The sequence below is a fragment of the Myxocyprinus asiaticus genome, chromosome 35, assembly GCF_019703515.2.
Source record: "Myxocyprinus asiaticus isolate MX2 ecotype Aquarium Trade chromosome 35, UBuf_Myxa_2, whole genome shotgun sequence".
NCBI classification, from domain to species: domain Eukaryota; kingdom Metazoa; phylum Chordata; class Actinopteri; order Cypriniformes; family Catostomidae; genus Myxocyprinus; species Myxocyprinus asiaticus.
The window spans coordinates 29,318,075-29,381,676 of record NC_059378.1 but is presented as its reverse complement, the minus strand read 5'-3'; the positions used below and the strand labels follow the sequence as shown (position 1 = coordinate 29,381,676).

Sequence of the window (63,602 nt, the reverse complement as noted above, 5' to 3'; positions counted from 1 at the left end):
TATTTTCCCCAATGCTTTCACACACATGAACCTTGTTTATAAGCACACTATGTAGGAGGAGAATAAAATGCATTCTCATATGAATCATAAAGTCTAATTAATTTTAGTGAAGTGATTTGTTCAGATGATTGAGATTTTTCAATTTTGTGTTAACAATCCTTTAAACTTTATGTACTATAATGCTTTAATGTTCTGGAAAACATGTCCAAAAAAGAATGTCCTTCCACTGTAAGAAAGGGGAAAAAAGCCTCTTTAAGATTACGCATTTAAATTTCATAACATCACTGCGGACATCACTGGACCCCCTTCAGTTTGCTTACCGAGAAAACAGGTCTGTGGATGATGCTGTCAATATGGGACGGCATTATATCATGCAACACCTTGACATACCTGGGACTTATGCAAGAATCCTATTTGTGGACTTCAGTTCAGCCTTCAATATCATGCCTGATCATCTCTCAACCAAACTGACCCAGCTCTCCTAGCCCACAGCAATCTGTCGATGGATCACCAGCTTTCTTACAGATAGGCAGCAGCTAGTGAAACTGGGGAAACTCACATCCGGGACCCTCACTATTAGCACTAGTGCGCCTCAGGGATGCGTTCTCTCTCCACTGCTCTTCTCCCTGTACAAGAATGACTGCACTGCAAAAGCTCCTGAAGTTTGCAGACAACACCACGGTCATCGGCCTCATCTGCGAAGGTGACGAGTCTGCATACAGACGGGAGATTGATCAGCTGGCTGTCTGGTGCGGTCACAACAACCTTGAGCTGAACACGCTCAAAACAACGGAGATGATAGTGGACTTCAGGAGAAAACCATAAACTAAAGAAAACTGCTTTTTTTTTTTGTTATTTTTTTTATTTTATTTATTTTTTTTAACACATTTCAATTTCATAACAAAATTCCATCAAACTGAATTGAATAATCTTAAAAAAAAAAATTAAACGTTTTATTTAATTTAGTTAAAAATTACACAATTTTGATGGAATTTCAAAGTGAAATTGAAATGTATATCTTAAGATTAGGCTAAAATATTTTTTTGTGTATTTATTTTGATTGAATGAATTATGTGATATACACCAATCAGCCACAACTTTAAAACCACCTGCCTAATATTGTATAGGTCCCCTCCGTGCCACCAAAACAGCGCCAACCCGCATCTCAGAATAGCATTCTGAGATGCTATTCTTCTCACTACAATTGTACAGAGCGGTTATCTGAGCTACCATAGACTTTGTCAGTTCAAACCAGTCTGGCCATTCTCTGTTGACCTCTCTCATCAACAAGGCATTTCTCTCATCAGATCAGCAGTTACAGAAATACTCAAACCAGCCCTTCTGGCACCAACAATCATGCCATGGTCGAAATCACCGAGATCAAATTTTTTCCCCATTCTGATGGTTGATGTGAACATTAACTGAAGCTCCTGACCCGTATCTGCATGATTTTATGCACTGCAGCCACACAATTGGCTGATTAGATAAATCGCATGGATGATTGTTGGTGCCAGACGGGCTGGTCTGAGTATTTCTGTAACTGCTGATCTCCTGGGATTATCACGCAAAACAGTCTCTAGAATTTACTCCGAATGGTGCCAAAACAAAAAACATCCAGTGAGCGGCAGTTCTGTGGATGGAAATCCATAATTGTGGTGAGAAGAATAGCATCTCAGAATGCTGTTCTGAGATGCGGGTTGGCGATGTTTTGGCAGTCGGCTGATCGGTGTGTGTATGTACAGTATATATATATACACACACACAGTGCCTTGCAAAAGTATTCAGACCCCTGACCAATTCTCTCATATTACCGAATTACAAATGGTACACTGAAATTTCATTCTGATTGATATTTTATTTTAATACACTGAAACTCAAAATAAATTATTGTAAGGTTGACATTGTTTTTTTGTTGGGAAATATTTTTATGAAAAATAAAAAACTGAAATATCTTGCATAAGTATTTAACCCCCACACATTAATATTTGGTCGAGCCACCTTTTGCTGCAATAACTGCTTTAAGTCTTTTGGGGTACATACTGTATGTACCAGCTTTGCACACAGTGACAAAGTGATTTTGGCCCATTCTTCTTGGCAGATTTGCTCAAGGTTGTTCAGGTTGGTTGGGTGGACTGCCATTTTCAAATAGTGCCACAGATTCTCAATAGGATTGACTGGGCCACTGTAGGACATTTATCTTTTTGTCCTTGAGCCACTCCAGTGTTGCTTTGGCCTTGTGCTTGGGATCACTGTCATGCTGAAAGGTGAATTTCCTCCCAAGCTTCAGTTTTTTAGCGGACTGAAGCAGGTTCTCTTGCAGTATTCCCCTATATTTTGCTCCATCCATTCTTCCTTCAATTCTAACAAGATCCCCAGTCCCTGTTGATGAGAAGGGATGGTGTGTCTTGAGGCATAAGAAGTGTTAGGTTTGTGCCACACATAGTGCTTTGAGTTTTGGCCAAAAAGCTCTATCTTGGTCTCATCTGACCGCAAAACCTTCTCCCACATCGCAGCTGGGTCACTCACATGCTTTCTGGCAAATTCCAGACGTGCTTTCAGATGGTACTTTTTGAGTAACAGCTTCTTTCTTGCCACCCTCCCATACAGGCCAGCTTTATGCAGTGCTATTGATATGGTTGACTGGTGCACCATTACTCCACTCCCAACCACTGAACTCTGTAGCTCCTTCAAAGTGATTGTTGGCCTCTCTGTGGCTTCTCTCACAAGTCTCCTTTTAGTTAGAGCGCTGAGTTTTGAGGGACGGCCTTTTCTTGGCAGTGCCTGGGTGGAGTGGTGCAGTTCCATTTCCTGATTATTGATCCAACTGTGCTCACTGGGATATCCAAACATTTGGATATTATTTTGTACACTTTTCCTTATCTATGCATTTTTATTACTATAAACTCTGTGGAATGCTCTTTGGTCTTCATTTTCCTTCAGATTCACAGCCTGACCAATGATCCTTCAACAATGGGTTTTTTAATCCAGAAAATGTGATTTCAACTTTAATGATTCACAGGTGGATGCCAATGGTAAAGTAACTGTGTCCTCGTTAGGGCAATTTTTTTCATCTGTGTAACCTGGCAACTTCCACAGCACAGGGGTTGAATGCTTGTGCAAGCAAGATATTTCAGTTTATTATTATTTTTTTTAATATATATATTTCCCAACATAAAACCAATGTCACCTAACAATAATTGATTTTGAGTTCCAGTGTTTTAAAATAAAATATCAAACAGAATGAAATTTCATTGCACCATTTGTAATTCAGTAATATGAGATAATTGGTCAGGGGTCTGAATACTTTTGCAAGGCACTGAGTGTGTGTGTGTGTGTGTATATATATATATATATATATATATATATATATATGCAGTAATTTTCATATTAAGCAAGGAGTAAACAATCATAAACAATGTTTTATTTTTTGTATTATGGCTAGCTATTTGTTTTTCAGTCAATGATCAGGTATCCAGGAATTTTACAGGGCCAAGATGGCAACCCTAGTTGTGTTCCTTATTTAGCTTTTACTTATCATAGGCATGACTGTGTGCAATTTGTTGTGGAACAAAAAGTCTCTTTTGGAAGTAATATCAACCACAAATCTTATTTTACTCTGAACTAATTTCTAACTGTAATTTCCAGAGGGACCCCATGGCTCAAATAGTAATTGTCTTCTGTTTTTTAGGACTACAAACTGAACCGTTCCATTGTTTGTTACACAGAATCTCAAAAGCAAAGTCAAAGAAAATGTATTGATGAATAGGACCAAGTTTTTATTTGAATAGTTTTACTATTTGCATGGAGTTGATTTTTTAAATATGATTTTCTCGTCTTTTCATCCTCTGGGATTTTAGTGTGCTATGTGTGTGTGTGTATATAAAATATTCAAACAAGAAAACACAGTTTCATTTTTAAAATTTATGGAAAAAACTAAAAGTAAAATCTTTTTTACATGAAAAGATGTGAATACCTCAAATCGGGCCTACACAGTCTCAATTATACAGTTCATCGTGTTCTGATAAACCACACATGACTGCTCTCATACTTGGAGTAGTGCTGAATTGCATTAGTTTCAGTTGCAGTCTGAGTGTCTAAATGTATGTGCATGCATCATCTCATACACAAGCCATTGCTGTATTGGTTCATGATTCCTTCCAGCTTCAGTACATGTCAAACCTTGCTTCTGTTGTGTCAATATCATGTTCCTTGGGGAAAGGAAAAATGGTTAAATTAAAACTAAACTCTTCATCGAAGATTAAATCCATGTTCAAGCAAAGTGAAAATGTTCAACTCACTTCATTGAGCTTCTTGAACTCCACCACCTGGAAGAAGACATGTTCCAGTATGTGCTTTGCATCTCTCTTTTCTTTGTCTAAATTCCCAGTCACTCTTAAGATGTCTCCACATTTACGGACATAGAACTCAAGATCATCTTCGGTACCTTCGGGAAGATATCCGATCCATCAGTAGTCATCATTGAGTGTGTTTGCTTGCATAATCTTAAACTGATTATGCTGACAATGTGCCTGGTCATTTAAATGCCTTCGACTGCATTCCTTTATTGGGATAAGGTCAAACTGTTTAAACATAAACCGATAGGCAAACATAGATTTTTGGCCATTACCCCAATCTGGCGTTCTTACTGGCTTATCCAACGTGTGCAAGTGTTGCTCGCATGTCTGTTTACATTTTGACATCAAAAGCAGAGAATAATCAGATGATTTCAAGTCTTATGTAAATATGGTTTGCTTGCTTTGTGTTTGAATAAAGTGATTTTTGGTAGTCATCAGTGTATTGGTGTGCATGTAAACGCACTAAATGAGCACTTTACATGCAATTTTACAACGATTATGCTAAATAAGCCGCTAACGTGTGTGGTCAGGTAAACGCAAATGGCTTTCCATTATCGATGTACGGTCATAAATTATGCACGAATAAAACGATCGACACAGGTAGATTCCGTGTTGCATGTAAACACCTTTACCAGCATTCATATTGGCTTATCCAATGTGCGCAAGTCTTGTGCACATGCGTCTTTGTGGTCGGACACCAAAAGCAGAGAATAAATAGATTTTTTCAAATCTCATGTAAACGCGGGTTACTCATGTAAATCTTGCTTTGTCTAATTTCTTTTCAAAACGCTGATTTTTTTTCTTTCTTTTTTTAAGGAGTTGTCAGCGTATTGGTGTGCATGTAAACTGTCTCAGTGACATACAGATCACAACAATGACAGTATCATGGTCTTCTGACTTGGCTGTAAGGTCCAGTTTAGTGTAAAATGTAGTTACTCACCAAGTGACTAAAACCTTATTAGGAACTGCAACATTACATGGATTAAATAGAATTAAAATCATTCATCAAGTATTTCTACTCCTATCTCTTTAAACAGAGCAAAAGTCGATGTTACAGTGAGGCACTTAAAATGGAAGTGAATGGGGCCAATTTTTTGAGAGTTTAAACAGAAATGTGAAGCTTATCAATTTTTAAAAAGCACTTACATTAATTCTTCTGTTAAAACATATGTTATTTGAGCTGTAAAGTTGGTTAAATCGTTGCTTTTACAGTCGTTTTAGGGTTTTAGTGTTTTCAGCGTTCCGTAGTCATGGCAAAAAAGTTGTAAAATTGGATTTAACTTTACGCAGAAAAGGATAGCAAGTGATTCTATCATACCAAAATCATGTTAACATGCATATTATTTACGTTTTGTGGCAATACTTTTGAAACTGCGAGTATTTTAATGTTTACAGATTGGCTTCATTCATTCAAGTGCCTCACAGGAACTCCAATTTCTGCAAAGTCAAAATAAATGTTTGTGGTAATCAACATTATGCCACAAATGCTGTCGATTAAGCTTAACTTGTATTCTTTAACCATCAAAGGATTCTCTAAAGATGTATAATTTTTTCTCCACAACTCTGTGTGAAATCTTCATCACTACCAAAAAAAATACATAATGACAAAAATCATGATGCGTCCTTTTCACATTTTACAACTGACAGATGGAATTTCACTGAAAAATGGAAACTGGCCCATCTTGTATAAGATGCTGCGAGTCACATGAACAAAAGTATATATATATATCATAAAAATAATGCAAAATACAGTTTCATGGCTGGTATATTTTCTCAATTGTTGCATTAAGGTCATTTGTATGTGGCCGGGCAGAGTCTAAGCTGAATGAGTAGCATCACTGAAGCTCACATTTATTTGAAAACTGAGCCAGCCTCATTTTCTCTGAAGAAAAGGTCTCATCAAGGTCAAAAAGATCAAGCATGGGTGGGGGCAGGTCCCTAAAGGCTGACTGAAAGACCTAAACAAAATACAAAGACCCTGCTTACACCTTGTATTTAGATGAGTCTCAGGTGATCCGATCACATGTGGTAAGGCAAGACACATCGTTGCTTACACCTGGTCGCTCAAATGCATCTCCTGTGACCACTCGAGGGGAGGTACTATGATTTCATGAGGACATACATCAATCACTATATGTCAGTGTACTACTGCATGATTTTAAAGTGCAAAAAGATCATAAAAGACAAAAAGCGCGAAAAACAATGAGTCTGAGTTTGGAGCCAAATGTCAGAAGCTGGACGAGACCATCTCTCTATCCACGGCCGTGATGACCGTCTCTGCCAAGTCAAGCATCAGGAGGAGCACAAGGCACAGGAAACTGCGTGGGGAGAAAGCCCTCATTGTCTCTGCCAACCAGACACTCAAAAAGCTAAAGATCCAGATCATGCATGCATTTTCTGTTGCTCCGTTTGACCAAAACCTGTCCATAGAAGGATGCTGTTTAACGGACGACTCTGCCACTCTAGGAAGTCTCGGAGTCATCACAGAAAGCATCATATGCCTTAAGGCTGATGAACCAATTGCTGATTATGCTGCAATGGATGATGTTTATCAAGTCTGTCTGCCTGAGGAAGGATTTACTACTACTACTACTACTAATAATAATAATAATAGAGGAGTTCACATGACGCCATGCAAGAAGCAGACGTGTGAGACACGAGCTCTGCGAACTTTGCTAGTTTTTTAATTATTTTCATGTTATAATCCGGTGAAATTCGATACACCCAGTTACATACTTGCTCTTTGAGGTAACATGGCAAAGAAGTCAAAATCCTCAGACTCTGGAGACATTAAAAGGCACTTACGTGTTCAAGCTGAGGCATCTGGCAGCCCTGTGAGCCGGGGACTCAATTTGGAAAGCACGTCGGGAGAAGAAATTCAGCGTCAACTGTACAACATCTCGGTGATGCTGACGAAGGTTGTTGCTGACTTGGAGGATCTCGCTGTAATATGTTGATCGATTACGGCGATGGAAACAAAATTGTTTACAAGAGTGACAGAAGTTGAAAAACTAATCGATTATCTTGAGTCATCAGAAAGAGAATTATCCGCTAATCCGCCCACATCCAAAACAGATTTGGAATTAATTTAGGAAAAACTGGAATATTTCAAAAATATGAGCCGAAGGAATAACATATGAATTGTTGGAATTCCTGAGCATGAAGAGGGCATATGGTGAAATTCCTGGACGAGCTCTTCCCGAGTCTGCTCGACATAACAGGTCACAAACTGGAAATCGAGCGAGCTCACAGAGTCCCGGCTCGCAGATATGCTGAGGGAGACAGGCCCCGAACGATTCTGGCCAAATTTCTGAAATCATCCGATAAAGATCTTGTGTTGCGCCAGGTGAGGCGCAAAGGGAAGCTTTCTTGGAAGAACCATAATATTTTCTTGTTCCCGGACTTTGCAAATTCAACAAGAGAGAAACGCGATCGGTTCAGGGAATACAAGAAACTCTTACACCAACAGAAGATAGCTTTTGCACTGATGTTCCCGGCCAAACTGAGAATAGAAACGAAGAATGGTCGCAAAGTATTACATGTCCAAAACAGGCACTTGCCTTCATAAATACATTGGAGTAAGCCATTTGATGTTTCTTATATTAGTGGACTGCCTCTTTGTTGAGAAACTCTATTATCTGAGAAAGCTGGGTGCCTTTTTTGTTTCTTTTTGCATTGGCTCCGCCTAGCGGCTGGAGTTTGTTTTTAATGGCATGACTCCAAGAAACTTTTGCATTGATGGAAGATCTGTTTTACACTGAAGTTCCCAGTCAGATCGAGAATGGACACTATGGATGACTGCAAAATGTCACACGGACTGGGAGATGTTCCAGTCCGCCTCTGATGACGACATCGAGCTTTACGCTGATAGCATAATGTGTTTCATCAAAAAGTGCGTGGAGGACGTGGTTCCGACCAGAACAATATGGATCTATCTGAATCTAAAACCATGGATAAATAACGATGTTCGCGTGGCACTTAATGTGCGGACCTCCGCTTTTAATTCCGGGAACGCGGAGGAGCATAAACAAGCCAGTTATGCCCTCCGAAAAACAGAACAGCAAAACGCCAGTACAGGAACAAGACTGAAGGACAGTTTAACACCACCAACTCTAGAAGCATGTGGCAGGGAATTAACATCATCACGGACTTTAAAGGGAATAAAAACTCCACCATAAACACCGCTGCCTCTCTTCCAGATGAGCTAAATACTTTTTATGCTCATTTTGAGGGAAATAACACCACCCTCGCGGAGAGAGCTCTCGCGGCCGAAGCTACAGAGGTTAGTTCACTCTCCGTCTCTGTAGCGGATGTAACCTGATCCTTCCGATGGGTGAATATCCGCAAAGCCGCAGGCCCAGACGGCATTCCGTGTCAAGCGAGCGGAGCTTGTGGTGGACTTCAGAAGAAAAGACAGAGAACACAGTCCCATCACCATCAATGGAGCACCAGTGGAGAGAGTCAGCAGCTTCAAGTTCCTGGGTGTCCACATCACTGAGGAACTCACATGGTCCATCCACACTGAAGTCGTTGTGAAGAAGGCTCATCAGCACCTCTTCTTCCTGAGACGGCTGAGGAAGTTTGGAATGAACCGCCACATCCTCACATGGTTCTACACCTGCACTGTAGAGAGCATCCTGACTGGCTGCATCTCCGCCTGGTACGGCAATAGCACCGCCCACAACCGCAAAGCACTGCAAAGGGTGGTGTGAACTGCCAGACACATCATCGGAGGTGAGCTTCCCTCCCTCCAGGAAATATATACAAGGCGGTGTGTGAAAAAAGCTCAGAGGATCATCAGAGACTCCAGCCACCCGAGCCATGGGCTTTTCTCACTGCTACCATCAGGCAGGCGGTATTGCAGCATCAGGACCCGCACCAGCCGACTCCATGACAGCTTCTTCCCCCAAGCAATCAGACTTCTGAACTCTTGATCTCCCACGATCAAAAAACATCAGCACTGCACTTTATTACCCTTACTCTTATATCTCACACCAGACTGTCATAAATTATATTATTATTATATTATATTCTCTCTTAACAACTGACTATCAACCGACAGCCTGAATGTCAATACAGTACAATACTGTACATTCTATATTTACTACTATATATACTTTTTTATATGTTTTTATTTTTTATTTTGATTGAATTGTCTATCTATATAGTGCATATTGCATACTGAAAAGTGTATGTTATTATTTGTATATTGCTGAGTGTAATTATGTGTATATCAGATGTTTAAATTGTGCTGTGTTAATTTGATGTTATTGTAAATTGGTACTGTCTCATCACTGTCACGAATGCTATGTTGATCGGAACTGCACCCAAGAATTTCACACACCATTGCACTTGTGTATATGGCTGTGTGACAATAAAGTGATTTGATTTGATTTGATTTGCTCACATAAAGGACGTCTTTTATAAAGTTGACGGGCTGAGTAAGTTATGGTGTATTTTTTTGTTGTTGTTTTTTTGAGCGGCCTCCAAGTAAGTTTGGCTCTTGATCATCCGAGGAACCGGGATGCCGGTTTTGTTTTTCGTGCTGGCTCCGCCTAGCGGCTGGAGCTTGTTTTGTGGAATTGCACTACTTCGGGACAGTTGTGGATAAATCTGTTCGTTCTTTGGCTTATGCCTCCTGTTGGCTGGAGTTTGTTTTGGTGGAGTGTTTTTGAGGGCCAGTGGAATTATTGCGTTTTGGGTGATGGGGCGGTCATCGACGTAGGTGACAAATACATAAACAATTGGGTCCTCACCAGTGCGATGATAGGCAGGCAGATTGTTTTAAGGGGTTGGAAGTCGGTGGGAGCACCCTCAATTCGGGAGTGGTGCGAGGAGATGGGAAGGGTGGCAACCTTCGAAGAGGTAACTTGTAGAAGGCTGGGGATATGGGATTCTTTTATTGGGAAATGGGGTAGATATCTGATGTTTTTGGGGGGGCTCTCAGAGTGGGTCTGTGGAGAGAGAGGTATAGTTTAGAGTTGTAAGTTTATTGTATGTGTATATGTATGTATGTATGTATGTATGTATATATATATATATATATATATATATATATATTATTTTATTTTCTGAATATGTGTGTACTTATGTAAGACCACTGGGATGTTCGTTTGGGGTTGGGTGGGATTCTTGATTGGGGAGGGGAAGTAGTGGGAGTTAATGTTGATTCATGGTATGTATGTTTTGTTTTTCTTTGCTTTGGAAAATCAATAAAAATGTTAATCACAAAAAATAATAATAATTTTTATTTGTAATGCATCTTTCTTGTACTCAAAGCGCTACAGTACATTACAATCACAGTCTTACAACATAATATACATTAACAACAGTCACAAACAAATTAACAATTAAAAACATGATTAAAAAGGTACGTTTTAAGCAGTTTTTTAAAACAATCAAACGAAGGAGCATTCCTAATGGAAACAGGTAGTGAGTTCCACAGCTTAGGAGCAATGCAAGAAAAGGCCCTACCACCCATGGATTTCAATTTACAAAGAGGCTGATATAGAGAGATAAACCAGCAGAACGAAGAGAACGGGAGGAAGTATACATGTTACCAAATCACAAATGTAAACTGGGGCCAGCCCACGTACTGTTTTATAGGTTAACATAAGAATTTTAATATCAATACGAGATTGAAGTGGCAGCCAATGTAATTGAGAGAGGACAGGGGTAATGTGCTGACGTGAAGATGTGTGAGTCAGGACACGAGCAGCTGAATTTTGTATGTATTGTAACCTCTTGAGTTGGCCGGCAGACCTACAAAAAGTGAGTTACAATAATCAAGCCTGGATGTAATGAAGGCATGAATAAACCTTTCTGCATCAGGCAGAGAAAGAAAAGGACTGATACGGGCAATAATTCGAAGTTGGAAAAAGGCTACTTTTTTTATGTTTTTAAATTGAGTGGTAAAAGAAAGCTGTGCATCAAAAAATACACCAGGTTCCGCACATGGTTTGCAGGATTAAGCTGTCAATATTAAGCTGTCTTAATTTAAAGGCACTGGGCTGTTAGGACACTGAGGGAAGCTCCAAATTTGAAACAATGCTGATAATGTCAGAGCAAGGATAAAGCTTGAATTAGTCATAGATGTTCATTGTTGGGATGAAGTTGTCATTTTTTGTTCATTTTATTATTTGTTTTTGAATGTTGCAACAACTTCAAAATTGTCTTTTTGCTATAAAACATCATGCTGGCTTTAAATATTGAAAGATGTTGATGAGTTCTGCAAGATTTTGTGGTCGTACCTACCATAACTGTATAAATACGGGTCGAGATTTCCTCAAAAGACATTCCATTTCGATGGAATTCCTCTTTGTTTTGTTGCAATGTCATGTTCAGAGATTATGGTCTGATCATATATAGTGTGTTAAACAGTAAATCTCTGTAAATCTTTTTGTTGAAAAGAAGCTTGTGATGGCACTGCAATAGAGCTCGTACATATTCATGAGCAACATAAATATTAAAAAATTGTAGTCTTTGTTTCAGACCTGCAAACTCAGAAGAGGTGAAAAATGTGACGTGTTTATGAATTAAATCTCTGTAGGGGGGTCTGTGGGCATCCCCCATAAGAAAATTTTTGTGATTTTAACATGTAAACAAAGCATTCTGGTGCACTCTGACAAGAATAAAGAAGAAAATAAAGGGAAAAGACAACATCTGCTTCAAATAAAAAAAAAAAACACATTTATTGACACCACTTCACTTGAACTTTCTGGCACACCAGCCACAACTTGCTGGTCAACAATTTATTTATTTATTTATTCAGTCTTTTGGCCTGCACAAGTCTTTCAAGTGCCCATTTTTGCTGCTTAGCAATGTGCCTCTTTCTTGCAACATTTTCTTCCTCTTCGGCTTCAAGCCTTTTCTCTGCAGCACTTGTAGATGGCTGGCAGTCAAACTCCAACCTCCTCTCTCGGACTCTGAGCAACTTCTTTTGTCACTGGGCCTTCTCTCTTGTTCCTGCCGAATTAATGATGCTGAACAGCCTCCTGTCTACTGCCCCAAAACTTAACATCATCCCTACTAAACATCTCTATGGCACTCTGCTTCCTGGACTGCAAAGTGTATTTCACAGTCTGGATGGCACTAAATGTAGCAATGTTCATGCTGGTGCTTCTGGGGTCTATGATGTCGCCATCAGATTGAAAGACGATTCCACCAAGGGACCATGGAAGATGGACATGGCAGCTTTTACAGCTTGGCACATACCTGGATATTTTCCTGTTTCAAAGACAGAGACCCACCATGTCACAACATCATCTCCCTCATTGAAAGTGGGCAGGGTCTGGTCCACACTATACTGAAGATTCTCCTGGTGAGTGGCAGCATCAGGTGGCAGCATGTGACATCATTTGTGTGAGCTTCTTCAGTTCAAACCCAGTCTGAGAGTGCCCTCTCACAACTGGATCCATGGCAGACAAACACTGCAGGGTCTTGCTCTGCAAAGGCAGCTTTTTCTGCAGGTATTTGGCACATGTAGTGTATGCCCTGGAGACTTGAAGGAATGGCTTCAGCAGCTGAAACAGAGATCAACAACAATAAGCACACATACACTACTGTACATATAATAATACAAACCCAGCAGAGGCTCCAAATTAATCATTCTGTTTACTCACAGGATGTTGTGGATGTGCCATTCTGAATCGATCTGCGTCCCGTCCCGCATACATCTTTCACAGGTAGCAGTTTGCCATCAAAGTCCAGAGTAGACAGAGCTTTGGGTATTGGGTTCAGGTGTTCAGACTGAACAAAGCAGGCAAGGAAGTTTGTGAAAACTTGCAGCTGTTTGTCATGCAGTTTATGGACAAGTGTCTGAATGCCCTGTGAGGAAAATAACATGAAGTTATGGTTTAAATGTACAAAAATGCACACAAGGTATACAAAATAATTATAACTCGACTTCAAAAAGGTAAGTAATAGGATTCAGTTCCACCTGCACCTCAGCCCTGACTAAAGCTGTGCTACATAAATAGGGTCTTCCTCTTTTAACTCTCTCATTCTGCAAAAAAATGGTCCAGATATCAGCTGGCTTCAGGGCTCCTTTTTCATCATCATATAAGTTTGTTAAGGCTGAACCCAACTGCATCCGTCAACTTTAAATAATCCGCCAGAGCCGAAACACTTCGGTTTAAAGCAAAGACTTCAGCGTGCTTGCTGATTGGAAAATACTAGAGACGTCCTCTGCCCTACGTGACACCTGCTGTAGCGGCAGCTAATTACATGATATATGACCAAAGTGAAGTTTATACACAAATATTAAACACTCAAATTGTTGTTTCGCGACTTTGAAACATAAAACTGATTTTACGTATTTCTCAAAACTCAGGTCACCGCTCTCAATACAATTAACAGCCATCTGAACACTTTGTCCTAAACAGAAGTGTTTTCTTGATTTTCCTCATTTTCTCGAAACACTATATACAAATTTCTCTAATCTAAAATTCATGCTTTTAAAACAGTTAACACAACTAAATTAAAGTCATACTCTCAAATGCACATGTCAGGTTGTAAAATCCCTTCATATTGATATCTGCTGTGTTAGTAATGCACACAGCAAAGAAAATGCAATTTACTAAAATTTTCACACAACTGTCATGACTTTGCTATCTATAAAAGTAGATTATGAAGTTAGCTTGTGTGCTAACAAGCTTACCAACAGGTTGGGAAAAGTTTGATGGGGTAACGTTAGGAAAAATTTATCATGACACATTAACTTGACTTTCTAACCGACAAAGTAACTTGATTTGGCAAGTTAATGTTACTGTAGCAACTAGTTACCTAAGGTTAAGTTAGTTAAAAAGCATTACATCATTGGCAGCAAACTTACCTCAGAATTGTAGTACCGCGAAAAGTTGTCTTGATCCATGGAAAAGACGACAATGCCATTTTCTTGATTCTGATTGGCCAAAAGAGTCGAGGTGCCGCACCAAAGGTTTTATTGAGAAAAAGGTTAGGACAGCTCTAGATACGTTTCTGTATGTTCTTTCATATGGGCAATAAATATTCTTTTTACATCTTCAAAAAAATAATAATAATAAAATAAATAAATAAATAAATAAATGGTGCACTGTTCCTTTCAGATGCGGTTGAAATTCAATCTAAGCACAGATGCAACATTTCAAGCAGAATTTTCCATTATTTTAGTGGAGTACCTGTATTAGCTGAGCTTCAGACACGTGTGCTTCTCATCTGTGTCACTGAATGCTGAAATCAGACACACTAAAGAAGATCCGTGAAGTTCACTTGCATGTACATGTATTTGCTTTTTAGAATGGTCAATCTGATGGTTATTTACTTTTAAAGCCGCTCGTAACGCAGCGGTTGATTGACAGGCGAGGAGGTAGTGCTTTGCTGCTGCCCAGGACACATTCAGAATGGATTAGCGGATTTTTACACCTTAAATAGGATGTGTTCACATGTGTTTTTGACTATCTCCGTATGTGGTTTTTGTGATCAGATCACAAAACGTTTTTCACCCCTTTTACACCTGTATTTAGTGCTGACCACTTGTGGTCAGATCACCCAAAATGCATCTTAATACCCGGTGTAAATGGGGTCAAAGCCTCAGCATATTGTGAGAAAGCAGCATTTGAATGCACTGTATACATTAAGCTGCATACTCTTTCCTCCCATATACATGAGGCTCAACCAGTAAGCAGCTTTCTCCACAGCAATGTAATTTCCCAGCAACGCTTGTGTAAATAACAAACAAGGTATCCACGGATGACTTCGCTATTTTATTCCCCATTGCTTCACTTTATTTCTAGATATTCCAGTTGTTGCTGTGTTTGTTTCCTCAACTTTCCATTGTGACCTGCAGTGAAATTGTGCTGTAATAGTGGGGTTTCCCTCTTATGTAAAACTCAAAAGCGAATATACATGAACGTAAAGGACAGTCGATATTTTACATTGGTGTTTATAAACGGGTATAGTTTATGTTTGCATTTGCTTTTCCCACAGCACTCCCAGAAATGTTGAATTCTGTCGCTGTGTTGACTTGTTGTTGGGCTCCATCCTATGACGTTTGTTATCTGGTCTGTTCACACACATGCACACTCTTCAAAAACTTGTAAGAACGCCACTAATGCATTTACATGGCCACATAAACCGCGTTCTCCGGAAGAAACCCCGGTGTGTTAAACCGATCTCTCTGCCTTAAATGGCATAAGGAAATCTGCGTTCTCATTTACATGACGTTTTAGAATGCTGCTTTCTGTAAAAACCCTGGAATAAACCGTTTTATAAGTGCATGAAAACGTGGTCATATAAATGTTAGAAAATAAACTGTTATGATTCATTTTGAAGGACTGTTTTCTATTATATTTCTTATTAACTACAAATCTATGGTCAGAGTTGGCTTAACTAAGCTACTTCAAAAGTAACCCATTAGTTAAATATGTACTAAAAGGCTAAACGGTGAACTGAGAATCTATAATAGAACTTAGCCAAGTAGAATTAAACAGGAATACTAAGAGTAGGACTGAGAATCTGTAAAATAGAACTTAATTGATTGGGGCTAAACGGTGAGTCGAGAATCTAAACTGAACTTAGCCAAATAAGACTAAACCGATAAAGCCGAGAACATATAAGGACTTAGTCTAAAACTTACTAATATCTTAAACTGATGAATTTGTAGCTAAAGGACCTGCGTCTGGCCGGCACAGGACCCAAATATCATTGAAATAACAAATGCAGTCTAGAAGAGAGAATTACTAAAAATAATTAGATACAAAACTTAAATTCAGAGCATAGATACATCTATGAGGTTTTTCATAATTGGAGTCAGATGAAATAAAGAAAATAATTCATGATAAGATTAATAATACATGAAACTTAAATCAAATAATTCAAGTATTATTTAATGCGCACGATAAGACAGAACACGCAGGAGACCATCAGCCACGCCATTGGATGCAGCTATTGGACCAGTGGGTGGCCCCTTACAAGTGCAATGACTGGGGAGGTGGAGCCGGGGCCATCTACATCAGCTCTGCGTCAGGATGACGTAAGGGAGGGGGAAGCCTCGGCTTCCCCAGCCCTTTGGGGAATTCCCGCTGGGGATTTCCCTCTGGAGCAGATGCGAGACGAGACTCTTAAGCAAGCGTTTGATCATGTGAGAGTAATTGATGGTCAACGTCTTCAGCCACACATTGCACTCACACATCCGTATTGTTCAATTATAAACGATCGGTTGTATCGAGTGACAGAGGATGCTCAGACAAAAGAGGATACAACCGTTGTTATTACCAAAGAGCCGTCTGGAAAATGTTGTTCCAGGCTCATCACAGTCTGATGGCGGGTCATTTAGGACAGGGGAAATCAGTAAACCGTCTCATAGCCCGTTTCTATTGGCCGGGGATTTGCGGGGATGTTAGCCGGTGATGTGCGACGTGCCGCGAATGTCAGCTGGTGAATCCACCTGCCACTCCAAAAGCGCCATTGCTCTTTCGTTGATCGAGGTTCCCTTTGACAGAGTTGGCATGGACCTCGTCGGGCCATTAGAATGGTCAGCACGCGGGCATCGCTTTGTGTTGGTTCTGGTGGACTACGCAACGTGATATCTGGAAGCAGTGCCGCTGAGCAACATCTCAGAACGTAGTGTTGCGGAGGCACTCTTTAGAATAATCTCCCGAGAGGGGATTCCGAAAGAAATCCTCACTGATCAGGGCACTACTTTCATGTCACGTACACTATGCGAGCTGTACGAGTTATTGGGTATTAAATTCGGACACGCGTGTATCATCCACAAACAGATGGCTTTGTCAAATTATTTAATAAGACCTTAAAAAATATGATTACGTTCGTGCGCGAAGATGCTCGGAACTGGGATAAGTGGCTCGAACCCCTGTTATTTGCAGTGTGAGAAGTCCCGCAAGCCTCCACAGGGTTTTCCCTATTTTAATTGTTATACGATGTTATAATCATAATCACTGTGGCGACTATCACAGGAGAATTTGCTACAGGCTCAAGAACGTCTGTCCCAGCGGGAGCTTGGCTATGGGTATTTGCACAGGGAGATAAAGTACTTGTATTGCTGCCCACATCTTGCTCGAAATTATTTGAAGTGGCAAGGGCCCCTTGAGGTCACACGGCGAGTCGGGGAAGTCGATTATGAAGTAGTGCGTACGGATAGGGGCGGGGCATGTCATATTTACCACCTCAGTCTCTTAAAACCATGGAGAGAGGTGGTCCCCGTATCCTTGGTGATGCTAACTCCGGAGAGGGAGGAGCTCGGGCCAGAGGTGAATCTAAAAGCCAATCAGTTCACCCCTGTCCCTTGCGGAGACCACCTCTCACCGTCACAACGTACGGAGGTTGCCAGGTTGCAAAATAATTTTTCTGACGTGTTCTCGCCTGTCCCTGGCCGCACTAACCTCATAAAACACCACATCGAGACAACCCCAGGGGTAGTGTTAGGTAGTCGTCCCTATGGCTTACCTGAACACAAATAACAGGTTGTAGGGGAAGAATTAAAGGCCATGCTCGATATGGGGGTAATCGAAGAATCCCACAGCAACTGGGCCAGCACGGTGGTTCTGGTACCTAAGAGCGATGGCTCGGTCCGATTCTGTGTGGATTATATGAAAGTCAATGAGGTGTCGAAATTTGATGCTTATCCAATGCCTCGTATTGAAGAACTGCTCGATCGGTTGGGCTCGGCTTGCTTTTATTCAACACTGGATTTAACAAAGGGATATTGGCAGATCCCCATGACACCGATGTCCCATGAGAAAACCGCCTTCTCCACACTGTTTGGGTTACACCAATTTGTGACCCTTCCGTTTGGTTTGTTTGTGGCCCCGGCTACATTTCAGTGTCTTATGGACCGAGTCCTTAGTCCGCATGCTGCATATGCCGCTGCTTATTTGGATGATATAATTACAGTAATGATTGGCAACGGCATATGCAGCATCTGCAGGCTGTTCTGAGGTCATTGAGACGAGCGGGGCTCACAGCAAACCCGAAGAAGTGCATAATTGTGTGGGTGGAGGTACAGTATCTGGGGTTCCATTTGGGTCACAGGCAGGTGCGACCCCAAATTGATAAAACTGCAGCAATGGCGACCTGCCCGAGACCCAATACCAAAAAGGAGGTGAGACAATTCCTGTGGCTGGCCGGCTACCATCAAAGGTTTGTGCCTAATTTTTCTGACGTCACCAGCCTGCTGACTGATCTCACTAAAAAGGGAGCCCTAGACCTGGTCCAGTGGAAAGAGTCATGCCAACAGGCTTTTACGCAGGTAAAAGCTGCACTTTGTGGCGGGCCGCTTCTGCATTCCCCTGACTTCTCTCTCCCTTTTGTTTTGCAGACGGACGCATCGGACAGGGGGCTGGGTGCTGTACTGTCCCATGTGGGGGGGAGTGCCTGGGGGGGGGGGAGTGCCTGGTGCCTGGTGCTGTACATTAGCCGGAAGCTCTCTATGAGAGAGACGAAGTACAGCACCATAGAGAAGGAGTGCTTGGCCATCAAGTGGGCGGTCATTACTCTCCGCATCTATTTATTGGGATGGGCATTAACCCTCTGTTCAGACCATGCCCCGCTCCAATGGTTCCACCCCATGAAAGATACCAATGCCCGAATCACCCGTTGGTATTTGGCGCTCCAGCCATTTAAGTTCGAGGTGGTCCACAGACCGGGGTCACAGATGGCTGTCGCAGACTTCCTCTCCAGAAAGGGGGGGGGGCAGTTCTCCCGGACTGAGTCGGACTGTGGGGGTATGTGGAGGTGAGGGCGTGGTCAAGCGCCCTTCTGGGGAGAAAGCGGTAAGCAGTCCCACCTGAGATGAATTGCTCCTAATTACTGTTTCTCTGTTGACAGTGAGAGATGGGGGAGATAAAAATGTGTCCAGGATGGAGAGAGAGAGAGAGATACAGAGCAGAGACTACATGTCAGCTACCAGTGTTTCATACAGAGTGTTGTGCTGAAAAGCGGACCTGTCTTATCTTTTATGCTGCATTGGTTTTGAGTGTGAAGCTGCAAAGCGATTTTGAAAGCTATTATTTTGTTAATAAAACTCTGATTCACGTGGACTGTGAAAACCGGCTCCTGCTTCCTCCTTTGATCCAAATACGAACCTTTGCTACAGTCATGTTAATAACTTGGCAAATTTTGGGGCCTATGCAGTTTGATTCTAAGCACACTATTTTTTTAATTGTTGTACAATAAACAGTTTGGGTACTGTGTTATGTCATCACTTGATGTCAAGTGTAAAATCTTGAAGCTATTTTTAAATAACAAATAAATGACATTTGGGTTGTGAGAAAAGTTATTCTTTTTCGACAGAATATATATTTTTTCTTTTATGTTGTCTTGAAGTAACAGCTAAATACAAATGTGCATGCACAGGAGCTAATGTGAGGTGGGAAACAGCAGGACTCACAGCAGGCTGCAGAGGGGGCAGAGGTGTTTCAAACTGTGGTGTGATTAACTGCAGAGGTTCACGTTTGACATTCAGCTGCTTGTAGGCACTGGAAATAAAAACATAAAATAAGTTTACAATTATACTCAATTTTTTTCGATCACTTTGGACATAGGCAATGCAAAATAATTATATTCGTGTTTTAGATGCTGAAGGCCTGTGTTCTTCCTCGATGACTGAGGGAAATTAGTTTGTATGCAACTTTAGCAGAGACATGGCAAATAGAGATGTGAAATCTCGCGGGTTCTCATCTCCCTCCTGCAGACAAACTCTCAGCTGGTCAGACAGACTCCTTGTGTCTAGCAGCATGGTGTAGTCTGTGATCTGGACAAAATAAAGACAGTCTATTCACTGAGGAACAGTGAAGTATTTACACTAGCGAAGTCACATGCATTTTTACTGATCTGAACTTGGCCAAAAGTATCTAGTTTTATGGGCCATATACTGTACATAAACTTTACTCTTCCCAAACAGAACTATGTATGGCCTGCCAGAGATAAGTGTCTCTTTTCAAAACATGAAGGCCCAAACTTACACAAATTAAATAAAATTTTCGTCATCACACCCTGTCATCTTCAGAGGTTTTGAACTTGTAAAGCTGACGACTAAGAAAATGCAGCATATAACAAATGTTGCCTTTTGTACCGCAATTGTAAAAGCAGTTTAAGCCGCCTCCTGTTACAGTTTTCATGAGCCATATCAAGTGCAACAATATTTTGCTGCCCACATTACTATCATCACAAAAGCAAACTACTGTATGCTAAATTTGCATTTGACACAAGAATAGTAGATGTACATTTACAGTATGTGTCCAAGTGTAAACAGAATGTGCATAACCAATAAGATAATGAAAATAGGCATAATGTCACTTCAAATCCTTGAATCATGACCACTGTGGCTTTAACGTAGTCCAGCCAAATGTTTTGAAAATAATGATGTGAACTCTGTTATGCAGGTAACTAGTGTAACCGCTCACCTCTGGGTCTTCTGCGTCTGTCTGGTTCAGATGAATGCTATCGGTTGTGAGCCACTGGAAAACAACATCCTGGAACATGTAGAAGTTATATTTTATTATATTAAACTAAAATGCCATAACAATAAAAACAATAGTCACAATAGTTTTACATTTTCTTCATAAAACAGGGTGGTGGGTTTCAAAGATGTGGGTGGTTGCCAGGGCATTGCTACTCTGTTACAAAAGTATCAAGTGGTTTATGTGATAGCTAAGGTGGTATGTGTGGTTGCTTTGTACTGGCAGTGGCCAAAGTCGAAAGAGGCCATGCCTAAGTCATCATAATATAGAGCCCCAAGATATGTGGGGGCCTCTTTCAATGTAAGTTTATTGGATTTTTGCAGGATGAGTTACGTGCCAAATTTTAATACTTTAGGGCTTTGTTCAAATCCCTAAGAATGAGCAATACATATAGTGATGCTTGTCTTGGCAAAACACCACAAATAACTGTATATCCTACCATTATTTTTCTATTCTCCTCCTTGTCCAGATACTGGTCACTGAACATGTGACATGAACCCAGAACTGCCAACTTGCCAGCATTCTTTAAAAACAGAGAAAATAAAACATTAATCCCAATGAATGTGACAAAGTTAAGACCCAGGTCTGAGGTTAAACACAATGAAATGGACTGTACATACCTTGGGATGATAGAAGGCAAGCACAGGTCTATTGAGCGGAAAGCACACAGAGCCAGTGGACAGGACCGCCACTGCAGGCTTCACCACATTTAATGTGGCCCCATAAGGGTATATAAAGGTAAGTGCCCTATAATAAATGTCAAAAGAATTCACTTGGTGAATCTCACACAAACTGTTAGCCAAGAACATGTCCAGGTCATATTTCACCCCTAAAAAAACTAGAAATTATATTTTGTATAAAGAATGAAGCATATTTTTAAGATCATTTAGTTTTTTACATTTACATTTATGCATTTGGCAGATGCTTTTATCCAAAGTGACTTACAATGCATTCAAGGTATACATTGTATCAGTTTATGTGTTCCCTGGGAATCAAACCCATGATATTAGCATATATCTAGTGCCATGTTCTACCAGTTGAGCTACAGGAACCATTTTTTTGCATTGAGATATTATTTTAATGACAATTGATGTAAACTTTAAATGAGAGTATGGTGACGCCATGCGAAGGGCAGATGTGTGAGTGACGAGCTCTGCGCACTTTGCTAATTTTTTTAAATTATTTTCATGATATAATCCGGTGAAATTCGATACACCCAGTTACACATTTACTGTTTGAGGTTGTGGCAGTGGGGGCGTGGTCAAGCATCTCTCCGGAGAGAGAGAAAGCGGTAAGGGCGCTTACATCTGAGTTAAATTATGTCTAACACCTGTCTCTAATTTCAGTGAGCATGGGGAGAGCGGTATAAATAGAGCCACACCGCAGGTAGACGGGAGAGAGAGCCTGGGCACCAGAGACCCGATTGTGAAGCCAAGAGTTTATAATTGCAAAGTTGAGAGTTTATTTTGTGAAGTAGTTTGTGGATTTTTAGAGTGAGTTATTGAACAGTGTAAAAATCTTGAAAGAGTGTATTTGCTGCAGTGAGGAAAATAAAACACTTACCTGAACCAGGAAATGATGGCCTCAGAGAATTGACCTGATTGAAATATAGATATAATACTATTTTGTCGCAGAAAGTGGAGTTTTGGTTATTCAGGGCAAGACAGTCATACTTTGAGTCGGGTGACAAAGCAGGGAAGCTTTTGGCTAGATATATAAAGCAGAGAGAGTCTTTTTCTACCATTCCCTCAGTGAAATCTGCTGGTGGTGAAATTTTTACCTCAGCCATTGACATTAATAATGCTTTAAAAGAATTAGAAACTCTGTGGAACCATTAGATCTTCCTAAACTGAAGACTGAGCAAAAAAAGCTCTTGATTCTGAGATAACCTTGGAGGAGCTTGACGAGGTAATTAAGTCCCTACCAACTGGCAAGGCTCCGGGGCCAGATGGTTTTGCCGCAGAATTTTTTAAATCCTATGCTACAGAACTTGCTCCACTTTTGTTAGAAGTTTATACTGAATCTTTAAAGAATAGAACGCTTCCCCCAACCATGACACAAGCCCGGATCAGTCTGATTCTTAAAAAGGACAAAGATCCAAGTGAGTGTAAAAGTTACCGTCCAATCTCCCTGATCCAACTAGATGTCAAAATTTTGTCAAAAATTTTGGCTAACCGATTAAGTAAGGTTATGACATCTCTTATACATATAGATCAGTCTCCGGTCACTGCCATCTCACTTGATGCCAAAAAGGCGTTTGATATGGTAGAATAGATTATCTTTTTAAGATTTTGGAAATGTATGGGTTCGGGAGTACATTTATTGGATGGATTAAGTTACTTTATAAACACCCTGTAGAAGCGGTACAAACAAATGGATTAATTTCAGATTATTTTACTCTGAATAGGGGCACTCGGCAGGGTTTTTCCAGGTGGGAGAAAGCAGTGTGTAGTGTAGATGCAATGGCATCATCAGTGGAGCGGTTGTTGCGGTAAGCAAACTGCAGTGGGTCCAGTGAAGGAGGCAGCACAGAGCAGATGTAATCTCTGATTAGTCTCTCAAAGCATTTGCTGATGATGGGGGTCAGAAAAACAGGACACCAGTCATTTAAGCAAGTGATTTTGGATTGCTTTGGTACAGGCACAATGGTGGACGTTTTGAAGCATGTGGGGACCACAGACAAGGAGAGGGAAAGGTTGAAAATGTCCATAAAAACACCAGCCAGTTGGTTCGCGCACACTCTGATGATTCCTGGGTTGCTGTCTGGACCCACAGCTTTACGGATATTCACCAGTCGGAAGGATCGGGTTACATCCACTACAGAGATGGAGAGTAAATTAACCTCCACGAGGGCGGTGTTATTTCCCTCGAAAAACGAGCATAAAAATTATTTAGCTCATCCGGGAGAGAGGCAGCGGTGTTCTCGGCGGATTTTTGCCGTGATGATATTAAACTGTCCTTCAATCTTGTTCCTGTACTGGCGTTTTGCTGCTCTGATAGATTTGTGGAGGGCATAACTGGCTTGTTTATGCTCCTCCGCATTCCCGGAATTAAAAGCGAAGGTCCGCACAACAAGTGCCACACGAAAATCGCTATTAATCCAAGGTTTCTGGTTGGGGTAGATCCGTATTGTTTTGGTTGCAACAACATCCTCTACGCACTTTTTGATGAAACACGTTACGCTATCAGCATAAAGCTCGATGTCGTCATCAGAGGCGGACCGGAACATCTCCCAGTCCGTGTGATCAAAACAGTCTTGTAGGCTCAGTAAGCTTTTTCAAGCCAACATAACTAGATAAAAAAGTTCATCAAGACAAACTTTGATGTTGGCTTGAGAAAGCCTAGCCTGAAAGTTTGAAGTATTTGTAAAAGCTTGAAGTTTGAAGGTTTTAAGTTTGTAGTAGTTACAAGTTTAAGTAGTAGTTTAAAAGGTTCAAAGTTTAAAGATTATAAGACCATTCAGTCTATCAGATATATATATATATATATATATATATATATATAGATATATAGATAGATAGATAGATAGATAGATATGTTCTAGTTCAGAGATATGTGATTTGTTACTTGCATGCTAGGGTAACCCCATATGTTTGGTAGACAGTTAGCAAGGTGATACTCAAAAGGCTCCTTCCTACCCTGAGTCCAGTGAACTAAACCAGAAGTCTCTACATTGTTCTGGTGCAGAGATATGTAATTTGTTACTTGGTTGCTAGGGTAACCCCATCTGGTTGCTAGGCAGTTACCACGGTGCTACTCAAAAGGCTTCTTTCTACCCTGAGTCAAATGAACGAAACCAGAAGTGTCTACAAAGTTCTGGTGCAGAGATATGTAATTTGTTACTTGGTTGCTAGGGTAAACCCATCTGGTTTCTAGGCAGTTACCAAGGTGAAACTCAAAAGGCTCCTTGCTGCCATGAGTCCAATGAACAAAAACTGAAGACTCTATGTTGTTCTGGTGAAGAGATATGTGATTTGTTACTTGGTTGCTGGGGTAACCCCATCTGGTTGCTAGGCAGTTACCAAGGTGATACTTAACATGGCTCCTTGCCATCCTGAGTGAAATAAGTCAAACCGGAAGTCTCTATGTTGTTCAGGTGAAGAGATATGTGATTTGTTACTTGGTTGCTAGGGTTACCCCATCTAGTTGCTAGGCAGTTACCAAGGTACTACTCAAAAGGCTTCTTGCTACCCTGAGTCCAATAAACGAAACCAGAAGTCTCAACGTTTTCTGGTGCAGAGATATGTGATGTTACTTGGTTGCTAGGGTAACCCATTTGGTTGCTAGGCAGTTACCAAGGTGATACTTAAAAGGGTATTTGCCACTGTGAGTCAAATGAAAAAAACCCGAAGTCTCTATGATGTTCTGGTGCAGAGATATGTGATTTGTTACTTGGTTGCTAGGGTAATCCCATATGGTTGCTAGGCAGTTACCAAGGTGATACTCAAAAGGCTTCTTGCTACCCTGAGTCCAATGAACGAAACCAGAAATCTCTACAATGTTCTGGTGTAGAGATACATGATTTGTTACATGGTTGCTAGGGTAAACCCATCTAGTTGCTAGGCAGTTACCAAGGTGCTACTCAAAAGGCTTCTTACTACCCTGAGTCCAATGAATGAAACCAGAATTCTCTACGATGTTCTGGTGCAGAGATATGTGATTTGTTACTTGGTTGCTAGGGTAACCCCATCTGGTTGCTATGCAGTTACCAAGGTGCTACTCAAAAGGCTTCTTGCTACCCTGAATCCAGTGAATGAAACCAAAAGTCTCTACAATGTTATGGTGCAGAGATATGTGATTTGTTTTTGGGTTTTTTGGGGATTTTATTTCCCTTTTTGACCTAATTTGGAATGCCCAATTCCCGGTGCGCTTTTAAGTCCTTGTGGTCACATAGTGATTCACCTCAATCCGGGTGGCGGAGGATGAATCCCAGTTGCCTCCGCATCTGAGACCATAAACCCGCGCATCTTATCACGTGGCTTGTTGAGTGCATTGCCACGGAGACATAGCGCATGTGTAGGTTTCACGCCATCCACCACGACATCCGCGCTCAAATCACCACGCGCCCCACCAATTAACGAACCATATTATAGCAAGCATGAGGAGAATACCCCATGTGACTCTACCCTCCCTAGCAACCGGGCCAATTTGGATGCTTAGGAGACCTGGCTGGAGTCACTCAAAACACCCAAGGATTCGAACCAGTGAACTAGCAAAATTCAGGGGTGGTAGCCAGCATCTTTTAGCACTGAGCTACCCAGGCCCCCCTCTGAGAGATGTGATTTGTTACTCGGTTGCTAGGGTAACCCCATCTGGTTGCTAAGCAATTTCAAGTTGATACTCAAAAGGCTCCTTGCTACCCTGAGTCAAATGAAAGTAACCCGAAATCTCTATGATGTTCTGGTGCAGAGATATGTGATTTGGTACTTGGTTGCTAGGGTAACCCCATCTGGTTGCTAGGCAGTTACCAAGGTGATACTTAACATGGCTCCTTGCTATCCTGAGTGAAATAAGTCAACCCGGAAGTCTGTACGATGTTCTGGCGAAGTGATATTTGATTTGTTACTTGGTTGCTAGGGTAATACAATCTGGTTGCTAAGCAGTTACCAGGGTGATACTACTCAAGGCTCCTTGCCATCCTGAGTGAAATAAGTCAACCCGGAAGTCTCTACAATGTTCTGGTTCACAGATATGTAATTTGTTACTTGGTTGCTAGGGTAACCCCATCTGGTTGCTAGGCAGTTAGCAAGGTGATACTTAACATGGCTCTTTGCTATCCTGAGTGAAATAAGTCAACCCGGAAGTCTCTACGACATTCTGATCCTGAGATACCATCATTGTGATTTTGAATGGAAGTCAATGGTGTTTGCTAAATGGTTGCTAGGGCATGGCTAAGTAATTGCCATGATGATACTTGAAGACTGATTGCTCACCCAGTTAAAACAAGCCAACTCTCATGTCTCTAGGACATTCTGATCAGAAGATATCACACTCTAAGTGAAAGCAATAGAGTTGGTTGCTAGGGTGCTCTAAATGGTTGCCAGAGCATGGCTAGCCAGTGAACAGAGTGATTCTTATTGGCTGCTTACTAACCTGACTCAAAAGAGCCAATCCCCAAGTGTCTACGACATTCTGTTCTGAAGATATCCTTCTGAGACATTTTGAATGGACGTTAATGGGTGGTGGTTGCTAGGGTCCCATAAATGGTTGTTAGGGCGTGGCTATGCCATTTCCAATGTGATACTTAAAGAGTGATTGGTATCCCGATTGAAATGAGCCTGACCCCATGTCTCTATGTTATTCTGTGTGGGAGATATGATCTGACAACTTTCTTGCATTGACTGCCAGAGTAGGAACAAAAACCTCTTCACATAGTACCCTATGTAGTACCTTTAGTACCTTTTGGGACAGTTTTTTGCCCCCTTTTTTACCCCCTGGGGTACATTTTACCCCCAAACACAGGGTATGTTCGAACACGGCTTGCCAGCACAAATCAAATGAGAGCGCCCACATGTGGCTAAGACATTCTGCTCAGAAGATATCACACTTAGCCATTTTGAATGGAAGTCAGTGGGGATGGTTGCTAGGGTGCTCTAAATCATTGTTAGGGTGTGGCTAACCATTAAACAGAGTGATTCTTATTGGCTGCTTACTAACCTGACTCAAAACAGCCAATCCCCAAGTGTCTATGACATTCTGTTCTGAAGATATCCTTCTGAGCCATTTTGAATGGAAGTCTATGTGGGTGGTTGTTAGGGTGCCATAAATGGTTGCTAGGGAGCGGCTACACCATTACCAAGATGATACCTAAAGACTGATTTGAAGCCTAAGTGAAATAAACCCGCCCCCATGTCTCTATGACATTCTGATTGGGAGATATGATCTGACAACTTTCTTGCATTGACTGCCATAGTAGGGAAAAACATTTTTTCAAATGTGAGTGGTGCTTGCCGTGGCAAAATTTCTCAACACAATGTCCCACCAACTGCCCCAAGTTGAAAGAGGCAACCCCCATGACAGTAGGATGTTCTGGTGCAGAGATATGTGATTTGTTACTTGGTTGCTAGGGTAACCCCATCTGGTTGCTATGCAATTACCTGGGTAATACTAAACAAGGCTCCTTGCTATCCTGAGTGAAATAAGTCAACCCGGAAGTCTCTACGATGTTCTGTTGCAGACATATGTGATTTGTTACTTGGTTGCTAGGGAAACCCTATCTGGTTGCTAGGCAGTTACCAAGGTGATACTTATCATGGCTCATTACCATCCTGAGTGAAATAAGTCAAACCGGAAGTCTCTACGATGTTCTGGTGCAGAGATATGTGATTTGTTACTTGGTTACTAAGCTAACCTCATCTGGTTGCTAAGCAGTTACCAGGGTGATACTTAACAAGGCTCCTTGCTATCCTGAGTGAAATAAGTCAACCCGGATGTGTCTACGATGTTCTGGTGCAGAGATATGTGATTTGTTACTTGGTTGCTAGGGAAACCCTATCTGGTTGCTAGGCAGTTTCCAAGGTGATACTTGTCATGGCTCATTACCATCCTGATTGAAATAAGTCAAACCGGAAGTCTCTACGATGTTCTGGTGCAGAGATACTGTATGTGATTTGTTACTTGGTTGCTAGGCTAACCCCATCTGGTTGCTAAGCAGTTACCAGGGTGATACTTAACAAGGCTCCTTGCTATCCTGAGTGAAATAAGTCAACCCGGATGTGTCTACGATGTTCTGGTGCAGAGATATGTGATTTGTTACTTGGTTGCTAGGGAAACCCTATCTGGTTGCTAGGCAGTTTCCAAGGTGATACTTATCATGGCTCATTACCATCCTGATTGAAATAAGTCAAACCGGAAGTCTCTACGATGTTCTGGTGCAGAGATACTGTATGTGATTTGTTACTTGGTTGCTAGGCTAACCCCATCTGGTTGCTAAGCAGTTACCAGGGTGATACTTAACAAGGCTCCTTGCTATCCTGAGTGAAATAAGTCAACCCGGATGTGTCTACGATGTTCTGGTGCAGAGATATGTGATTTGTTACTTGGTTGCTAGGGAAACCCTATCTGGTTGCTAGGCAGTTTCCAAGGTGATACTTATCATGGCTCATTACCATCCTGATTGAAATAAGTCAAACCGGAAGTCTCTACGATGTTCTGGTGCAGAGATACTGTATGTGATTTGTTACTTGGTTGCTAGGCTAACCCCATCTGGTTGCTAAGCAGTTACCAGGGTGATACTTAACAAGGCTCCTTGCTATCCTGAGTGAAATAAGTCAACCCGGATGTGTCTACGATGTTCTGGTGCAGAGATATGTGATTTGTTACTTGGTTGCTAGGGAAACCCTATCTGGTTGCTAGGCAGTTTCCAAGGTGATACTTATCATGGCTCATTACCATCCTGATTGAAATAAGTCAAACCGGAAGTCTCTACGATGTTCTGGTGCAGAGATACTGTATGTGATTTGTTACTTGGTTGCTAGGCTAACCCCATCTGGTTGCTAAGCAGTTACCAGGGTGATACTTAACAAGGCTACTTCCCATCCTGAGTGAAATAAGTCAACACGGAAGTCTCTATGATTTTCTGGTGCAGAGATATGTGATTTGGTACTTGGTTGCTAGGGTAACCCCATCTGGTTGATAGGCAGTTACTGAGGTGATACTTAACATGGCTCCTTGCAATCCTGAGTGAAATAAGTCAACCTGGAAGTCTCTACGATTTTCTGGTGCAGAGATATGTGATTTGTTTCTTGTGTGCTAGGGTAACCCCATGTGGTTGCTATTTAGTTTCCAGAGTGATACTTAATGAGGCTCCTTGCTCTCCTGAGTGAAATAAGTTAACGCGGAAGTGTCTACGATATTCTGGTGCAGAGATATGTGTTTTGGTACTTGGTTGCTAGGGTAAGCCCATGTGGTTGCTAGGCAGTTACCAAGGTGATACTTAACATGGCTCCTTGCTATCCTGAGTAAAATAAGTCAACCCAGAAGTCTCTACGGCATTCTGATCCTGAGATACCCATCTTAGTGATTTTGAATGGAAGTCAATGCTGTTTGTTTGTTAGGGTGCTCTAAATGGTTGCTAGGGCATGGTTAAGTAGTTCCCATGATGATAGTTGTAGACTGATTGCTCACCCAATTAAAACAAGCCAACTGTCATGTCTCTAGGACATTCTGATCCGAAGATATCACACTCTAAGTGAAAATAATAGTGTTGGTTGCTGGGGTGCTCTAAATGGTTGCCAGGGCATGACTAGCCAGTGAACAGAGAGATTCTTATTGGCTGCTTACTAACCTGACTCATAAGAGCCAATCCCCAAGTGTTTACGACATTCTGTTCTGAAGATATCCTTCTGAGACATTTTGAATGGAAGTTAATAGGGGGGTGGTTGCTGTGGGTCCCATAAATGGTTGTTAGGGCGTGGCTATGCCATTTCCAAGGTGATACTTAATGAGTGATTGGTACCCCGATTGAAATGAACTCACCCCCATGTATCTACGTTATTCTGATTGGGAGATATGATCTGGCAACTTTCTTGCACTGACTGCCATATTAGGAACAAAAATGTCTTCCCATAGTACCCTATGGGACTTTTTGGGGCGTTTTTTTGCCCCCCTTTTTTACCCCCTGCGGTACATCTCATATCAAATGAGAGCACCCACATGTGTCTATGTCATTCTGATCAGCAGATATGATCTGACAAAATTTTTTCCAATGTTAAGTCAATGGGATTTTTGGGACGGTTTTGTGCCCCCCAGGGGTGCACCATACCCCCCACCCTTAGAAAATCATAGCACAGGTCTTGTAAATAGACCGGTCAATTTGACACTCTATTTGTGGGTCTACGCCAAACGGTGCGGGACGAGTTAGGTGCCGAAGTTTTGTACAGAAGAAGAAGAATAATAACTAGATTTCTCACCATGATTTCCGAACAACTGCCCCAAGTTGAAAGAGGCCACTCCCATGACAGTAGGATGTTCTGGTTCAGAGATATTGGTGTTGTTCCATGGTTGCTAGGGTAACCCATCTGGTTGCTATGCAGTTACCAGGGTGATACTAAACAAGGCTACTTGCCATCCTGAGTGAAATAAGTCAACCCGGAAGTCTCTACGATGTTCTGGTGCAGAGATATGTGATTTGTTACTTGGTTGCTAGGGTAAGCCCATGTGGTTGCTAGGCTGTTTCCAGTGTGATACCAAGAAGGCTGCTTGCTGTTCTGAGTCATACAAGCCAACAATTAAGTCTCTATGACATTCTGATCCTTAGACAACCATCTAAGCGATTTTAAATGGAAGTCAATGGTGTTTGGTTGCTAGTGTGCTCTAAATGGTTGCTAAGGCGTGGCTAAGTAGTTTCCATGGTGATACTTTAAGACTGACTGCTTACTTAATTCAAACAAGCTAACTCTCATGTCTGTAGGACATTCTGATCTGAAGATATCACACTCAGCCTTTTTGAATGTAAGTCAAAGGAGTTTGGTTGCTAGGGTGCTCTAAATGGTTGCTAGGGCGTCGCTAAGTAGTTTCCATGATGATACTTGAAGACTGATTGCTCACCCAATTCAAACAAGCCAACTCTTATTGTGGAGCGTGGAAGATTTTTCTCCCCTCTCTATAAGAAAACTCTCGAAGTCAGGAGTTCCAGGTGTCATATGTTAGAGATTATTGAACATACCAACAAACCCGAGATGTCAGCTGAGATCTGAAAACCCTCCTGTTTTATGCAGTTTGTTATCTAGCATTTATATTTTTATCAAATGGATTCTGTTTCCCACCATTATTTCATAGAACCTTTGATCTCTTTTCAATGGTGGGAAACTGGTTTTTAATTAAATTATTTGTTCATGAAAGTATGTATTGCTGTGCTCTCCCAGAGTTCTCATGTCTCAGCACCATTATTCTCTGCTTCAGCCAAGGACACAGAGCAATTCTTGCAGCATCAGCAGGTTCAGTGTCCTCAGATGCCCTCTTCTGGGTCACACAAAGTCCACACTTCTAGTAACCTCATACAGTGCATCTGGAAAGTATTCACAGTGCTTCACTTTTTCCACATTTCGTTATGTTACAGCCTTATTCCAAAATGGATTAAATTCATTATTTTCCTCAAAATTCTACAAACAATACCCCATAATGACAATGTGAAAGAAGTTTGTTTGAAATCTTTGCAAATTTATTAAAAATAAAAAACGGAAAAAATCACATGTACATAAGTATTCACAGCCTTTGCTCAATACTTTGTTGAAGCACCTTTGGCACCAATTACAGCCTCAAGTCTTTTTGAGTGTGATGCCACAAGCTTGGCACACCTATTTTTGGGCAGTTTCTCCCATTCTTCTTCGCAGGACCTCTCAAGCTCCATCAGGTTGGATGGGGAGCGTCGGTGCACAGCCATTTTCAGATCTCTCCAGAGATGTTCAATCGGGTTCAAGTCTGGGCTCTGGTTGGGCCACTCAAGGACATTTACAGAGTTGTCCCGGAGCCACTCCTTTGTTATCTTGGCTGTGTGCTTAGGGTCGTTGTCCTGTTGGAAGATGAACCTTCGCCCCAGTCTGAGGTCCAGAGCGCTCTGGAGCAGGTTTTCATCAAGGATGTCTCTGTACATTGCTGCGTTCATCTTTCCCTCAATCCTGACTAGTCTCCCAGTTCCTGCCGCTGAAAAACATCCCCACAGCATGATGCTGCCACCACCATGCTTCACTGTAGGGATGGTATTGGCCAGGTGATGAGCGGTGACTGGTTTCCTCCAGACATGACGCTTGCCGTTCAGGCCAAAGAGTTCAATCTTTGTTTCATCAGACCAGAGAATTTTGTTTCTCATGGTCTGAGAGTCCTCCAGGTGGGCTGTCATGTGCCTTCTACTGAGGAGTGGCTTCCGTCTGGCCACTCTACCATACAGGCCTGATTGGTGGAGTGCTGCAGAGATGGTTGTTCTTCTGGAAGTTTCTCCTCTCTCCACAGAGAAATGCTGGAGCACTGTCAGACTGACCATCGCGTTCTTGGTCACCTCCCTGACTAAGGCCCTTCTCCCCCGATCGCTCAGTTTGGCCGGGCGGCCAGCTCTAGGAAGAGTCCTGGTGGTTCCAAACTTCTTCCATTTACGGATGATGGAGGCCACTGTGCTCATTGGGACCTTCAATGCTGCAGAAATTTTTATGTACCCTTCCCCAGATCTGTGCCTCGATACAATCCTGTCTCGGAGGTCTACAGACAATTCCTTGGACTTCATGGCTTGGTTCATGGCAGTGACATGCACTGTTAACTGTGGGACCTTATATAGACAGTTGTGTGCCTTTCCAAATCATGTCCAATTAACTGAATTTATCACAGGTGGACTCCAATCAAGTTGTAGAAACATCTCAAGGATGATCAGTGGAAACAGGATGCACCTGAGCTCAATTTTGTGTGTCATGGCAAAGGCTGTGAATAATTATGTACATGTGATTTATTTTGTTTTTTTATTTTTAATAAATTTGCAAAGATTTCAAACAAACTTCTTTCACATTGTCATTATGGGGTATTGTTTGTAGAATGTTGAGGAAATGAATGAATTTAATCCATTTTGGAATAAGGCTGTAACATAACAAAATGTGGAAAAAGTGAAGCGCTGTGAATACTTTCCAGATGCACTGTAACCATGCCATTTTACTTGTAGGCTCTAGTTGTTCTCCTAAGGCCTTCAATGCATCATAAATGTAATTAATGAATCTTTGCTGATTGTAGTAAATGTAATTAATCCATTCAGTATTCTTATTAACCGGTATCCATACAAATATAGACTCAAAGTCTGATTTTATTTAATCTCTGGCCTTAAATTCTTGTGGTGTTCCTCTTGGTTGACCAATTGCATCTAAATAAACATTAAGGTCTGGTTTGTATGCTCTCTTTACTCTGCGTTTGTTTGGGACAATTTTTCTTGGTTCAGTCTGGGTTTCAGATTCTTGGGGGTCCCATGTTAACATGGTTACTTCTTGCACTAGTCTTACTCTAGTACATTTTCCTTTCCAATTTTTAGGTAATATATTGTAGCTCTCAACCGTCTTCGTCTGCAAATCCAAAAGTAATCTGCTATGGCTGCTGTTTGTTCCTCATATATTTTTTATTACAGGGGAGACTAGAGTTTGGTTCTAACAATTTATAAGGCAGTTTCCTGTAAGTTTGCCCACACACCTTGTAGCTTCTATATGAGATGGTATGCCAAATCTTGGAATGACCTCTCTGGTCAAAATTTTTTTCACAGTTTGAGCTCCCTGGTCTGCTGATGGTACTGCCTCTATCCATCTGCTGAATCTGTCTATTATCACCAGCATGTATCTTTTTCCTCTTATTGATCTAGCCATGTCCACATAATCCATCACCAGATGTTTAAATGGTCCTTCTGGGACTGGTATGTGGCCTATTAGTGCTGATGTGCCCTTTCTGACATTGTTTTGGGCACAAATTTCGTATTCAGCCAAATATTAATCTACCATGGCCTGTAGATATGAGGACCAAAATCCCTGTCTTCTTATTTTCCTAATTACCTCCTCCCTTGCGCAATGGTCAAAACCATGCGCATCAGAGATTAAAATAGTAAGGAGTGCCGTTGGCGCAATCATATGACCCTCATGAGATCGCCATATGCCATTGCCATCTCTGCTTGCACCTCTGTGTTGCCATATGGTATGTTCATAAGGGCCAGCTTGCTGTGCAATGTCATCTAATTGTGGTTGAGGCTGAAGCAAAACTGATACAGTTGCCATTATTGCTACTTGGCATCCTGAAGCCTTTTTGGCATGTAAGTCTGCAACATTATTTCCCCGAATAACAAAATCATTGCCTGTTTTATGTGCTTGACATTTGATGATAGCCAATTTCTTTGGATGCATCATGGCTGAAATGAGCTTGATTATTTGGTCACCATGCTGAATTGGTGTCCCATCAGTCTTTTTGAACCCTATCTGTTTCCAAACTGCTCCAAATAAATGGCATACTCCATGTGCATTTGTGGAATCTGTATAAATATTAACAGTTTGATTTTTAGCTAAGAGACAAGCCTCAGTCAATTCTTTCAATTCAGCCAATTGTGCTGAGCATGGCTGCTTACAATGCTGTATCACAATTGGAACAAAATTTTTGTCATCTTTTTTGACAACAGCATACCCAGCATGATTTCCTAGATGGTCTCTGAAACATGACCCATCCACAAAATAATCTGCTTCTGCCTCTATGATTGGTGTTGATTCCAGATATGGTCTTTAACGAGTAAAAGCTAGACAGTCTATTACACATTCATGAGGTGTTCCCTCCCCATGAAATTAGCTGGATTTATTGTTGTACATCATTTTATGGAAATGTCTGGGTAAGTTAACAGTGTTGAATATGTCAAACACCTTGCTTGCATTAAAACAAATCTACCTTGCTCTAATAACTTTGTTACATTGTGATGTGTGTAAATTATCACTGGATAGCCCATGGTCACAGTGGAAGCTTTATCATAAGCGAAATATACTGCTGCAAGTCCTTGATAGCATGGCGGGTAGCTTTGTGCTACATTGTCCAATTTGGTGCTATAATAAGCTATTGGTTGCTTTTTTTCCCCACTACAGGTCTCCTGCATCAAGACTGCTGATGCATATCGTCTCTTCTATCTGCTACATATAAATGGAATGGTTTAGTATAGTCTGGGGTTGCTAACACTGGAGCTGTCTGAAGTTCTTTCTTCAATGATTCGAAGGCCATCAATGCATCCGTATCCCATGTTAGTCAAGCTCGGAGATTTTGATGCCTTGTCTGTTTCATCAGTGTTCTTAAGGGAGCTGTTTTAATAGCATAATTTTCTTTCCAATCAGCACTAAAACCTGTCATGCCCAAAAAATTCATCATTTGTCCCACTGTTTGTGGTTGGGGTGCTTTGTTTATACCTTCCAACTGGCTTGGTGATATAGCTTTAGTTTTATGCGCAATGATACGTCCGAAGTATTCAACCTGTGGTAGGCAGTATTGAAGTTTCTCTTTTGAGACCTTATGACCTCCTTCAGCTAATTTAGTGAGCACTTTAACTGAGTCTTGGTGGCATTGCTCTAATGTTGTTGAACAAATCAACAGATCATCTACATATTGTATCAATGTGCTATCCAATCTAAGATCTTCCAAATCAGCTTTCAAAACTTGATTGAACACATGTGGTGAATATTTAAATCCCCGGGGCATTGTGTATGTATATTGTTTACCTTGATAGGTGAATGCAAAAAGGTGTCTGCTTTCCTCTGCTAGAGGGATGCTGAAAAAAGAAGAGCACATGTCAATAACAGTAAAATAATTGGCAGCAGGTGGAACATTAGTCAACAGCGTATGTGGATTTGGAACTTCTGCAGGCCAGTCTTCCGTTACATCATTAACTGCTCTCAAATCATGCACTAAGCACCATTTTGATTTATCTGCCTTAGCAACTGGCAATATGGGCATGTTGCAATGACTTACTGTTTCAATTAACATCCCTGCCTTATTCAATCCCTCAATTGTCTTTTAAATTCCTCCTACAGCTTCCTGTTTTAATGGATATTGTTGTTTTCTTGGTAGTTTTACTCCTGGTTTAAGTTTAATTCTAATTGGATTTGCAGATTTTATTAAACCTACATCTGTATCATGCTGAGACCATAGTTCAACAGGCACATGTTTTTCCATTTCTGACATTAGTTCAACTGTTTTTCAATCTAATTTTTTTTTCTTTAGTAGTCACCACCACCCTTGGAATGCCTCCCATAGCAGTGTAACACAGATTTTTTTTAGGTACTGTATGTTTTATCTGCTGATTCAAAGATTAAAGGATTTTCTGTGGCTTCCCACTTTTTGTTTTCCACTCTTTTCATCATTGGTCCTAGATCTTTTGCCTGAATTCCCTTACTCACGTATAAGGTCATAAGGAGGTGGCCTCTCTGTTTTTTCACTTTTATCATCTACTGGTCTTTTTGCCTGTCTCTCAGCTTTTATTAGTTTTATCCCATGATTTTTAAACAGCTGCAATACTTCTTGTTCTTTTTCTCTTTTATCTTCCCTTTTCTTGTTCTTGTTTTTGGCTTTGTGATTTTTAATCAATGCTTCCATTTCTCTACACACAGCCACATCAAATGTTCCCTCTGCTGGCCATTTTGTGTTTAAGCTCTTTGTTCTTTTTTCCCATTTATTAGACAGCTCTCTTATTGTGTCTTACATATTGGATACATTGAGCACATCTGTTCTTCTGGTGTTGATGTCATGGTTACTTGGTTTTTATTATCACAGTATATGATATAGTTTACCGTACCTCTCTAACCCCAGCTCGTATCTGTCCTTAACTAGTCTTCACCAGGCTGGTCAGACGAGGATCACTAAAAGTATCTGACACCTGACTTCCCCTGGGCTTGTGCTGTGTTGAGGACTTGTTTCAGTTCCTAAAGTATTTTATTAGTCTTTCTCATGTATTTCAGTATAGCATGTATTTGTTTTCTGTTTAATGATTTTACAGGCACTTCCTCTGTTCCTAACCAATGTGAATTGTTCTGCATCCAGATAATGTCTCCTCCTGTTTCTCAAGGTCTCTCACTGTCTGTATCACATCAGCTAATTTTCCTTTGACACAGAAAGGCCTTACACAGAGAGAAACTGCAAGCTAGCTGTTTTCCATAGTTTCAAACTGCATCAGACTAAATCAGAGTATTAAGTCAATAAAAGAATGATTAAATATGTAACACATCATTCATCTCCTCATACATATCTTCACTGGAGGAATCAATTTCCTCCCAATTTGGTCTTTCTGTCCATCTAGGGTAATTATCATTGCATTGTATTGGTCCATTCACATTGATCAGTGTCATCTGTTTCGTTATAGCTCAGATCAAGAACAATTTGATCAATGGTAACACACAACAGAATATTATTCCTCCCACAAGAATTGTTGTTTCAATCATTATACCAATTTTAGCCAACCATGCACCCCTATTTCTTAAACAACTCTGTAAGACTTCTCAGTGGAAGGAGGAGGCGAGAAGCAGATTTCCTGGTTCAGGTAAGTGTTTTATTCTCCTTACTACAGCAAATACACACGTTCAGGGCTCTTGCACTGTTCAATGATTAACTCTCAAAAATATACAAACTACTTCACAAAAATATACTCTTGAAATAATAAACTCATGGCTTCACAATTGGTTCTCTGGTGCCCAGGCTCTCTCTCTCGTCTATCTGCTGTGTGGCTCTATTTATGCCGCTCTCCCCGTGCTCACCGAAATTAGAGACAGGTGTTAGACATAATTTAACTCAGGTGTAAGCACCCTTACCACTTTCTCTCTCTCCGGAGAGATGCTTGACCACGCCCCCGCTGCCACATATCCCCACCGCCCGACTCAGGCCGGGGCGGCATCCGGCCTGCCTACCACTCCCCCCCCATTCCTGGAAAGGAAATCGGCGATAGCCATCTGCGCCCCCAGTCTGTGGACCACCTTGAACTTAAACAGCTGAAGAGCCAGATACCAACGGGTGATCCGGGCATTGGTATCTTTCATGCGGTGGAGCCACTGGAGTGGGGCTTGATCGGAACAGAGGGTGAAGGCCCACCCCAACAGGTAGTATCAGAGAGTGAGGACCGCCCTCTTGATGGCGAGACACTCCTTTTCCATGGTGCTGTACTTAGTTTCCCTCAACGAGAGCTTACGGCTAATGAGAGAGAAGTCAGGTGAATGTAAAAGCGGCCCCCCGCAAAGTGCGGCTTTAACTTGCATGAACGCCTGATGACACTGCTCCGTCCATTGGACCGGGTCTGGAGCTCCCTTTTTAGTGAGATCAGTCAGCGGGCTGGTGACATCCGAATAATTAGGTACGAACCTTCTATAATAGCCAGCCAGCCCCAGGAACTGTTTCATCCCCTTTTTGGTCTTGGGCAGGTCACAATCACCACTGTCTTGTCAATTTGGGGACGCACCTGCCCGTGACCCAAGTGGAACCCCAGATACCGTACCTCCACCCGTCCAATAGCGCACTTCTTCGGGTTCGCTGTGAGTCCCGCTCGGCGCAGCGATCTCAGATCCGCCCTCAGATGTTGCATGTGCCACTGCCAATCATTGCTGTAAATGATGATGTCATCTAAATAGGCAGCGGCGTAAGCTGAATGCGGTCTGAGGATTCGGTCCATGAGACGCTGAAACGTAGCCGGGGCCCCAAACAAACCGAACGGAAGTGTCACAAATTGGTGTAATCCAAACAGTGTGGAGAAGGTGGTTTTCTCACGGGAAATTGGTGTCAAGGGGATCTGCCAATAACCCTTCGTCAAATCCAATGTCGAATAAAAATGAGCAGTGCCCAACCGATCGAGCAACACATCAATGCGAGGCATTGGATACGCATCAAATTTAGATACCGCGTTGACTTTCCTATAATCCACACAGAATCGCACAGACCCGTCGCTCTTAGGCACTAGAACAACAGGGCTGGACCAATCGCTATGGGATTCTTCTATTACCCCCATATCGAGCATTGCATCCAATTCTTCCCGAACGATTTTCTTCTTGTAATTGATAGGGGTGGCTATGTACCACGACCCCCGGCTCGGTCTCAATGTGGTGATGGATGAGGTTTGTACATCCCAGAAGAGGGGAGAACACATCCGCAAACTCCTGTTGCAACCTAGCAACCTCCGTGAGTTGACTCGGTGAGAGGTGGTCTCCGCAAATGACCGGGGTGAACTGTTTATGTTTTGAACTCACCTCCGGTCCGAGCTCTGCCTTCTCGGGAACTACCGTGGCCAACGTCACGGGAACCGCCTCCCTCCACAATTTCAGGAGATTGAGGTGGTATATTTGACATGCGCCCCCTCTATCGGTTCGTTTAACCTCATAATCGAGATCTCCCACTCGTCGTGTGACCTCAAAGGGTCCTTGCCACTTGGCGAGTAATTTAGAGCTCGATGTGGGAAGCAATACAAGCACTTTATCTCCCGGTGCAAATTCCCTTAGCTGAGTTCCCCTGTCATACAGTCGGCGCTGTCGTTCTTGAGCTTGGAGCAAATTCTCCTGTGTTAGCTGCCCCAAAGTGTGGAGTTTTGCTCTAAGATCAAGAACGTACTGAATTTCATTTTTTCTGTTTGAAGGTCCCTCCTCCCAGGCCTCTTGCAATACATCAAGCACACCGCATGGGCGTCGCCCATACAGCAGCTCGAATGGGGAGAAGCCAGTGGAGGCTTGCGGGACCTCTCGTACTGCAAATAACAGGGGGTCGAGCCATTTATCCCAATTTCTAGCATCGTTGTGCACGAACTTACGAATCATGTTTTTGAGGGTTTTATTAAATCGTTTCACCAGGCCATCCATTTGACGATGGTACACGCTGGTGCGAATCGATTTAATACTCAACAATTTGTACAGCTCGCGCAGTGTCCGTGACATAAACGTTGTGCCCTGATCGGTGAGGATTTCTTTTGGAATCCCCACCCGGGAGATTATTTTGAAGAGTGCCTCCGCAACACTGCATGCTGAGATGTTGCGAAGAGGCACTGCTTCCAGATATCACGTTGCATAGTCCACTAGGACCAATACAAAGCGATGTCCGCGTGCTGACCATTCTAATGGCCCGACGAGGTCCATTCCAATTCTCTCAAAGGGGACCTCGATCAGAGGGAGAGGGCGCAATGGCGCTTTTGGGGTGGCCGGTGGGTTAACCAGCTGGCATTCGCGGCATGCCACACACCACCTGCGGATATCGCCGCCAATGCCTGGCCAATAGAAACGGGCTATTAGATGGTTCAGTGTCTTCCTTTCTCCTAAGTGACCCACCATGGGATTATAATGAGCCGCCTGGAATACCATTTCCCGACGGCTCCTTGGAATCAAAAGTTGGGTTGTATCCTCTTTGGTCCGAGTGTCCTGTGTCACTCTATACAACCGCTCATTTATAATTGCAAAATAGGGGTATGAAAGGGCGATGTTAGGCTGGAGTCGTTGACCATCGATGACTCTCACTTGGTCAAAGGCGTGTTTGAGGGTTTCGTCTCGCAACTGCTCCAAAGGGAAATCCCCCCTCAGGGAATTCCCTGAGAAGGGGAGGGGCTGCTGCCTCTCCCCCTCACTCGACATTATGACGTCGAGGACGGCCCCGGCTCCACCTCCCCTGCCAGAGCATCGCACATTGCACATCTCCCTAACTTCATACAGGACCCATCCGTGCAAATTCCCTTTAATAAAACTCTAAAATCAGGCCAATCAGTCCCCAAAATCAGCAGATGGGTGAGGCGGGAACTAACCGCGGCCTCCACTCTATGCTTTTTCCCCTGGAATTTAATCGTCAGGGTCACCACCGGATACTTGTGAATATCCCCGTGCATACATTTTACCCTCACCGTTTTAGTTGTGTCCAGTGCCTTGGGTTGAACCAAGCGTTGGTGGATAGTGGTTTGATTACACCCGGTGTCCACCAACGCTTGGTGAGTACCCCCCTTGACACTTACCGGTATCCGGTACGCTCCGGCTCGGTCGGGGGCAGCCTGGGGGAGGTCAGAGACCCGCACCACCGTCCCCAGCTCCATCAGAGGGCACTGATCCTGGAAGTGGTCCGGGTCCCCGCATCTCCAGCAGGCTGGCCCAGGCGCTACACCCGCACTTGTGTCGGCGGGCGCCCCCCCTGAGGGGGAGAGCGGCGGGACATCGGGATAGGGGTAGGTGTCGGCTTCCACACCCGGGGAACTGGTCTCAGTAGCTGAAGTCCTCCTCATCTGCGTGGGGCAGGAACGGGACCTGGAGAGAGAGCAGAACGAGAGGATATAGGGGAGGGGAATGAGACAGGGGGAAAAGAGAGAGAGAGGGAGGGCTCTTCCGCCCTCGGGATCGCCGCCATGTGGTCCTCCGCAAGCCGGATGGCTTCCTCCAGTGACGCCGGGTGGTGGCACTGGACCCACTCCGCCATCCCTTTTGGCAGTTGATGTACTAATTGCTCCAGTACCACCTGGTCAATGATCCCGTCAACGCTGCGGTCCTCCGCTAGCAACCATCTTCGGCAGGCGTCGCGGAGCCGTTGGGCGAAGGCAAACAGGCGGTCGGAGTTCTCCAGCTACAGGCTCCGGAAGAGCTGATGACTTTCTTCCGGACTTCGACCAACCCGTTGCAGGATGGCTTTCTTTAAGTCTCCGTAGGTCAGGAGGCTCGTCCCTGGTAGTTGTTGAGCCACGAGCTGGGCTTCCCCGGACAGCAGCGGTATGAGTCGGGCCGCCCACTGGCCAAGTGGCCGGCCCCAGATCTCGGCGATGCACTCGAAGAGATCCAGGAACACCTCTGGGTCAATCGCCACCCCCATCTTCTGTAATGCAGGCGGGGGTAATGGCATGTGGGTATCTGGGGTCGCGGCTGGGGATGCCTCCTGGCTAAGGAGGCTCCGGATCACCTGTCGGTCTTCTGCTTGAGCGCGCATGAGCTCCACAAACCGCCGGTCTTGATCTTGCTGGAGCTCAAGCAGGGATTGCTGGTGGCTCCGATGCAAGCCTGCGATGGTTTGGAGAATCTCAGCCAACTGGGAGGACTCTACGGGGTGACTTCCGTCCATCTTCGAACTTTTTCCCGGGTTTCGGCACCAGTGTAAGACTTCTCAGTGGAAGGAGGAGGCGAGAAGCAGATTTCCTGGTTCATGTAAGTGTTTTATTCTCCTTACTACAGCAAATACACATGTTCAGGGCTCTTGCACTGTTCAATGATTAACTCTCAAAAATATACAAACTACTTCACAAAAATATACTCTTGAAATAATAAACTCTTGGCTTCACAATTGGTTCTCTGGTGCCCAGGCTCTCTCTCTCGTCTATCTGCTGTGTGGCTCTATTTATGCCGCTCTCCCCGTGCTCACTGAAATTAGAGACAGGTGTTAGACATAATTTAACTCAGGTGTAAGTGCCCTTACCGCTTTCTCTCTCTCCGGAGAGATGCTTGACCATGCCCCCGCTGCCACAAACTCCATTTAGATTGTTATAAACAAACAACACAAGCAATTTTAATCTTTAGTCACCATCATGTTTTTTTCCATTCTTCATTGCTATTAAAATGTACATGAGTTCAATAAAAGCATAAGTAAAAGTAATAAATCATCTTCCAATCTAAATTAATTATCATACAAACATTCCCAGGTTTGTTTCATACTTCTTTAATAAGTCAGACACTCCCTTGTCTTCAATGGCTCTCAAAACTTTACCCCAAAAACCCAATCTATAAATCATACACAGGGTATGATCCCCTGATGGCACAGTGACAGAATGCTTGCTATTTAACACTGTGATAAGTTGTTTTAGTAAAGCAGTTATTAAAATGCATTCGGGCTGAGTGGAACTCACACTTTTTCGGGCAGGTCTCTTCTAGACCTCCCTTTTGATGCTTCTGACCTAAGAGCATTCATCCACTTCCTTAACCCATATCAAACCTTCTTGGGCAGGTTTCCAGGGTGGTGATGCCCTGCCTTAGGTTGCCCCCTTTTCTTTTTTTTTGCCCATGGAGAGTCTTACCCATCATTTGGTCATCACCTCTTGCCACTGGTCTCAATACCGCTCAGCCCTATTGGCCAATCCTTAATAATTTGGTATCAGTAAACAGATATTTTCTTTTCAGAGAGTATCACCTGAGAACCGTCACAGCCAATGGAACCATCTACAACTGCTTAAATATGGAGACAGTTCAAAACATGGTTAAATTCATAAAGCATTATTTAAAATTTAACAATCTATTAAAATTGTCCAAATTAAAAGTGAAATAACAATGCTAAAATTGAATTCATTTACAGATCACTGATTTCCATTCTGATTGTATTTCTGCTACTTTAGCAAATGTCACAAAAGACCATGTATCATGGTGGGGACTAACATTAGAACAAAACAAAATAAAGGTAGCCTCTGTCAAACTTAATTTGGAAGCTTAATTTAAAAACATGTTGGGCCTCATGTATTCAGATAGAAGACAAAGGCAGGCCTAACACAGTCGTAAAACCTGACTGAGGCCACACACAAAGTCATAAATCTTACTGATAAAAACCGTGCCAAAATCAAACAAAGGGAGTCCAAAACAGATTACAAATCCCATGAAGCCTTGCTCACTAAAGGCACACAATAGAACGGCCCTCAACCATGACGTCATCAGGAGTAGAAATAACTCTGAGACCCTTCCGGGCATTACTTTCAGCAACTTTGCTCACCGTGTGTAGACGCAGCTCATCGCTGCTCTCAGGTGTAGCCTTGTGGCACAAGGAAGTAACATCCAACTTGAAACTGTGGCCATACAATCGGCATCTCGCTGGACGAGTTGAGATTACTCTGTGTTCCATCGAACACTCTAACGGATCCGAAGGATACCGCCGAGCAATCTGCATCTTCATCCGTTTGCCTGCAGAAGTGAAGAGAAAAAGATTTCTCTTCCCTCTTCAATCAAGTTGACGTCGCTGATTTCTCTGCCAGCCCGCCGAGAATCAACAGCCATACCGCCAGCCGACAGAGCGAGGAAACGGCCTCCCGTCATCACCTGAGTCTCGAGGAACTGAGTCGGAGTCAAAGGACAGTTGAACACACATTCTACCTGCTTCCTCATGCGATTCAAGTAAGAGGTTTACGTCTGGGCAGAGATAGAATATTATAGTGTGTTATTCTTGTGTATCAAGGTTATTGCTTGTACAGTTTACGGACCGCCGAGTCCGCTCATTGCTGCTAATAATACTCAAGGTATTACTGTAATGTACTGTTATCACGAATGAGATCTGCTGTGTTGTAGTCCAACCACATTGGACTGTTGTGTATTTCCGCAATCACAGGTGAGACCGGCACACTGAGTTTATCCATTAAAGAACCAAAGACCACGGGACAGTTTACGAGCCGTCCACCGTCTGGTTATTAGTCCCTGATTCCAGGGTGGTGCCCCGGCGATATTAATCCTTATTTTTGTAATTAATATTTTTATTGATTCATATGTATATGACAGTAGAAACAACTCAACACATATATAAAGAATGAACATTTTACATTTAAACCCTACTAATACAATCCCACCCTGACCCCTAACGAACACCCCTGTGGTCCCACATAACACACAATCAAAAAAAAAAAAAAAAAAAAAAAATATATATATATATATATATATATATATATATATATATATATATATATATATATATATATATTTACATATATACATACGTACATACACATCCACATACATAAAATAATATATATATATATATATATATATATATATATTATATATACACACATAAATAAATAAATAAAATAATAATAAACATACATGATTAAACTAAACTACACTCTCCACATCCCCTCCCCGAGTGTCCCCCCAAAAAACTAAATATTTGCCCCATTTTTTAGCAAATAAGTCCCTAAACCCCAGCCTTCTACTTACCACCTCTTCAAATGCAGCTACCCTCCCCATTTCCACACACCACTCCGAAAAAAAGGGTGCTCCACTTGACTTCCAACCCCTTAAAATTACTTGCCTGCCAATCATGAGACTGTTCATAACCCAGTTTTTTATGTGATTATCCCCTAAATGCATGACCGCCCCATCACCCAAAATACAGAGTCTGGGACAGAGCAAAACCTGAGTGTTCAAAACATCACACAAATACCTCTGAACCCTCAACCAAAACTCCTGGATCTTAACACACCCCCAAAAGACAAGGGTAGTGTCTCCAACTTCTGACTGGCATCACCAGCAAGTGGGTGTGTCTTTAAGACCAAGCCTATATAATCTAGAGGGGGTCCAATAAAATCTATGTAAAATATTAAATTGCATAAGGCAAACCCTTGCATCTCTAGATACAGACTTGACATTTTTAAGAATCTTAGTCCACACTCCATACTCCAATACCAAATTCAAATCTTTTTCCCATACTCTCTTGAGAGAAGTCAAGGCTCCATCCCCCAGACTCTGAATTAGTAGGGAGTAATACACTGATGCTTCATGGCCTTTTCCAAAAGCAGCAATCACCTCTCCCAAAGCACCTGCCGCTTTAGGGGGGTGCGTGCCACTCCCAAAAACAGTGCAGAGTAGGTGGCGAAGCTGTAAATACTTATAAAACTGAGATCTGGGAATGCCAAAATTTTGAACCAAATTTTCAAAAGGTCTCAATACTCCACCCTCATACAGGTCAACAAGTGCATTAACCCCCCCACAATACAATCTGACCAAAAAAAAGGGGACTTATTAATACATAGTTTAGGGTTCAGCCATATGTTCGAGGCTGCGTTTAAATAAATATCTGAATGAAACACTCTGGACACTTTTGTCCATAACGAGTGCAAATGCAAAATAACGGGGTGCGACTTAACCTCTCCGGCTAGTTTGATCGAAAGGCTTTGCAGTGGCGAGATAGGGGCAAGAACTTCCTTTTCAATACAAAACCAGGGAGGGGCTCTCTCAGGTGGAAGCGACCAATGAGCCAAATATCTAAGACTGAACGCATAATAATAAAACAAATTCTTGGGTAGGCCTAGCCCACCTTTGTCAATTGGCCTATGTAACTTATTGAAATTTAACCTGGGGCGCTTACCATTCCAAATGAAGGACTTCGCTATGCTATCAAATTGCTTGAAATAAGAGAGGGGGACATCTACAGGGAGAGACTGAAGCAGCTAGTTGAATTTTGGAATACAATTCATTTTAATAACATTAACCTTCCCAATCATCGATAAATGTAATGAAGCCCACCTGTCCACATCATTCGAAAACCTTTTTATTAAGGGATCAAAATTATCTCTAACTAAATCAGACAAATTTGCTGGGAATAAAATCCCCAAATACTTAATGCCCTGTTTGGGCCACTGGAAGGTGCCCGGCTAGAAAGCCGTTTCTGGGCAGCACGCTGTCAGCGCCAAAGCCTCGGATCTAGACCAACCGACCCTGCATCCTGAGAACCCGGAAAAGGAATCAACAATTCTGTGGAGGCAAGGAACAGATCCAGTGGGGTCAGAGACAAATAATTAAATATCATCTGCATAAAGCAGAAGCTCATGCGCCACACCTCCCGCTGTCACCCCAGTCCAGGGCAAGACAGAACAACAATGGGGAAAGAGGGCAAACCTGCCGAGCACCCCCATTCAGAGCAAAACAATCTGAAATTAACCCATTTGTTTGTACTGCTGCTACAGGGCATCTACAAAGCAACTCAATCCAACCAACAAATGCACTCCCGAACCCACACATCTCCAAAATCCCAAAAAGACAATCCCATTCCACCATATCAAACGCCCCTTCAGCGTCAAGTGAGATGGCAGCGACTGGAGACTGTTCACCCGCCACTGACCACACGATACCAATGAGACGCCCGATGTCACCAGAAGAGCTGCGGCCCCGAACAAACCCCTCCCGATCCACACGTACAAGAGATGTCACAACCCTACTTAATCGGTGAGCCAAAATTTTTGACAATATTTTTACATCTAGTTAGATCAGGTAAATTGGACGGCAACTTTTACACTCGCTTGGATCTCTGTCCTTTCTAAGAATCAGACTGATCCGGGCTTGTGTCATGGTTGGAGGAAGTTTTCCCTTCTTTAACGATCCAGCACAAACTTCCAACAAAAGTGGAGTCAGTTCTGTAGCATAGGATCCAAAAAACTCTGCGGCAAAACCATCCGGCCCCGGAGCCCCGCCAGTAGGCAGGGACCCAACCACCCCGTCAAGCTCCTCCAAGGTTATCTCAGAATCAAGAGAGCTCCCTCGCTCAATCGCCAGTTTAGGAAGATCCAATGGTGCCACAAAGTTTTCAATATCCTCATCAGTAGATGAAGGCGTGGAACTATAAAGATCAATATAGAATTCTTTAAAGGCATTATTAATATCAATGGCTGAAGTAAAAATTTCACCACCAGCAGATTTCACTGAGGGAATGATAGAAAGAGACTCTATCTGCTCTACACATCCAGCCAAAAGCTTCAACTGTCCTGCCCCGAACAACCAAAACTCCACCTTCTGCGACAAAATAGTATTATATCTATATTTCAATCGGGTCAATTCTCTGAGGCCATCAGACGACATACGGCACTTTAGCTCTGCCTCGGCACTTTTAATATTCTCTTCCAACTCCACAAGTTCTCATGCTTTGGATTTATTAATGAATGAGGCATACTGTATGATCCGACCCCTAAGAACCACTTTAAGTGCCTCCCAAGCCACACCCACAGAGGATACTGAGGACCAGTTGGTCTCCATATAAACATTGATTTCGGTCTTTAACTTTTGTTGGAAATCAGGATTTTGCAGAAGGGATACATTAAAGCGCCAACTATATGATTTCTTTTTCTCTATATGTGGCATCACCTCTAAACTCACCAGGGCGTGATCTGAGACTAAAATGTTTCCAATTGAGCAATCAACAACAGTTGAAATTAGGGATTTGGATGTATAAAATAAAAATCTATTCTAGAATAAATCTTATGGATTGATGAAAAAAATGTATAGTCCCTACCAGATGGGTTCAAAAATCTCCAAATATCTGCAAGACCAAGATTTTTATACATCCTGTGAAGCGTCAAGGTTGCTCTAGGGGGTTTACACACTTTTGCTTCACTGTGATCAAGGACTGAGTCCATCAAAAGATTAAAGTCTCCTCCCAATATTATGTCATGAGGGGTGCCAGCGGCTTGCAACATCCCTTCAAGATCTATAAAAAAGCCCTGATCATCAGCGTTAGGTGCGTAAATATTAGCCAAGATCAGAATTTGCCCTTGAATTTCAGCTAAAACAATAATTACTCTTCCTAATTTATCTTTAATCTGTTTGAGACATTTGAATTGTAGATGTTTATTAATCAATATAATGACTCCCTTGCTCTTACTTGAGCCAGCACTAAAGAAAACATGTCCACCCCATATCTTCCCAAATTTTTCAGCTTCCTGCGGGGAGAGATGTGTTTCTTGAAGAAACACTATATCATATTTCTTACGTTTAAGAAAAGTAATAACCTTCCTTCTTTTTATGGGTTGCCCCAACCCATTCACATTCCATGTGGAGAGAGATCGTACACTCATATTAACAACTGACATATTGATATAATTAAAAAAAATAAATTGTGTGTGAAAAACAAAATTATACAGACCACATTCCCCATTAGTGAAACAATCAACCCCCGAACATCCCCCCGAACAAAATGTAGGGCCTTGGCCCACTCAAAATTGCAGCAGAGACCACATGGCCCTTTGTTCTATGATCAAAGGAGAGACATTGAACTCAGTTTCCCAGGATCCTTCACAAATTCACAACTGGATGCGAAGTTCCGCCCATGGACCCAGTCTCAAACGCCACTGGTCGAAAGCGGCCTATGACCGATGACGTCATCTTGTCAATAAAACCAGCGGACAGATGAAGTTTGGCCTCTCTGTGCTAAGCTCTGCCTGGCTGTTAAGGGACATCTGTACTGTGCACGTACTGAAGGAGTTTTCCCTCCGTTTTGGACTGAGAACAAAGAGACCACGTTTTTCTAACCTCACCATTTGGCCACGGTAGAGTAAGATTAACTTAGCTTTGTTCAAGTCTTATATTATACTTGTATCAACCGGTTCAGTTTCACTGTGAAGCAACAGTGAATTTATTTTGAAAAACGGAAAGGTGACCAGTTTCCCTTCTCCCTCTTTTTCATTCAACGTTGACTACTTTCTGCATTCTTCTCCATCGCTGGATCTGAAGAATAAAGCAGAGACGTGTCTTTTCGCTGACGAGCGTAAGACAAGGGACCATCCAGACCATTTCTCCTGACCGCTCAATGCAACAGGAATTCCACGGACAACCCTGCTGAAATCACACAGGATTTCCCAAGTAAGTCTTGATATCTGGGCAGATTTAGTTTAGAAACTGTGATTTTTTTCTTGTGAAACTAAATTGTATTTTTGATTCTAAATGCTGATGTTTTGAGTATATTTGTATGTTAAACTCTGCTCGCTGTTTCGAGTTGGGAGATTTGTTTTTAGTTTCTTTTGGAGTTACGTTTGTTTTGTTGAGTGATCTGAACTAGTAATTCAGTCCCGCTGTTACGAGCGGTTACCCTTAATTAACTGCATGCACTTTTCCTCTCTCTCTCGCTCGCTCTCATTCTCTCTCTCTCACTGATATTCATTGAGTGAGCGGCGCCGCGGTTTGTGTTCGACTCAGGCTGGTGAACCAAATTCTCCCGCCTGTTTCGTCAGTTCCTTTGTGTGTCCGCTCATTTCCACCCTCACGTGGTATCAGTTCCAATTTGGATCTAACCCTCCATTTTGAACCTGATCCTCCATTTTGATTCCTTTGTTACCGCATCTGGACACACACACACACACACACACACACACTAGCATATAGCTCCCCTGTTAGTTTAGGATTTCCTCGATTTATTTTTGGATTATATTCGGATAGTATTGGCTGTGTTCACTACTGCTTGATTATAATAAATCTTGTTATATCATAATAAGAACTCCTGTTTGTTTTTGTTTGAATATTGTGTTGAAGCCAACCTCTGCCACATGAAGAACTCCCAAGTTACCTCAGAGTACTGTTATTTTATTGGTGTTAGAAACTAACTGTAACTAGATTACTATTAGATTTGTATATCAATAATTTAACTAGTTTTTCCCCTTTTTGATTATTTTGATTAACAATTAAGATACTCAACCTACAGGGTGGATTTTGTTTTATGAGACTCAATCAGTAACTTGCTATCATTTTTCTCTTTTCAAAGAGTGGTGCCCCGAGAATAGAATTTAATGAGTTAAATTCTATTTAATTACTAATTGATTATTTGTTATTTGATTATTCCATAATTAATAACAATTAATTATTGATTATTTCTGATAGTAAAACTGATTTAAACAACCAGTAGCACCTACAAAAACAAACAGAAAAAAGAAAAACATGCGCATTAACCCCGCGCACGAAAGCGCCAACCGGCGACAATCCCTTAAAACTCAAAAGGTCCATGAACGCCCATGAGTCCCCACGACAACTTTGCCATTGGATTGCTCAATTTTGCCTCACAAATTTGTGAAGCAAAATTACATAACAGAAAATACTTTGTGAAATAAACCCAGTCAATAGGAAGAATGAACACAAAGAATGTGTAGATTAATTCACAGAACTGTCTCAGGGATGTGATCTTCCACAAAACAAATTCCAGCTGATATAAAACCGATCAGATTCCTCGGACAGACAAACAAAAGTTCAGTGAGCCAGCTGTTATGAGTTCAACGGATGATGTAATCATTCCAATGTCTCGTAAAAAAACTCAAAACAAACTACATCCAGCAGGAGGAATAAGCATGAAGAATGAACAGATTAATCCACAGCTGTTCCAAAGGAGTGTTATTCAATAGAACAAGCTCCAGCTGCTAGACGGAACCAACACAAAAAGAAACAAAACCGGCATCCCGGTTCCCCGGATGGTCGAGTCAATTCACTCGGAGGCTGCATAAAAGTATATACCATGACTTACACAATCCATCAACTTTATAAAAGACATACTTTGTGTGAGCATGTAGATATTTTGCAGTCAGCCGTAGTGTCCACTCTCAATCTGTCCGGGAACTTCAATGCAAATGTAATCTTTCATCAATGCAAAAGTTTCTTTAAGGAAAAGTGTTATTCACAAAACAAGCTCCAGCCGCTAGGCGGAGCCAACGCAAAAAACCCAAAATGTCGCCCAGCTTCCTCAAGAGTAAGTACAGCGAGTCAGGCCCACTCACATGAGAAACATCCAATGGTTTACTCAGACATTGATTCTATAAAAGACATTGCCAGATTTGGACATGTAAAACTTTGCGACTGTTTTTCGTTTCTATTCTCAGTTTTGCCGGAAACATCAAAGCGAACAAGATATTTTTCTGATGTAAGAGTTTCTTACATTCCTTGAACCGATCGCGTTTCTCTCTTGTCGAACTCGCAAAGTCCGGGAACAAGAAAATATTATGGTTCTTCCAAGAAAGCTTCCCTTTGCTCCTCGCCTGGCGCAACACAAGATCTTTATCGGATGATTTCAAAAATCTGGCCAGAATCGATCTGGGCCTATCTCCCTCAGTAGATCTGTGAGCCAGCACTCTGTGAGCTCGCTCGATTTCCAGCTTGTGGCCTGTTATGTCGAGCGGACTCGGGAAAAACTCGTCTAGGAATTTCACCATATCTCTGCCCTCCTCATGCTCAGGAATTCCAACAATTCTGACATTATTCCTGTGGCTTCTATTCTCAAGATCTTCAAACTTTAAAAGGAGATGTTCCAAATCAACTTTGGTTGCGGGCGGATTAGCGGTTAATTCCCTCTCGGAAGATTCCAGAAAATCAATTAGTTTTTCAACATCAGTCACTCTTGTAGCTAACTCAGAGAATTTTATTTCCATCGCCGTAATCGATCGATGCATTACAGCGAGATCCTCCAAGTCATCAAGAATCTTCGTCAACATCACCGACATGTTGGACAACTGACGCTGGATCTCCTCTCCTCTCGCCATCCAAATCGAGTCCCCAGTCTGTAGGCCTGTCGGGGCTTTCATCCTGAACATGTAAGTGTCTTTTAATGTCTCCAGAGCCCGAGGATTTTGACTTCTTTGCCATTTTTTGCAACAAAGGGCAAACGTGTAACTGGCTGTATCAAAATTCACCAGATTATAACATGAAAATAATTGAAAATTCAGCAAAGTGCGCAGAGCTCACACGTCTGCTCCTTGCATGGCGTCACGTGACTCTCGATATTAATCCTTATTAATATTCAATTTATTTTGACAACTGATAATTATTTTTAATAATTGTTGAATTTGAAGGATCAATAAACTAGTGTTAATTCTAATCAATGTTCCACTGATTTTAATAATTAATGATTATCTTTGATAATAATTAATATTCTATTGAATTTGATGGTTATCACTGATTGTTGATGTGAAGGATTAAAAGAGCTAACATTGATTAAAATCAATGTTCTATTAATTTTAATAATTGATGATTATCTTTGATAATTATTAATTATTGCTAATAACCAAACCCGCTCCTGAACGTAGTGCACTACATTTACTGGTGCCCCGGATGAGACTTTAATGAGTTAGATTCTATTATTTAATTTAAATATTAATTAATAACTAAAGAAATAATTATACATTTTTTCTGATAGTAACACTGATCTAAACAACCAGTAGAACCTACAAACATCACCTTAATTTAATAATAGTCTCTAGATTGTTTTAAACCTACATTAAGTGTGTCAGATCAACTTTCAACTTAATCTCTTGTCTTTAGTATAAACCCTTAAATTTAGATTGCCCTCTGAATATATAAAATCTTTAATCATGATGAGGAAAGCTGTTTGAACCTCTCCTCCATATTACTGTATCTACCGCTATTGTCAAATCATATCATTTCCCATATAAAAATAAAAATCAAAATAAAATAAAATAAAACAACTTAGAGATGTGCCTTCAAACTCTGCTCTTGTGTTTCTGTTTCAAGCAGACACTTATCAAACTCAGACTGAGACTGAGAGTGAGAGATGGGCAGGGGAGAAATTAGGAGGTGGGGGGGGGGGGACATTCCAGTCCCTCACGCTGTTTCTAATCTCATTACAGCTATTCCTTCTTTTTTCATTTTAGTATCTCACAATAATATATTCAAGTTATTCTTCAACAGTGAAAATAGTAATAATAACTCTCTTATGTTTACTTTCTCCCTTTCCTTACTCTCTCAGGAGAAGGAAATTCCATTCTATCTCATAAAATAACATAAATCAAGCTTTTAAACTAACAGAAAAGTAAAAGTTTAAACAGAATATAGTAGTAAAAAACAAATCTCTTTTCTTGTGCTTTGAAATAATTACTCATTACACTACGTCCTTTTAATTTCTCATGACTTTTTTTTAATTTTTGATATATATCCATATATTTCAGCACCATTTAACAATAAGATTTTTCAGTTATTATTCTCTTATACTTATCAGGATTTCTTAACACATTATTCAGTTAAATAGCAGAACCAAAATTCACAGTGCAGAAACTGTATGCCTCTAAAATGATACTTTCATGGATTAATCTCAAAATAGAAATAGTTTACTAGAAAAAGACAATCAAGCCTTCTTTGTAGCACCCACTAACCTTTTTTTTTTTTTTTTTAAGTGAGGGTACTTTCTGGAAAATTTGGGGGAGTGACCAATCCAATAGGTGACTCTAACTTTGCCATCAAATTTGTCATACAGGTGCATCTCAATAAATTAGAATGTCGTGGAAAAGTTCATTTATTTCAGTAATTCAACTCAAATTGTGAAACTCATGTATTAAATAAATTCAATGCACACAGACTGAAGTAGTTTAAGTCTTTGGTTCTTTTAATTGTGATGATTTTGGCTCACATTTAACAAAAACCCACCAATTCACTCTCTCAAAAAATTAGAATACATCATAAGACCGATAAAAAAAAACATTTTTAGTGAATTGTTGGCCTTCTGGAAAGTATGTTCATTTACTGTATATGTACTCAATACTTGGCAGGGGCTCCTTTTGCTTTAATTACTGCCTCAATTCGGCGTGGCATGGAGGTGATCAGTTTGTGGCACTGCTGAGGTGGTATGGAAGCCCAGGTTTCTTTGACAGTGGCCTTCAGCTCATCTGCATTTTTTGGTCTCTTGTTTCTCATTTTCCTCTTGACAATACCGCATAGATTCTCTATGGGGTTCAGGTCTGGTGAGTTTGCTGGCCAGTCAAGCACACCAACACCATGGTCATTTAACCTACTTTTGGTGCTTTTGGCAGTGTGGGCAGGTGCCAAATCCTGCTGGAAAATGAAATCAGCATCTTTAAAAAGCTGGTCAGCAGAAGGAAGCATGAAGTGCTTCAAAATTTCTTGGTAAACGGGTGGAGTGACTTTGGTTTTCAAAAAACACAATGGACCAACACCAGCAGATGAGATTGCACCCCAAATCATCACAGACTGTGGAAACTTAACACTGGACTTCAAGCAGCTTGGGCTATGAGCTTCTCCACCCTTCCTCCAGACTCTAGGACCTTGGTTTCCAAATGAAATACAAAACTTGCTCTCATCTGAAAAGAGGACTTTGGAACACTGGGCAACATCCAGTTCTTCTTCTCCTTAGCCCAGGTAAGACGCCTCTGACGTTGTCTGTGGTTCAGGAGTGGCTTAACAAGAGGAATACGACAACTGTAGCCAAATTTCTTGACATGTCTGTGTGTGGTGGCTCTTGATGCCTTGACCCCAGCCATTCCTTGTGAAGTTCACCCAAATTCTTGAATCGATTTTGCTGGACAATCATAAGGCTGCGGTTCTCTCAGTTGGTTGTGCATCTTTTTCTTCAACACTTTTTCCTTCCACTCAACTTTCTGTTAACATGCTTGGATACAGCACTCTGTGAACAGCCAGCTTCTTTGGCAATGAATGTTTGTGGCTTACCCTCCTTGTGAAGGGTGTCAATGATTGTCTTCTGGACAACTGTCAGATCAGCAGTCTTCCCCATGATTTTGTAGCCTAGTGAACCAAACTGAGAGACCATTTTGAAGGCTCAGGAAACCTTTGCAGGTGTTTTGAGTTGATTAGCTGATTGGCATATCAAAATATTCTAATTTTTTGAGATAGTGAATTGGTGGGTTTTTGTTAAATGTGAGCCAAAATCATCACAATTAAAAGAACCAAAGACTTAAACTACTTCAGTCTGTGTGCATTGAATTTATTTAATACACGAGTTTCACAATTTGAGTTGAATTACTGAAATAAATGAACTTTTCCACGACATTCTAATTTATTGAGATGCACCTGTATTTAGTCTTCAACTCAATGAATCAGTGGTTAGATGCTGGATTTAAATTTAGACCCTCAGAACAAATTAGACATGGGCACTGAACCCATTGATGGCAGTCTGGTGGGTCATAAAAGACTGAAATCAACTTATCCAGAGAAATTTTAATCCACATTAGAAATGGCAAATCAACAATGATTACCAGCAGTAATGAGAGCAGGAGGACCAATCAGATAATAGCCCACATCATTTTCAGTCTTCTTTTTCTCCGAATTTTCACCTGCAGTACTAGTAACTTCAATAAATCATCTGGCCCAGCCATCTGCAATGGTGAGAGACTAGTTCCAGAATGAGTTAGTGAAACAATATACACATAATGATGACAAAAGAAAGGGTAAAACATAGTTAATATCAAAGACACACAGAATAGACTCATGAATCTGAAATTATTAACATTCATAATTGAGGAAGTTATGATGTTCAATTTAATCTTAATGTTTCTCCATGGGTTTCACCTGCCTCCAATGACCAATTTTCCCTTAGCATTATCAATATTTTTTTACAATCAAATACATCAAAGATATTTCTTAATTCTTAAAATCAGAACTTCTAGCACGAATAACATTTTCCTTTATATGCACTTTCAAAAGAAAAAAACTTCTATTTTATTAGATATCAGAGCATCTGAGCAAAACTGTTTACAATGTTTGCTTAGTTCTTCCTCCTTATTGGAGGTTGGAACTTTATTTTCCATTTTATCTGGCATGACTGGTCACAGATCAAACCCAAGGAAAAAGCATCACAATGTTGGTAAGGCTGCCACACATAAAAATCAGAAAACCAGGTATTAAGCATTACAACTTCAGCAGATTGGAACTGCAGAGAACATGAAATGATCCAAATCATTTTTAATTTCTTTTCCTTTAATTTTAGTCTCAAAGGCAGCTTCTCAGGGTACCTATGACCAACCAAGGCCTACACTGTATATATTTTTCTCCCCTCTCTATAAGAAAACTCTCGAAGTCAGGAGTTCCAGGTGTCAAATGTTAGAGTTTATTGAACATACCAACAAACCCAAGATGTCAGTTGAGATCTGACTGTCTCGGTCAAAACCCTCCTGTTTTATGCAGTTTGTTATCTAGCATTTATATTTTTATCAAATGAATTCTGTTTCCCACCATTATTTCACAGAAACTTTGACCTCTTTTCAATGGTGAGAACCTGGTTTTTAATTAAATTATTTTATCATGAAAGTATGCATTGCTGTGCTCTCCCAGAGTTTTCTCATGTCTCAGCACCATTATTCTCTGCTTCAGCCAAGGACACACACAAAGTCCACACTTCTAGTAACCTCATATGCCCTCTCCTGAGTCACACACAAAGCCCAGGCAATTCTATATTACTACATTTCTACATTTGATATATAAAAGTCCACTATACTCTCAAGTCTGTAGGACATTCTGATCTGAAGATATCACACTCTTTTTGAATGGAAGTCAAAGGGGTTTGGTTGCTAGGGTGCTCTAAATGGTTGCTAGGGCATGGCTAAGTAGTTTCCATGATGATATTTGAAGACTGATTGCTCACCCAACTCAAACAAGCCAACTCTCATGTCTGTAGGACATTCTGATCAGGAGATATCCATCTAAGCCATTTTGAATGGCAGTCAATGGGTTTTGGTTGCTAGGGTGCACTAAATGGTTGCTAGGTTGTATGCAGTTGCTAGGGTGTTAAAGTGGTGGAGTGAAAGAAAGAATAAAAAGAGTGAAGTGATTGAAAGATAGAAAAGAGAGTGATGGAGTGATAGACAGAAAGTATGAGTGGTGGAGTTATTGGAAGTAGATTGAATCCTCTAAAGGAGTTGTTACAGGGAAAGGTTTTCACATCTTGAATGGGAGTCAATTTAAAATCAGTCCTGGTCCGGAAGTCCAATACGGGAATACCGGAAGTCCGATCAGTTAGAAAAGATATAGCAACAAACTTCAGAACAGTCCCAAGGTCTGTGGCGAGTTTGGTGGTTGTAGTTTTAAAGCTCTAGGAGGAGATACTGTTAGAATTTTGGCTCAGAAGAAGAAGAAGAATAACTAGAAAAAAAAAGTTTGTCAAGACAAACTTTGATGTTGGCTTGAGAAAGCCTAGACTGAAAGTTTGAAGTAGTTGTAAAAGCTTGAAAGTTTTAAGTTTGAAGTAGTTACAAGTTTAAGTAGTAGTTTTAAAAGTTCAAAGATTATAAGACCATTCAGTCTATCAGATAGATAGATAGATAGATAGATAGATCATTTGGTTGCTAGTCAGTTACCAAGGTGATACTTAACATGGCTCCTTGCCATCCTGAGTGAAATAAGTCAACCCGGAAGTCACTATGATGTTCTGGTGCAGAGATATGTGATTTGTTACTTGGTTGCTAGGGTAACCCCATATGGTTGCTAAGCAGTTACCAGGGTAATATGTTTCAAGGCTCCTTGCCATCCTGAGTGAAATAAGTCAAACCGGAAGTCTCTACGATGTTCTGGTGCAGTGATATGTGATTTGTTACTTGGTTGCTAGGGTAACCCCATCTGGTAGCAGTTAACAGGGTGATACTCATCAAGGTGGGCTAAGTTCTCACACTGTCACGAGCTGTTACTGTCACGTCTGAACAGGTGTATCATAACCAGCGGTCTAGTAGTGTCTGAAGAGGTGCACCTGGTTATATACAGTACATATGTAAAATGTGTAAAAAAATTATTGTATTTATAGTCTCACATGAATTTACTAAATGTATTTCAGGTTATGTTTCTTGTTGGCATAGTGTACAGTACACTACTAAGAACCATGGTATGGTAACTTGATGTGAAATAGTCACAGGTGTTGAGGTCACAAATATAATGGTCCTCTTTGGTCCTTTAAAATAGTAAAGGCTCTGAATGCAATAATTTTCTGAACAAAGGCTTTAAATGCGATAAAGGCACAACATTTTTATAATTTTTCGGTTTAAAAGATCTTTTTTTTTTTTTTTACACAGTTCACACAGTACAAGACTACCACTGTCTGCATTGCTAGCAATTTGCCTGTTTTAGTCATCTTTTCTTTCTTTTTTGTGCTGTATCAAAGAAAATACTAAAACAATTTTAATTTCTTTTCATCATTGATGGATCTGTAAAATGACATGCCTGTGTCAACTGGCTAGCAAAAATAATTATTACCTAATAATATTTGCATTAAAAATATGTGACACTGTCCTTGCCAAAACCTAAAAACTCAACTTAAGTCACAAGTTACAGGTCTCAACATGTTCTAGTTTTAATCTGAGGGTGAAAACGCTCTACTTTGTGTTATAGATAATTTTCTAAAACAATGTCAAGAGAATATTCTAAAAAGCTACTTCAAAAGCCTGCCAGATTACCACATTCATTCACACGCACATTCGCTTTGTCTTAAACCTTGCTCCATAATGTTTTCACATTCACAGTTATGAATGACATACGGCAAATTTCGCCAAATGGTGAATAGTTTGCACCCTTGAAAATTACCGTTGGTCTGAAAATTTAAATAATAAAATAGTGGGCAAATATCGCATGTTTAGTTATATACTGATATCTTACATGACACTAACACTCTTAACATGAACTGCTGACACTGATGCTTGCATGCTGCGTGGCGCTGGAATAATCCACGAGGTTCCCGTTAAACTTCTAACATTTGAGTCCCAACTTCATCGATTTGACTGGCATCTCAAATGACTGTGCACTAGGGTTGCAGCGATATACCGGTTTCACGGTATACCACGGTATGAAAATTTACGGTTTTCATACCATGTACATTTGTTTATCTACGGTATTGAGAAAAAAAATGCAACCGGACGGAGAATCTCACCTGCGCATCTCCTTTCCTCCTGACTGCCTGTCAGACTCGTCAACTTGCGCCACACACAAACATGCAGCTGAGAAAATGTCAGAGAGAAGCGAGGGGGTCTGAGAACCAGCTCGCGATCATGATATGCTCTTCTCTCTGGCGCGTGCGTGCAAAAACCGGGCTTCCCTCGATATTGCGGAGCGCAGACCTCAAAACTGATGTGACCAATTTCAATTCTAGTGATACTTTTCAGTAGGTAGTCCTAACATGCCAAACAGCACTGAGGAGGAAAAGAGCAACACTGTGCTATGCGCTAATATTTTTTTCCATTATGCATCATCACCTTTACAAAACTGTTTCACGATTTTACACGAGTAAATGTAACTGTTATATTTTGACAAAACGTTATAGTTTTTTATTAATCTAAAGGTATAATCTATTAGACCTAATTTTATATTAACAGTGGCATTTGTAGTTAAAGTTTCAAGATGTGTTTCAGCTAGTATTTATTTTTTCATAAATACTATAATTTGTTATTATTTTACTATTATTTAAGACTAGCTACACTGACCTAACCATGGTAATGAGGAGCCTTTCCTCCTGTGTAATATGTATGCTCTGTTTGAATTATGTTTGGAATTAGGAAACAAACGGGATAATAATGGGCTCATATAAGTAAATATGCTCTTCAATTTTTTAAAAGGGGGGAGAGAAAACTTCCTGTCGCTTTTGTTGTTGACATCAACAACAAAAATAATGTCACTTGATGCGTGTCCTTGTACTTGAAAACCATGAACAAAACTATGCAACATAAAAGACCCAGGATACATTAAATACAGGTTAGTTTTTACTATGGTGGGTCGCCACTTGATTTCCAATGTAAAATCTGGGTCCTGAAGCAAAACCAGTTGAGAACCACTGAGTTAAAGGTACAGAGAGGAGCAGTCTGGTTGAGCTGTCGCACACATACAGTATATGTTAATTATTAATAATCATAGGGCATTACTTTAAAAGCTCACACAGCTGATGTTATTTTTAATTTAGTAGTTAATTTAACATGCTATGCTACCATGTAAATACAACATGTTATAGTTACACACTTTTTTTTATCATGTTTATAATTCGATTTATTATAATTCTGTTAGCTTTTTTATTTATTCTATTTATTTTATTTTCAAAAGGGAGACTTTTTTTTTCCCATTAAAAAAATGGTTTCAAGTTTCAATTATAATAAAGTGTTTCTGCCTCCTGCTGCTCCGTGCCGATAGAGAGAATCTCTGTACACTTTTAAAAAAAAAAATTATAATAATAATACACAATTCACTCAACGGTGCTGCAGCATCGCGTTATTAGATTGAAAAAGTTCCGGGTCAAAAACGTACTCGTTGTTCTGGCGGCCATACGTATCATCACTTATTTTAACTGGGCATACGCAAAATCCTAAGAAAGATAGATGGGCCTACGGCGTGTGCCTTAGACTCATACTTTAAGGCGGGCCAAATCAAAGGTCATCACGGGCCAACTTTGGGCACCTCTGCCCTGGAGACTACACTACTGATCATAACCCAACCTAATCCTAACAAAGACTGTCTATGTGTGACAAAACTCTGACTGAAGAGAAAAAGACCTCAGCAAAACAGCCGGTAGGTGTGACACCCTCTGACAAATTAAGTTGTTTTAGCCGAATAGTGATGCTAGCTTCAATATACTGTTATGACATATGTTACTCAAGAACATGTTACTCAAGATGGCGCCGAGTATGGCTGCTGCGTTGCGAGCTCCGACACAACATTGTAGTGTTTTGTTTGTTTTGTTTACAATTCTTATGTTTTTTGTCTTGGATGTTGTCTGCCTTATTGTCTACGACAGACAAACACTTTTGGACATTGGTTCTGCAATTACACACCATAAACTGGACTTCAAATTCCTCAATGCCGACCTGCTGTTTACAAACACACCAGCGGATCCCTTTGTCTGGGCAGCCCAGCCGCGAAAACACAAAAGGAAAAGGGGAAACAGAGCCAGCGTTCTCATCAGAGTAAGACGTCGTGCAAATCGACCCCCTCTACCCAGTATTCTACTGGCAAATGTTCAGTCTCTGAACAACAAGCTCTGTGAGCTGAGAGCGCGGATCTCTTTCCAATGAGAGACGAGGGACTGCTGCATTATCTACCTTAAGGAAACTTGGATGTCTGCTGAGATTCCAGATTCAGCCATTGAACCCGCGGGGTTCTCCATGCACCGAGCGGACAGAGCGAAAGACCTCTCAGGTAAAAGCAGAGGTGGTGGTGTGTTTTATGATCAACAAATCCTGGTGTGATCAAAGGAATGTACATTCCATCAAGTCTTTCTGCTCTGCTGATCTGGAATTTCTCATGCTTCTGTGTCGACAATTCTGGCTACCGAGGGAATTCACAGCGGTCATTATCATTATGCTGTGTACATTCCCCCCACAAGCCGACACAGACCGGGCACTCGAGGAACTGTATGGGATTATAAGCAAGCAGGAAACCGCGCACCCTGAGGCCATGTTCATTGTGACCGGGGACTTTAATAAAGCCAGTTTCAAATCAGTCGCACCAAAATACCAGCAACACATTAGTTTTAACACACGAGGGGACTGGGTTTTGGACCATTGCTACTCTCTCTTCCGGGACGGCTACAAATCCATCCCCTGCCCACCATTTGGCAAATCGGACCACACTTCCATTCTGTTTCTGCCCGCTTACAGGCAGAAACTGAAACAGGAAGCACCCGCCCTCAGAACGATCCAGTGCTGGTCGGACCAATCAGACTCTACGCTACAAGACTGTTTTGATCACGCGGACTGGGAAATGTTCTGGTCCGCCTCTGATGACGACATCGAGCTTTACGCTGATAGCGTAACGTGTTTCATCAGAAAGCGCGTAGAGGGTGTCGTTCCGACCAGAACAATACGGATCTACCCGAACCAGAAACCTTGGATTAATAGCGATGTTCGCGCGGCACTTGATGCGCAGACCTCCGCTTTTAATTCCGGGAACGCGGAGGAGCATAAACAAGCCAGTTAGAACAGCAAAACGTCAGTACAGGAACAAGATTGAAGGACAGTTCAACACCACCAACTCTAGAAGCATGTGGCAGGGAATTAATATCATCACAGACCGTTGCCTCTCTCCCGGATGAGCTAAATACTTTTTATGCTTGTTTCGAGGGAAATAACACCGCCCTCACGGAGAGAGCTCTCGCGGCCAAAGCTACAGAGGTTAGTTCACTCTCTGTCTCTGTAGCGGATGTAACCCGATCCTTCCAACGGGTGAATATCCGCAAAGCCGCGGGTCCAGATGGCATTCCGGGCCGTGTCATCAGAGCGTGCGCGAACCAACTGGCTGGTGTTTTTACGTACATTTTCAACCTTTCCCTCTCTTTGTCTGTTGTCCCCAATGCTTTAAAACGTCCACCATTGTGCCTGTTCCAAAGCAATCCAAAATCACTTGCTTAAATGACTGGCGTCCTGTTGCTCTGACCCCCATCATCAGCAAATGCTTTGAGAGACTAATCAGAGATTTCGTCTGCTCTGTGCTGCCTCCATCACTAGACCCATTGCAGTTTGCTTACCGCAACAACCGCTCCACTGATGATGTCATTGCATCTACAATACACACTGCTCTCTCCCACCTGTGTGTTCTCAGCCCACTCTTGTATTCCTTGTACACACATGACTGTGTGGCAACACATAGCTCCAATGCCATCATTAAGTTTGCTGGTGTCAGGAGCACAACCTCTCCCTCAACGTCAGTAAGACAAAGGAGCTTGTGGTGAACTTCAGAAGAAAAGACAGAGAACACAGTCCCATCACCATCGATGGAGCACCAGTGGAGAGAGTCAGCAGCTTCTAGTTCCTGGGTGTCCACATCACTGAGGAACTAACATGGTCCATCCACACTGAAGTCATTGTGAAGAAGGCTCATCAGCACCTCTTCTTCCTGAGATGGCTGAGGAAGTTTGGAATGAACCGCCACATCCTCACACAGTTCTATACCTGCACTGTAGAGAGCATCCTGACTGGCTGCATCTCCGCCTGGTACTGCAATAGCACAGCCCACAACCGCAAAGCACTGCAAAGGGTGGTGCGAACTGCCAGACACATCATCGGAGGTGAGCTTCCCTCCCTCCAGGATATATATATACCAGGCGGTGTGTGAAAAAAGCGCGGAGGATCATCAGAGACTCCAGCCACCCGACACATGGGCTGTTCTCACTG

At 41.6% G+C, this 63,602-nt stretch overlaps 1 pseudogene; it reads right to left on the bottom strand.

The window, feature by feature from the left end:
* Nucleotides 1-3,448: 3,448 nt before the first annotated feature.
* Nucleotides 3,449-24,236, bottom strand: LOC127425990 (intraflagellar transport protein 52 homolog; annotated as a pseudogene).
* Between the last annotated feature and the right edge of the window lie 39,366 nt (nt 24,237-63,602).